At 47.1% G+C, this 64410-nt stretch overlaps 2 long non-coding RNA genes across 5 annotated transcripts, besides 6 other annotated features; one reads left to right on the top strand and one right to left on the bottom strand.

Annotated features, from left to right (window-relative positions):
- Positions 8724 to 9469: an enhancer, noted in NCBI's record as "H3K4me1 hESC enhancer chr13:30753674-30754419 (GRCh37/hg19 assembly coordinates)". NCBI's record gives its function as "activates a minimal SCP1, AML or CMV promoter by ChIP-STARR-seq in primed H9 embryonic stem cells {active_cell/tissue: H9 hESC(primed)}" and the evidence as "EXISTENCE:reporter gene assay evidence [ECO:0000049][PMID:30033119]".
- Positions 9470 to 10216: an enhancer, noted in NCBI's record as "H3K4me1 hESC enhancer chr13:30752927-30753673 (GRCh37/hg19 assembly coordinates)". NCBI's record gives its function as "activates a minimal SCP1, AML or CMV promoter by ChIP-STARR-seq in primed H9 embryonic stem cells {active_cell/tissue: H9 hESC(primed)}" and the evidence as "EXISTENCE:reporter gene assay evidence [ECO:0000049][PMID:30033119]".
- Positions 19384 to 19653: an enhancer, noted in NCBI's record as "active region_7532". NCBI's record gives its function as "activates an Ori minimal core promoter by ATAC-STARR-seq in GM12878 lymphoblastoid cells {active_cell/tissue: GM12878}" and the evidence as "EXISTENCE:reporter gene assay evidence [ECO:0000049][PMID:35858748]".
- Positions 19975 to 35244, bottom strand: LINC00385 (long intergenic non-protein coding RNA 385). 4 transcript variants are annotated; one of them, NR_187532.1, is made up of 3 exons: positions 34109 to 35244; positions 28479 to 28616; positions 19975 to 20420 (listed from the first exon to the last, which is right to left on the bottom strand). It is a non-coding gene; the product is annotated as a long intergenic non-protein coding RNA 385 (long non-coding RNA). The 4 variants fall into 4 exon arrangements; NR_187535.1 differs by lacking the exon at positions 19975 to 20420 and having other exon boundaries at positions 28414 to 28538; positions 34109 to 34717; positions 34865 to 35244; NR_187533.1 differs by lacking the exon at positions 28479 to 28616.
- Positions 29201 to 29610: an enhancer, noted in NCBI's record as "active region_7531". NCBI's record gives its function as "activates an Ori minimal core promoter by ATAC-STARR-seq in GM12878 lymphoblastoid cells {active_cell/tissue: GM12878}" and the evidence as "EXISTENCE:reporter gene assay evidence [ECO:0000049][PMID:35858748]".
- Positions 34548 to 35747: an enhancer, noted in NCBI's record as "BRD4-independent group 4 enhancer chr13:30727396-30728595 (GRCh37/hg19 assembly coordinates)". NCBI's record gives its function as "activates an origin of replication core promoter dependent on BRD2, P300/CBP, MED14 and CDK7 cofactors, and independent of BRD4, by STARR-seq in HCT116 cells {active_cell/tissue: HCT116}" and the evidence as "EXISTENCE:reporter gene assay evidence [ECO:0000049][PMID:35650434]".
- LINC00384 (long intergenic non-protein coding RNA 384) lies at positions 35932 to 37120 on the top strand. The gene is made up of 2 exons (NR_138041.1): positions 35932 to 35972; positions 36857 to 37120. It is a non-coding gene; the product is annotated as a long intergenic non-protein coding RNA 384 (long non-coding RNA).
- Positions 42552 to 42981: an enhancer, noted in NCBI's record as "active region_7530". NCBI's record gives its function as "activates an Ori minimal core promoter by ATAC-STARR-seq in GM12878 lymphoblastoid cells {active_cell/tissue: GM12878}" and the evidence as "EXISTENCE:reporter gene assay evidence [ECO:0000049][PMID:35858748]".

Raw genomic sequence — 64410 nt, 5'->3', positions numbered from 1 at the left:
GTTGCCCTGATACCATGTCTGTCTGCCCACAAATTAAGAAAACAAATGGGGACAGTTGTCTGCTAACATATTATTTGTGTTTGACAGTTTGGCACCATGCAATAAAGCCCAAGCGTAAACAAAAATTCTGAGTTTGCTGGCATGGCCAGAGCCAGGTAGTTGGGTAGTCTCACTTCACATTTTGATTTCAAATCAATTTCCATCTTCCCAGCCCTTTACCAGAATAGGAGTATGTGTTTCTTTGGGGACAGAAGAAAGCTCTTTGCCAAGGCACTTGGTAACACCTCCAGTGATGTCTTTGTGGACAGGTAGAGAAATGCAACTTAGATGATAGGTGGGTTCTTGACTGGTTGAATGATGGCATCAAAGGATATTAGTTAATGGACCTATTCTGAACGAGAAAAAAGACTTCAATTCCATGTTACAGAGCCTTGTATTTGACCCCGTTCTCCAAGTGTTTTAATTGAAGGTGAAGATGAAGATGTCAAACTTCCAGATGACCCAAAGCTGGGACGTACAGATTTACATTTAGGATAAGGACTCAGTAGGATGGAAGAAAGAGCTGAAATGAGCAAAATGAAATGAGTTAGGAACAAATATAAAATCCTACACTTATCAATTGCCTGATGCATAAGATAGGGAGACCCAGTATACTAGCCATTACGTGCTAAAGGCCGGCTCCCATATGCATCACTGGGAGGATTCCAGCTTCCCAGAAGTTGATCAGGAGGATCCCAGAGGACCTGTAGGACCTTTCAAGGTCTCTTGAAGGCTCTAATCATCTAAAAGGCGAGCGAGAAGAACCCTGGAACACCCAGGCCCACCCAGTAACCCACACTCACAGCACTTTATGCTTTCCCTGAGTCCAGCACTTGCCACAGGGCCGTACAGTTAGGTTACTTGTGTGTCTGTCTTGGACCATAAACGGAAAACTTCTCTAGGATAAGGACCACATTTTACCCCTTTCTAAGTTCCCAGGGCCATGGTGCCTGCACAGGCTCGGAGCAGGGAGTCCTCATGGGTACAGATTTCTACTTCATTTTCTTCACTGCTGTACCCACGGGACTTAGAACAATGTTTGGCATAAGTAGACCTCAATACATGTTTGTTGAAAGAATGAGTGACACATACAGATGCTTAGTAAATCTTAGCCATTCATCCTCAGCGTGGTGTGGCGTGTCCGATGAATAAATCACTACCTATTATTCTAAAGGCTTCAGGAACTTCACATCCTATTTTTTTCTTATGCTTCTCAGTTCTTAGTCTGTTCCCATCTCTGATTTTAGTGTGAATGTAGTTATAAAAGCCGAAATAGGACAAAGCTGGGTGATCCTTTGTAAAGACATACTCCCAATGTAATGACCATCATCACACATTAGCAGGAAGTTGGTGCACAGGCTGAAGCAAGATGGGTCTGGGTTCAGGTTTTGACTGGGACAGAGATTTACGGCTTTGGAGAAATCTCATTTTTTTGAAGTGCTGATTTTCTCATAAATGTGGATAAAACACTGACTCCAGAGGGTAGATATGGTATGTATAACACAAAGTATCATCTTAATAAATGTCACTATTATCATTTCAACAAGGCATTGGTTCACATAAGAGCTATGAGTACAGGGGAAAAACTCTAGGGTGGATCAGGGAAAAACAAATTGGAAATTGCTGAAGGCTTGCCTTCAAGGCTTAATTATTCTGTATGTTAAAGCACCTTTTCCTGTTAGACAAGCAGGCTCCTCAGGGGCGGGAAAACAGAGGCCCTGCAGCGCTGAGGGAGCTCTGGTCTCCATGGTAACTGCACATTAGATCCTGATGCGGGCACACCTGGCATTCTAAGGTTGCTCCCGCATATGGTACCTCATATATTTCATTTCTTAAAAAACTTGCCTTGACCTCCCTGCTACTGCACACAAACTCCTTCACACACACACACACACACAACACCCTTTGTCTAATCCACAGCCACTGAAGCGATATAAGCCTGTCACAGAGATCGGAAACACAGTTCCCAAAGCCATTTAATCAAACAAAGGGCCAGAACGGTTATTCTTGCTTCAAAGTCATGCCCAGAAGAGAAGTACCTGAAAGATGCCTTTTCTATGAGACTGACGTAGACTCTGGTGCCCCCGCTCTGGCTTGTTAATAAAGCAGCCCCATTCATAACCTGCTAAAGCAGAATCACATCATTGACCATGACTCATGACACCATTTGAAAAAGTGGCCTCTCAAAATTCTCCCTACAGATAAACGGCCATTAAATCCTCTGCTTTGAACTAGTTTAAAAGAAAAAAGATTTCCTGGTAGGATTAAACAAAAAAGTGCAGACAGCCTGTAGTTACCATGTGACACAACCAAAGAACTGTGGCTGCTTAGAGATTTCCAGCTCTGCTTCAGAAACCGATGTTTAAAAACTTCTTGTTAAAAAAATGTCAGAAACTGGGGACAAAAGTCACTGTTCCTTGAAACATATCAAAGTCTTCCTTTCAATGGTCATCTTACTGATTTGGTTCCTTCACACTATATTTCCCAAAAATCCCATTTAAATTAACCACGCATGCTGCTCCAGCATGCTTGGCTGCAACCACAGCACCTTGTGTGTGTTACGCTTCATAAGGGCCTTCAAAGACAGTGTCTTAAAAAGCCACCGTTGAGAAATGTTAGAACTTAGAATCTAGAAATGTTGGCTTACTTATGGTCCTTATGGTGTTTTTCTTGTAAGCACCTTGGAAAGCCTAGTGAGTAAGAAATAATAACCAAATGTATTCACCCAACATGGGAAAGTGAGCTGTGCTCTATAAAGTTTGTAGTTTATGTTTTGAAAACTGGCTTAATGTACAAGGTTCCTGGATCATTACTTAATTTTAATTTGTGGGAAAGGCATTATGTTTAAAGCAATAAAAACTTTTTCTTCCATGTCACAGCAACCTTTTGGCAAACTCACCGGCTCTTTCTCTCAGCTACTTTTCCACCCCATTTGGTTATGAGGAAACATTGTGATTGCCTTGTAACCCCAAAGGAAACTGCAGGTCTGATGGCGCATTTGTTAGTCTCATTTGCAGGTCTGATGGCACATATATGACCTCTCCTAAACATGCCAACTATAATCAGACTTTTGATTCCAACCAAGGTGAAGTAGCCCTATTCCTCCCAGCTCCTTCCTCTTGCAACTAAAGACCCTGGACATGACACAACAAGAAAGCATAAAAAGATCCTAAAGGGCAGAAAAAACATGGCAGACTTCTCAGTGTCCTCAGAACTGGAGGAGAAACACAGTGGTGGGTCCCCCAGGTTTTTTTTATTGCTTCCTGTATATTCCAGACAGGGATCCAACATAAGGCTTCAACCCAGAGCTGCCAACAAAAATCTCCAAGAAAAGCCTGTGCCCCATACCCCAAACACTGAGAAATGGGTGACCTAACAGCAGAACACATTTCCGGCAATATCTGTCCCCCTTAAGCTAAACACCAATGGAAAAACTACATCCCCCCGATATGGTTTGGCTCTGTGTCCCCACCCAAATCTCATCTTGAATTGTATTCCCATAATTCCCATGAGTTGTGGGAGAGACCTGGTGGGAGATAATTGAATCATAGGGGCACTTTCTCCCATACTGTTCTCATGATAGTGAATAAGTCTCATGAGATCTGATGGTTTTAAAAATGGGAGTTTCCCTGCACAAGCTCTCTCTCTTTGCCTGCTGCCATCCATGTAAGATGTGACTTGTTCCTCCTTGCCTTCCACCATGATTGTGAGGCCTCCCCAGCCACGTGGAACTGTAAGTCTGTTAAACCTTTTACTTTTGTAAATTGCCCAGTCTTGGGTATGTCTTTATCAGCAGCATGAAAAATGGACTAATATATGCCTTAGCCTGGAATTTCAGCAGGGCTGAGCTGGGAGATGATGTACCACAGCCTTCCTGCCCTGCCAGAGTAGGTAATAGCACTTGAATTAACCTACTCAATAGGGCTAAGCAGATCCCTCATCTCTTGTCTCTGACATGGTGCTGGGAGCACCTGCTGGGTGCTTTCTGTGGGCTGAATGGGTAGTTAGACTTCCATCCTCTGCTCTGTGGAAGCAGATGGTGCTCTTATTTCCCCATTAGGATCATGTAGAATGAAGTCCAGTGGCTAGCAGAGCCTCACACCTGGTATTAAAGAGGCAGAATGAAGTAGGAGGTGGCACTAGCTGATTCTGATTTCCCTTCCCCTTCCTAGGTGTCAGTGGGGCCCAGGGGGGAAACAGCCCACACCCTTGGAGGTAAGGGGGCAAGGTGAGTTTATGCCCTGCCCTATTTTTGCTGGGAAGGTATCTGTGGGGTTGAGCCATAAATTTACAGATTTAAGAGACTGAGTGAAACCCAAAAGGGTTAAACCAAAATGCTGTGAAACTCATACTAAGATACATCATAATTAAACTTCAAAAGTTAAAGACAAAAAAAAATTCTTGAAGGTGCCCAGAAAGAAACAGTCATTACTTGTAGTGGAACACCAGTTCAAATGACAGTGGATTTCTCATCTGGCCAGAAGGAACTGGGCAACATTTTTTAAGTATTAAAAGAGCTGCCAACTGCAAATTCTCTATCAAGGGAAAACATCTTTCAAGAATGAAGGGGAAATAAAGAACATTATCAGACAAAAACTAAGAGAATTTGTTGTTAGCAGACCTATTTTTTAAGAATGACTAAAGGAAGTTTTATACATAAGGGAAATAATAACAGAAGAAGGCCTGGAACTTCAAAAAGGAAGAAAGGATATCAGAGTGGGTAAAAATAGGAGAAAATAGGCTATCCTACTTCTCGTGAGTTCCTTAAATCATATTTGATGGTTGAAGCAGAAATTTTAGCACCATCTAATGTGGTGTTCAGTATAGGTATAGAAAATACTTGAGACAATTATATCTAAAAAGCAGGGAAAGTAAAGGGACAAGAATGGAAGTAAGGTTTCTATTCTTCAGTCAAGTGGTAAACTTCAATACCAGTAGACTGTGATAAGCTATGTGTGTATCTTGTAATATCTATAGCAACCACTAAGAAAATGGTGCAAAACAAGATACTTGAAAACACTGTAAATACAAGTCATGTGCCACATAATGATGTTTCAGTCAGTGATGGATCACATCTACAATGGTGGCCCATAACATTATAATGGAGCTGAAAATCTTCTATTTCCTAGTAATGATGTAGCCACTGTAACTTCATAGCGTGGCGCATTGGTCATATATTTGTGGTGATGCTGGTGTGAACAAACCTATTGTGCTGTCAGTCATTTAAAAAGTAAAAAGAATATATATATATAAATGTAAAAATAGAAAAATCTGATAGAATTTAAGATTTACATCTTATTCTATATATCTTCTAGAAAGAAAATATTTTATACTGTTATACAATGGGTGTGTGTTTTAAGCTGTTACTATAAAAGTCAAAAAGTTAAAAACATTGAAGGATAAAGTTGAAAACTTTATATCAAGCTAAGGTTAATTTATTGTTGAAGAAAATTTTTTTAAGTAAATTTAGTGCAGTCTGTGTCTAGTGTTTATAAAAATTGTACCATACTACAACAAAAAGTGGACAGTAATGTCCTAGGCCTTCACATTCACTCACCACTCACTCACATCCACAGCAACTTTCAGTCCTACAGACCCCATTCACGGTAAGTGCCTGATACAGGTGTACCATTTTTTAATCTTATATACTATATTTTTACTGTACCTTTTTAATATTTGATATGTTTAGATCCACAAATGCTTACCATTATGTTACGGTTGCCTGCAATATTCAGTACAGCACCATGCTGTACAAGTTTGTAGCCTAGGAGCAATAGGCTATATCATACAGCCTAGGTGTGTAGTAGGCTATGCCACCTAGGTTTATGTGAGGACACTTTTGATGTTCACAAAATGACAAAATTACCTAATGTCACATTTATCAGAATGTATTCCCAATGTTAAGTGACACATGACTGTACATCAGATGAAATCCTAAAAAATACTCAAGTAACCCATTGGAAGATAAGAGAAATGGAGGAATTAGAAACAAAAGAAACAATAGAAAACAATAAAATGGCAGATTTAAACCCTAAGACATCAACAATTACCTTAGATATAAATGGTCTAAATATACCAATTAAAAGACAGAAATTGACTGAGTGGATTAAAAAAGCATGATTCAACCTATGCAGTCTACTTCAAATACAACAACATAGGTAAAGGGATAGAAAAAGATATACCATGCAAACATTAATTTTAAAAAATGCAGGAGTGTCTATATTCTTATCTGATAAAGCAGACTTCAGAGCAAGTTACTAGAGACAAAGGAGGGACATTTCCTAATGCTGGAAGGCTTAAGCCACGGGGAAGATACCGGGAAGATACCAAACAGTAACATAAAGACCCAGATACCAAACAGTAACATAAAGACCCAATCGCAGCCCTGGTTGGTGTCTTTCATTATTCACAGGACTGAAGAGCTTTTGAGAGTAAAGATCACAGTGGCTGGTCTCGGCTCACACCTCCTGCCCCAGGATGTGCTTTAGGAATGTTGTTAACTAACTGTAGTGGAAGACAATTGCTCTTGCAGTCTGGCTCACAAGTCTACACTCCTCTTCAGGAAAGGCCTCCAGGGAGTGAGGAGTCTGTAGCAACTGAGTGGCCCCAGGAAGCAGGGCTAGTGTGGACTGGCTCCCTCTTGAGTTGTGGTGGGGGCTTGCTTTCCCAGCATGCTCTCTTGGCTGTTTTGCTAGAGTCTCCCTTTGGGCACCTGCGCCCTAAATGTAGAGAAAATGCCCATAAGCTACTCTGCATCCCTTTTATAGGTCCTCCCAAGAAACCTTGGAGTTCTTAATGCAAATAACTTCCCAGCTCTTGAGAGACATATGTAGATTAGGCCCCACAGTGACCCCATGCAAGAAACCATATCCATAAATAATCCCAACTTGAAGACCCGCCGGGGTCAACCAGCGAACCATTTGATTAAGTAATGCATTGAAATGCAGCGAGGTCCCATGTCACGACGGGAATGTAAATCTGAGGGGGAATGGCCGGAAGTAAGTGGAAACTTCTTGTGTTTGTATGATGATGATACTTGGTGGTCGGAAAGGAAATTATTTATTTGGGAAATCTCCGCAGTGGCATTATGAGATCACCAGTATATTGTTAATGGTTTCTGTGCTCGTGCTTTTTAGTTTAGCATTTGCTCTGTACCTAAAATTTATAGGACATGCTGTGGTGGCAGGTTTGCCTGGTGAGCCTAGTGAGGTGGGCCAGCAGGTGAGGCCAGAGTGAATGAAGCTGTGGCCTCAGAGGGGAGGTTTGCCCCTGGGCCTTTTAGGGAGAAGGGCTGCATCCTGGGCTGCGGGACCAGACAACTCAGAGATCCAGCCCAAACATTCCTGACCACATCCTCCTCCTGAGTCCGTCCTTGTTCAGGTTTCTATGGTGGCACCTGTTTTGTTTCGTTTTTTTCGAGACAGAGTCTTGCTCTGTCGCCCAGGCTGTAGTGCAGTGGTGAGATATCGGCTCACTGCAACCTCTGCTTCCCGGGTTCAAGCAATTCTCCTGCCTCAGCCTCCCGAGTAGCTGGGACTACAGGCACCGCCACCATGCCCAGATATTTTTTTGAATTTTTAGTAGAGACAGGGTTTCCTCATGTTAGCCAGGATGGTCTCGATCTCCTGACCTCGTGATCTGCCTGCCTCGGCCTCCCAAAGTGCTGGGATTACAGGCATGAGCCACCACTCCTGGCCACTATGGTGGCATCTTTACTGTGGGGCCCAGACTTCAAACTTCTGCTGTCCGTGACCCTCCTAACCCAGGCCTTCTCCTCACAGTAGCCTGAACCCATGGGCTCAGGCAGCAGTATTAACCCCACACCATGCCTCTCTGCATAGGGGCTTGCCTCTCCTTCCTCATCCATGTCGCTGGCTTCTGCATTTGTCCAGCACCTCACCTTTGGGATTCATCTAGTGGGCCTCTCTAGTGTTGAGCCTTGACATTCGCCTGGGCCCATCTGTACCAGCCCTTGGCTGCTCCTGGTCATCGCCCACCCTGGTAATAGCCTCTTTGACCTGAGCCCCCACTGGATGCTCCAGCACCTCCTCCCTTCTTTTCTTCCCCTCATCCATCCTCACCCATGAATAGTCACTGCAAGAATCCGCTTAGCATTTCCATGACCCCACCTTGGCAGAGGCCACCATCCTTTGCATCCTGCACACCTCACTATATGCATGGCCTTCGTGCTAAAGGACAGGATGGCACGTTGATTAACAGGAGGCTCTGCAGCCCAGCTGCTGCCCAGTTCGAATCCTGGCTTCACCGGTATCTAGCTGTGTGACCCTGGGCAAGTTAGTGAGCCTTTCTCTGCCTCTGAGGTCCTTATCTATAAAATCTAGATCATAATTGTAGCTCCCCTACAAGGCTACTGGGAAGAGTAATGAATTAATCTATATAAAGTATTTAGAACAGGGCCTTACACACAATAAGTGGTAGGTGTTTACTGTTTTGCTAAGTTAATCTTTAAGAGGTAAGCCAGCTTGTAAAAGCTCACCTCTGTCCCCTGTAGGAATACGCTATTGCACCATGCTTAGCATGCTATGGCCACCCAGCCTGAACGCGAAGGCTAACATCAAAACCAGGTTGAATAGAGGTGATGGGAATTCTGGATGCTTTTCTGTCTAATTTTTGAAGAGTGATGTCTTCCCTGAAAGAGTTAAAGTTAATATTAGCTCCTGAAGCAGATGGCTCTTGAAGAACAACCAATGGAAGAAATGCCTTCAAAGACTGGGTGGCATTTTCTCAAATTCTCAATCTCCTGTCAACCAACTGGGGAATCTTCACTCCAGAGCTCTTCTGAGTGGGTCTTTCTGCAGCTGGCTTGTCACCACAGCACAGGGCTCCTTGTCTCTCAGGGTTGAGCTGTTGCCTCTCATTCTTAGCCACAGGTGGCCTCTCCACCCTGCTAAGGATGTTTGTGTTCCTTGCAGGAAAGACCTTAATTTATTTTGCAATATTATTGTGCTTCTATTTAGTTTCTTTTCTCCAGCAGAAGAGGGAAGAAAGAAGTGCTTCAAAGCTGCATGTCACCACTGAGAACAGACAAATTCCTGAGACAGGCCCAAAAGTCACAGCCGGTGGCCTCATCACCTGGAGAGCCTGGCCTCTCTGGCTGCCAGCCCACCTGTGCCCCCACCCTTGCCCATACACTGGCCTTTGATCATCCACACTCAGCAGGATCACACAGCCCACCTTCCTAACACTGCTGTGCCAGGTGCTGCCTGCTGCATCTGGGGCTAGTGGCTCAGGCTTCAGCCCAGGACTGTTTCTTGTGATGATGGAAACACCTGGCTCTTTGTCCCTAATTGTCCTGGCCTCACGGCAGGAATCTCAGCAGACCATGTCCTACAGCTAGGATCATTATGGAGTGATGGGGACTAGGACAGAAAGGCTTGGAAGAGGGAGGGGTCAGTGCTTGCTGGGGGGTAGGAGCGGCGGGGGATGGAAGTAGGGGGAGGATCCGAAGAGGCTTCCCCGGAAAGATGATGCTGGGCTGAGTTTTCAAAGATGAGTGGGTGTTCACCAGCGGACTGCAGGGGAAGGGCGTGGAGAATTGCAGGTAGAGGAAGCACTTGGAGCAAAGATGCGGCAGCACAGGGCTATGCACAGGGTGAAGGGTGCAGTGAGGGGTGAGAGGGCAAGGGGTATCCCACACTCCGGGGGTGACTCTGGATGGCACCCCAACCCTAAAGTGCAGAGCTGCACTAAAAATCATTCACTCTGGCTGGTCCAACAGGCCAGGTTTTGGTCCAACAGGCCAGGTTTTGCCTGCAAAATAACCAGAAGCCTCCCGTGACAGACCCAGGGGTGTGCTGGAACAAGGCCATCTTTCAGGTCCAGGAGGAGATAGGCCAGCATTGCTAGGCAGGCAAGCTCTGCACAGAGAAGGCAGCTGGAGGACGCTCAGAGGAAAGCCTCGGCCTGAAGAACAGGCAGGCCTTCTGGAGGGAGGTGTGCCATCGAGTCAGGCCCACCCACCTGTAGGATGAGCCAGGCCAAGTGAAGCTAAGTTTACCCTCCCTCAAGGCAGGAATTTCAAAGAACCATCCTGGACAGGTCCTCTGTAGTGTTTAATTACCCATTATAATCCATTAGCTAGTTAGACATTGATATTTAATTAATTAAGCATTTATCAAATGGCATCTATATGCCAGGCATTGCACATCCCATAGGGGATTAAAGAAGTTGTAAAACATGGTCCCTGTTCCCCAGGAGCTCAAGGCTGGGGAGATGGATCCATACACAAGTGCTACCAGTACCATGTGATCTGTGCTGGAGCCACAGCTGTGGCCACAGAGAAAGGCAGACACTCTCTTTGCTGGCAAGAAGCTAGGGGTGGGAAGGGCATAAGAGATGCTTCTGAGAAAGAGTATCATGGAGCCGAGTCTTGGAGTGTTAGTAGAAATTTAATCAGTGGAAGGGTGTGAAACAACCTTCAAGTCAGCTACAACAGCTTTTTCAAAGGCATGAAGTTATGCAAACCGTAGTGTGTGGGGGGAGCATCTAGTAAAGGCTTGTTAATTCACAGCATGTCCCATCACTCCCCACCTCCCAAACCCATGGCCGATGAGCCAACCAACCACAGCAATCTCTCCTCTTCCTCCTCTGCAAAGGGTTCCAGGCAGGTATAACAAATCTACAGAATCAGTGCTCTTGGCCATCCTGGGATTCACATTTTTGTGTTGCTACATTAGAAGGCAGGAGATGATGTTGGGAGAGTCGTCTGGGGCCAGTACATACTGAGCCTGTGTCATTCTGAACTCCATCCTTCTGCTGATGACAGCCCCACCCACCTGCCCCTCACCTGCCGGTTAGCACAAACTTCAGTCTCCCCAGGATTGTCTCACCGTTCCTTGTCTCTCTTCAGATCCATGCCTGCTTCTCTTGCACATCTGAAGTTTCTCCAGCATTGATTTTTTGGGGAAACATTCAGGCTCTTGTCAATAGACACCAGCTCTCTTCTTTAGAAACCACAGGCCTGAGCCTCTTGGTATTATATATGACATGCAAAGCAAGTACTCTAAGGTAGAATTATTCTATGGTGAACTATTGCCACACTCAGCTTCATTTAAGAAAACGTTTGCAATATTGAAACTCTGGAAACTTATTAATCAACCACTGGTCTTTGATTCTCTACATAAAAGCTTGCCCCAGAATGGCCTATATAAGGGTGTGTCGCCCACCTCTGAAGAATGTGTAAAAGAACCACCTCAAGGCACAAAAAGGTAAAAACTGGCTCCTGAGAGGGCAAATCTCAACTCCAAGTGGTACGACACTAGATGATGTTATAATCCTATCCTTCGAAACTTCTGGTTTGATAACATTAAAAAAATGGATGTTCTCTTCAGGTGAGCATATGTTCTGCAGTGCCGAGTGACTTGTGATGACATGGTCTTCCTCTCATGTGCCAGTAACCTTTCTCAGGAGGAAGCAAAACCTGCTGTCCAGTTATAATCAGAAAGTACAGCTCAATATTCATACCCAGTATACATTTTGCTAAATGTTACTGGTTTTGGCAACTCTCTTCAGCATCCAGGAGGACTGTTTAAATCCCCCTAAGCAGGTTAACTTTTCTGAAGGTGTATTTGATGACCAGCCCATTTTAGCAGGTCACATAATGTGGCCATTCAAAACCACACATTTTAGAAACCATGTTAAAGCTCTCCTAGGCCTTGTCTTGTCTCTACAGGGGAAGGCCTGGGGTTTTAACTGGGCACTTCAGCACTTGGACATATTCAGGAAATCGTTTCCTGAGAAAAGTCTTGGCCCTGCGTCCAGGTTCTCCTCTAATCCACCCTGGGTGGAGATGAGATGATCTTTCATCCAGGCTGGATGATCTTTCATCCAGTAATTGACTGAATTATATCAAAATGTAATTGGCTCTTCAGTTTTCACAAGAAATTTGTAATTTTGCTTCCTACAATCATTGCCAGCAAAGCTTTGGGCCTTCTTTTCAGTCAATCACCCAGAATACCTGCCTGTCAAGCAAGTCACCTGTTGTTATCAGACTTTTTCTAACTCCTGTGTTGCATGAATAAACACAGCAATAAGGAAGATGAGTTTCAATAAAGAGCCAAAGGGCCTGATAACCTTTCTTTCCTCTAAGTGGCTCTTGGAGATGAGGGGACATACCCTTTCCCAACAATGGAGTCTGGGGGAGGTGGGCTTGGAAAAGGAATATTTAAATTTATATAATTTCATTTTTGCAAAGTGAAAAATGACCTATCATTTTTAAAAATAAAAACTGCAGAACGTGAAGCTCTGTGGATTCTTCTGGCAGATAGAACTAATGGAATTGCAAAGCTCATCCTTTGTGCATCCCCCATGAGTGGGCTGAGCTTCTTATGTTTATCAAGAAATAGGGCACAAGTTTAAAGGATGGTGCGAGATGGCTCTAGACTCCCTAATTAAACTCTACTCCGGAATGGGGAGACCAGACAACATGCAAATAACAGTGGAAACTTCCTTCTAGTTGAGCCGCATTGGTACCAAATAGTAAAGGAATAAAGCTTGGTGTGACTCACCATTCAGAAAGCTGTATTGGAGAGCATCAAGGAAGATGGTAGCAGAAGTTCAGAGAGAGGTGCAGCAAGGAAATTGCCAAAGCCAGACACCAGGGAGGGAGATGTGGCTGGAAACCCAGTGAGAACAGCTGGGCTTTCCTTGGCATGCAATAGACACCACCAAGGCATTAGTGCTCAGCTCACATTCTCCTCATTCATTGGGTCACCCTTATGTGTAGTGTGTGAACATCTAACATCATGCCAACTTGATCACCAGAAAGCTACCTACCCAGGCTATGCTGTACTGGTTCCCCAGGGAAATCCCATCAAAGACCTACAAATCCTTGGCACCCTTGACTTTGAAAGAGGATCCATGTAAGGAACAATCATATAAAATCACTATTATATAAAGACCTATATATGACTGGTTCCTTTCAAAATGGAGGCCTTATAAATTGATGAACTTCCTTCTATTACATATTGAAAGCTGTACAACTTGTGTGTTTCTTGTTTTGCCTTAGCTCTTAGCTAGATTTTTTGTGCTCAGTCATAAAAGGTATATTGGCTTAGGTTTTTAGATACAACTCTCTCCCAATTTTTATTGCTTTGTAGTTGGTCTTAAAAAAACCTTTAAAAATCGATTTTTATTTTTTATAACTTTTCATTTTCTTTGCCTGTGTCCTTTTTTGGATATAGATGGCGTACCATATAAACAGTTCTCTAGAAATAATTTCACACAGTGGTTTCTATTACAAACTGTCTTACCTAAAGATATCCTTTTCTTTAAACGTGACACTTCCACACATTTAAGATTTAAAAATAGCTCTATACGCAGGTTTTATTACACACACACACACACACACACACACACGTAGCCACAGTCTTAAAAATCCACAAAGATAGGATACTCTAAGCAATATTTTAAAGAAAAGCTACCTTAGCACTTGGATATTCCTTTGAAAAAGACCATTGAAATTCATTTTGTTCAATTCCTTATCTTCGTACCTTAATTATAAATAAGAAAAAAGTCACAGCAATCTGCACTGTGTAGTGGGCGTCTGCTCTGCCCCAGGTACTGTGCCGATGCTCACCCACCTTATTGTTAATCCCCACCCACAACCCTGTGTAAAAGGAATTACTTAACTTATTTCATAGATTAATAAACTGAGGCTCACACAGGCTGGGCGCCTTGACTAAGCTCACAGTTAGTCATTTAATAACCTAATAATAATGTTTTAAATAACTATTATCAGACCTAATCTATCAGAGTCCTTTGAGGCCGTGGTTGTAACCACCTAGTACCCTAATTTTTCTTCTTCTTCTTCTTCTTCTTCTTTTTTTTTTTTTTGAAATGGAGTTTCACTCTTGTTGCCCAGGCTGGAGTGGAGTGCAATGGCACGATCTCAGCTCACCACAACCTCCTCCTCCCAGATTCAAGTGATTCTCCTGCCTCAGCCTCCTGAGTAGTGGGGATCAGAGGCATGTGCCACCATGCCCAGCTAATTTTATATTTTTTAGTAGAGACGGGGTTTCTTCATGTTGGTCAGGCTGGTCTTGAACTCCCGACCTTAGGTGATCCGCCCACATTGGCCTCCCAAAGTGCTGGGATTACAGGCGTGAGCCACCATGCCCGGCTAGTACCCCCATTTTTCTAAGAGATACTTTATTTTTTTTCCTCTCTCTTTTTTCTCTTTCCTACTTTTCCACACTTCCTACTTAGCCCTTTAGAAATGTAATCATAGCCTTTTACCTCCTCTTCACCAGACGCTCCCTACAGGGCAAGTTCATCTAACTATGTGCTTAGAAGCTCCAGAGCAGAACTCTCACCCACCAGGAGGCTGCCTGAAGAGATAACAGCCCATTTACAACCAAAGTATGCACACTAGAGTTTTTGACCACCTTTACAACCTATTTTTTCCCAGGAAGACACCAACTCAACTGGCCAGTAGATAAGGCACTGAAGGGAGTACACAGACCCCCGCCACATCCCACTCACCGGCTCACTTCCACCACTGTGTAGTCCCCACACTTTAAAATTGCCCACTTCCTTTTTTTTCACTCTGTCACCCAGGCTGGAGTGCAACAGCACGATCTCGGCTCACTGCAACCTCTGCCTTCTGGGTTCAAGTGATTCTCATGCCTCAGCCTCCCTAGTAGCTGGGATTACAGGTGCCCGCCACCACGCTTGGCTCTTTTTTGTATTTGTAGAAGAGGCGGGGTTTTCCCATGTTGGCCAGGCTGGTCTCGAACTCCTGACCTCAGGTGATCCACCTGCCTCAGCCTCCCAGAGTGCTGGGATTACAGGTGTGAGCCACTGCGCCCAGCCAAAATTGCCCACTTTCTGCTCCAAAAGTGAAGTGGTACCCATAAAGCAGGAAGCCTGTGTACTTCTTCCCCTAAAGTAGCTTTGGAATAAAAAGTCACTTTCTTTCTACCAGACCTTGCTCTTCTTAATTGGATTCGGAAGAACCTGCAATTCAGTGACATGGTGATTAGCGGAATGCCTGTTGGCCTAGTAAGCAAGTAACCTTTGCAAACATTTATAGGTTTGTGGGGTGTGTGTGCACATGTGTGTGGGGGGATAACTTTGGACCCTCTTGTTATTGCCCCATGATTGGTAGTTCTATTTCAAACTCTGTTTTTCTGCCTGCTTTCTTGGAGCTCCTAATAAGGCGATTGGAGTACAGACTCTTCTGCTTGGCAGATTCTCGTTTCCTCTCACCCCACCCATTTTGTACTTCAATATTGCAGTTTCCAACAGTAGGATGCCTGGTTTTTGGATGACATTAATGAGTTAAGAGCAGCAGATTTATAAACGTGTGAGTTTCTTATTAGGCTAAAAGTCATTTGGTTTTCATTTTTTGTTAACTCTATGTTTAATCATCCTAAAACCAAATTGTCTTTTTCAACCCAAATAAATGATTTCCTTCTTAGATCCAAGAGCTTTCAGGCTTTGAAGATAAAAGGACAGGCTGTTTCACAGCTCAAAACTTTCCATGACATGTTGCAGAGACAGGAAGCGAATTTGCAATCCTGGGCGCATTCTAAGAGGTTCATTCCAGAGAGAGGTATCTGATTCAAAAGCAGCGACCCTTGCTTCCTAAACTGTGAAGGACACCCAACTGCTCCGTAGTCCTCCTCAGAGTCAGAAGTGAGCGTGCAATGGCGCCGCACTGACACCAACACCCCCACTCGGCAGAGCCTGTGGAGGATGCACTGAGGAGCTAGACTACGGCCAACCACGATGACGTCATAAAGGGAAGGGTAGCATCCGCTTGGAAAATGGGACACAGATATTTGTCAGCAACACTAAAAATTAAAGGCCTCACACGGAAAAACTGGGTTAAAATACAAACTTCAATGTATTATTGTTTTATCTTCTCAAGGAGAACTGGGAAGTAATGATCCACACATTTGTCATGCTCAACAGAGCCTTAAGGGAAGTTAACACAGAGCGTTAAACACCATCTATTAAAGAATCGCATTTCACAATAGTGAGTAAAAGGAAAAAACCTTAGCAAACGAAGGAGGCCATTCTTCCCCCCAGTTTATTTTCATGCTCAAACTAATCTATTAGTTACAAGAGGGGAAGAAAGACAAAAGTTTTTAAAATTTAGGTATAATAGAATTGTTTTTCTCTTGCGACATACTGTTTTAAGTCCCTTTATTCAGAATGCCACCTTACAGTGATGCAATACAGAGGACGCTAACACTACACGCCTTCTTAGTTGTCAGGCAGGGACCCTGCGAGTCTTTTAGCCCTGCAAGACTACAGGGCCAGGTTTAGACAATATATTCAACTTTTAAAAAGTTACTGGACACAAGCAAAAAGGTGCCAATTCCCAGTTGAACCATTTTTTTTAATGGTCACTTGGGCCCCACCTATGGACGTCCTTCAGGAAACAGGCCTGTGAAGAAACCACCTGTGCAGCGTGTCGGTGAAAGAGGACAGAGGGCATCGTGGATGTCATTCAGCCTCCAAATGGAAACCTATAGATATGACACATGAAAGTGTCTGGACTCACACAGCCTCACTCTAGTGACTTCCGCTGGCCACTGGACTTTTCCACTCAATGGACATTTACGAAGTACCTAGTGTGGCGGAAGACTGTCTTAAGCAACTGTCGGGTATGTGGAAAGGGAAGAAGACCAATTCCACTCCTTTAGTGTTTGTAAGAGACTAGCGTTGCACTTAAATGCATAATGACCCTTACATTAGCATAATTAATAGCACTCTTGTCACTTGCTAGAAATGCATCTATGTAGCTATTGAAGCCTTAAGCTGCTCACAGCTATTTGAAAGGTACAGCTAGGAGGCTGCCATGCAGGTGTGCCTAGCAGCAAAGGGTGAGGTTGCTGGAGTCAGACCCCTGGGTTCATGTCCCAGCTTCACTGCCACCTTGCCGCTGCAGGACCAGGGCAAGTTACTTGCCTGATATTTCTCCCGCTGGCTCCTTTCTTGTTAGGGCCAAGCTACCTGGAGTCTGGACTGCCGGGCCCCCCGGCTCTACTCTCTAACCACCACCTATGGACTCCTGCCTGCTTCATCTTCATCAAACACCTCTTGGCATGCACGTCACTTTCTCTTTGGCCCAAAAATATTTAATGGCCCCCATAATGAAAAGTTAAATTCATTAGCAGGTTTAAATTAATTAAACAGGCAAAAAATAAAATTCACTAGCAAAGTATTTAAAACCCTCCCAAATGCGTCTCCTTTGTCTCTCCCCTGCCCCTTCTCGTTACCTTCCAACACACTGCTTTCTTTCTGACCTTCAAGCCTTTCTCAGTTTCTCCTCTCCCTAAAGTCTTGCCTTCCTGGAGCTCCTTGGCCACCTTGAGGACAGCCCCTGCATCTTAGAGCAGTGACTGCTGGCCTCACTTCCTTGACTTTGATTTTAGTTTTCCTGGAAACAACGTTGTCTTTTTCTACTTTCCAGCCCATTTCTCCTCACTGGACACTTGAGCTTCTTAGGAACCAGGCCGGTGCCTCCCATGCCTCCCGCCTTGCCTCCTGGCATCTCCAGCACCCACATAGCACCGTGTGGTCTCAGGCAAGGCTGCTGCTGGTGGGCTGTGTCCCAAGAGGTGACCGGGGCACTCACAGAGAATGCAGCTCGTGTACTCAGACAGGCATGGACTGGCCTTGTCTATTTTACTCTGTGAGCAGGTCTGAACCTGGAAATGCTCTTTTCTTTATTTTAGTCTTGAGAAAGATTCATTTTGTTGTGAATGCTGTCTCTACAAAGGGAGAGTCCTTGTTGGGACTAGGATAAAATTATCAAAATTAGTCCCAGAAACAGCAGTAATTTAGGAATGCCTTACCTTATCCTGAGGTCGTTTATTCAGCAAAGGTTGATGTGCCTTGCTAGTGAGAAGCACCCTGCAAGCTATTGGAATCACCGTTCCTGTCTTCCAGGACTGGGAAGAGAGGCAGATAAATGCATGGACATATTTTTTTCCAGAGTCAGAAGTGCTGCAGGAGCATAGGCACGTGGTGTGGGTGCCCCCGGGAGAGACACCTCACACAGTCAGGAGGGTGCAGGGAAATTTCCTGCGGAGGGGCTGTCTCAAAAGATGGACGGGAATCAGTAGAGAAGGGGAGGCAGAGAGGCTATACCAGTCAGAAGGAACGGTGGGTATGAAGGCCGGGAGGTGAGAAGAGAGCATGGTGCACTCTTAGAAACAACAGAGGAAGTTTAGAGCGCCACACGCACGAGGGTGGGGTAGGTGGTGCAGGGGCCGGATTATAAAAAACTGGCAATGCTGTGTTGAGGATTTAGACTCAGAATAGAGTATTTTGACAGGCAGCCTCTGAGACAGCTTCTGGGAAGTGTTCCCTCCTCTTCTATTTTTTGGAAGAATCTGTGAAAGATTGATGTTAATTCTTCATTAAATGTTTGGTAGAATTCATCAGTGAAGCCATCTGGTCATGGGCTTTTATTTCGTGGGACATTTTTTGATGACTAATTCAACATCTTTCTTGTTATAGGTATATTCAGATTTTTCTCTTTCTGAGTTTCAGCAGTTTGTGCGTTTCTATAAATGTGTCCATTTCATCTAGGTTATCTAATTTGTTGGCATATAACTGCTTGTAGTATTTCCTTCAAACTCTAGTTTTGCAAGTAATGCCCTTTCTCCGTACCTGATTTTAGTAATTTGAGTCTTCTCTCTTTTTTTCTTGGTCAGTTTAGTTAAATGTTTTGTGATTTTGGAGATCATTTGGTTTTATCGATTTTTCTCTATTTTAAAAATTCTCCATTTTATTTATTTTCTTTCTAATCTTTATTATTTTCTTCCTGATGCTTATTTTTGGGTTTAGTTTGTTTTTCTAATTTCTGAGGATGGAATGTTAGATTATTAATATGAGACTTTTCCTTTTTTCTTAAAAATACATGTTTACAGCTACGAAATTCCCTATAAGCACTGCTTTAGTGCATCCTTCATTGTTGCTATGTTGTGTTTTCATTTTCATTCATCTCAAAGCATTTTTAAGTTTATTATGGGAATTGGCTCACACGACTTTAGAGGCCCAGAAGTTCCCTGATAGGCTCTCTGGAAGTCAGATTCTGCTCCATCCCCTGGGCCTGTTGTTGTTGCTGTTTGTTGCTATTATTTTACTCAGGGATATTTCTAAATATCTTCTGTAAAGTCTATATTCTTTATCATGTTTAGCCACTGAGCTCTCTGCTCAATCAGCTCAGTGGTCAGTTAATGAATGGACAGAGGTTTCCTTGAACGCCAGTGACCAGTAAATCTCCCAGTCCTTGGAAAGCTGCTGTGTGTGCACGTTGGACACTCCTTCAACACTCAGCCAGGCAGTTGAAACTGTGCCTTAGCTTTCACTTTCTGGTTTTACAGAGCCCCAAGATCAGCCAGAAGTGAGCTCTTGGGGCCTTCTTAGGTCTTTTCTGAGCATGTGCACAGCCCTGGACACATGCAGAGTCCTACACATGCCCATGACCTTCTAGATGCCCAGAAAGTGGGTGAAGCTTGTCTAAGACCCCATGGAGAGCTCATTCCCCAGATTTTACTTTTATGGTTTTTGATCAGCTTATTGTCTGCCCAACTGTGATCCACAGCCTTAGGCAGCCACAAAGCACCCAGCCAGAAAGTTAAACAACAGTCTCTAATTTTTTTATTTTTATTTTTTTACAAACACCCCTGGAGAAAAGCCTTTTGCACTAGGTGAGCTCTAAGTCAGGTCTAATAAAGATGACCTTATAAGTGCAGTCTTCCAGGGGACTACTAGAGAGGCTAACTAATGACGATTCCATGGGAATGAGGCTTTAAAGGACCCCCGACTCCATTTCTCTCTCTCTGATAGCTACCAGGCTGCTGTCTTTTACTGTGATTGTTAGTTTTCTAGGGAACCACCACGTGGGAGATAGGGAGATAGGAATAGGGCAAGTTGAAACACCACAAAGTTTGCTGTTCATACCAAGACTCAGCCATTTTAATTAAATAAAAGCTTCCCGGATTATTCCAAGCCTTTGGTGGTTAACTTTCAGAGTTCTAGAAAAGTTGATTTTGACATTTTTTGCCAGTTTTCTTGCCTTTTTTTTTGAGGAGAGAATTTTTTGATTGTCAATTATTAATTGGTCAATTATTAGTCCATTTGGATGATCTGTTATCAATCAGTTTTATGTTCAGAGGATCACTCTGGTCCTAGTATGTGGAAGACACTGGGGTTTGAGGAAGGCTGGAGTGAGAGGATTGAGTTGGGAGTTTCATGGTCAACAGGCAACAGATGATGGAAACCTGCACTGAGGCGGTAGCAGCGGAGACACCACCCAGACAGTTCAGATGTGCCAGATGATTACAGCTTGCCAGGTTCTGTGTTCAGTGCTTTGCTTCCTCTTTTGTACATCATCGTACCTATTTTAACAATGATAAAAGTATTAATACCTTGCCCAAGGTCACACAGCTAAAATGGGGTTAGAGCAGGTTTTGGAATCTATATTTGTGTGACTTTAAAATCCATGTTTATAATCACTACCCTGCATTTCTAGATGCAGGCTTAATGACTATAGTAAAAAAATTATTCATTTGACAAACATTTATTGATGACATGTTATGTGCAGGTACTATTCTGGGGGCTGGGGAAATAATAGTGAACAATATAGAAAAAAACTGGCCAGGCATGGTGGCTTACGCCTATAATTCCAGCACTTTAGGAGGCCAAGACAGGGGGATTATTTGAGGTCAGGAGTTTGAGACCAGCCTGGCCAACATGGTGAAACCCCATCTCTACTAAAAATACAAAAATTAGCCAGGCTGGTGGTGCATGCCTGTAACCCCAGCTACTAGGGAGGCTAAGGCAGGAGAATCACTTGAACCCAGGAGACAGAGGTTGCAGAGAGCTGAGATAGTGCCACTACACTCCAGGCTGGGCAATAGAGTGAGACTGCATCTCAAAAAAAAAAAAAAAAAAAAAAAAAGAAAAAAACTCCCTGTTCTCATGGTGCTTACATTCTCATTGGCAAAGGCAGACAATGAAAAAGATATATATGTGTGCGTTATCTTATGTAGGGTAGTGACACATGTTAAAATACAATAAGGAGAGAAAGAGGGCATTGGGTGGGTGTGGGTGGATGTTTGTATTAGTCCGTTTTCACACTGTTGATAAAAACATACCCGAGACTAGGCAAATTACAAAAGAAAGAGGTTTAATGGACTTACAGTTTCACATGGCTGGGGAGGCCTCACAATCATGATGGAAGGCAAGGAGGAGCAAGTCGCATCTTATGTGGATGGTGGCAGGCAAAGAGAGAGCTTGGGCAGGGTAACTCCTTCTTATAAAACCATCAGGTCTCATGAGGCATATTCACTATCACGAGAACAGCACAAGAAAGACCTGACCCCCAGGATTCAATTACATCCCACTGGGTCCTTCCCACAGCACGTGGGAATTCAAGACGAGATTTGGGTGGGGACACAGACAAACCATGTCAATGTTTAAATAAAGTAGCCAGGTAAGGCCTCACTTGAGAGCGATGTTTGAGTAAGGACCTGAAGTCGGGGGAGGAGTCACATGTATATTCAGGTGAACAGTATTGCGGGCAGAGGAAGCAGCAAGTGGGCGCAAAGGCCCTGAGTGGGAACAGCAAGGAGCTTGGGTGGTGAATGAAGCTGATTGAGCGCAGGGGAAGAGTCTGAGGAGATGAGGACAGAGAAGGAATGAGGATTCAGATCCCTCGGACCTTGCAGGCCACTGACAGGAGTTTGACTTTGCAGAGCAACGTGATTAGAAGGATGACTGATTTTTGTGTTGAGAACAGGGAGACAAGGCCAGAAGCTGAAAGGCCAGGCAGGAAGCTGTGCAGTAATCCAGGAAAGAGCAGTAGCAGTGTGGCCAGAAGTGGGAGCAGCAGCAAGGTGAGAAGCAGTCAGCCTCTGTAGACTGTATTTTGCAGGTGGAGCTTACAGGATTTACTGAGGGCCTGGAGGTAGGGAGTGTGGAAAGAAAACTGTCAAGGATGACTTCAAGTTGTTGGGCTTGAGCAACTGGAAGGATGGAGTTGTCCTTGCTGAGATGCGGCAGAGTGGGAGGAAGAGGTCTGGGGAATTGGAGCAAGGCTGAGTCTGGGGCTGTTTCGCTTGAGTTACTGATTCAACATCCTCACGGAGCTTCCTAGTAGGCAGATGTATAAACAAGTCTGTCGTTGAGGGAAGGCATGAACATATAGATGGCATTGAAAGCCATGAGTCTGGATGAGCAGGAGTAGGCGGGACGAGAGGACCCAGAAATGACCAATACCAGCCTCCTGGTTCAGGGTGTGAGGGTTGGACAGCATGGACGAGAATACTGGAGAAGCACAGCCCTCTGTCCCTCCTCAGCCTTGTCTCCCACCCTGTCTGCCTCTATAGAGGTATTATTGCATTAATGACATTCACATTAACAACCTTGATTCATAAATAGAAATAAATGAGCAAAGCAACAGCGCGGGGTGAGGCTGAGCACCCAGGTGTGCACTCTGCACTCGGTGCTCCCTCTTGGGCCATCTCAGTAAAGTTCCCTGTACTTCCAGAGGGCAAAGAGCTCTGACGTTAATTTTTAAAAGATTTCTACCAAAGAAAGTGAAACCTTAATTAAGCGTACATCTGAAATTCAAACAGATCAGCTCAGTTTTTGGTAAAATGAATTCACATGGACTAGCTCTTGCCCAGGGACATTGGATAAATGAGAATTGCTGCGTGTGAGTTAAATCAAGGTAGGGGGAGTTGGGAATCAGGGGAAGGAATTCATTCAAGTCCTCCTAGTCCAGGATCAATGACCATCCATTCATTCCTCAGCACTCTCCCCAGGCTGACAATGGGCACGGTTTGCTGGAGAGAGTTCGTATTCCCTGCTCGTATTAATCTTCCCTTTCCAGGGAGCTTGCCAGTTTGCTGAGGAAAACGCACGTCCCGTCAGCATTGCGGATGTGAATGAGAGCTCTTTGTTCCTCTTGCTCCTCCTGGTGACTGGCCCTCTGCTCTCCCAGAGGGACACCATCTTTTTAATCATTTGCCGCATACGGTTGGCTCAACCCAACCAAGCTTTTCTCTGCGCATCTTGTTGCTGCAATCTGTGGTTATAGTTCTTAAAGAAGAGGATGTGTTTTTCTATCCCCAAGGAATGAAGATTTCCACTTGGCATTGTTTTCCACCATCGTGTTTTTGTTGTTGTTGTAGAAATGGAGCAGAAAATCACTGCTGTTCTTTTATTGCCCAACTGTCCATGCCACTTCCAGTCCTCGGGAAGAAAATTGTTTTTGCAGATTTTATTCAGACATTTGGGTTACTCTTTACTGAAATCTTCACCATTCTTTCCTCTGACCAACTCATAATTCTGTGATGGAAAAAAAACCCCACTATTTTCATATCAGTGAAAAACCATCTGCTATTGTCTCCTTTCATTATTTTGCAAGCCATCACTTTGTCACAGGATATTTGTGAAACAGATGAAATGTTTATGCATATGTCATGCAACTTTACATTTTTAAAAAATTATTCCTGAGCTTTACCTATGTAGCAAACACAATGCTTATAGATAGTACTTCCTTCAATCTTCACAGCAACCAGGTGAGGAAACTTGTTTTTAATCCGATTTTATTAATGAGGCAACTGAAGCCAGAGAACTTGAATATCTTGCCGAAGGCCACACACAAGCTCAGCAGTGAGTGCTCTTCACAATGGCATCTGCTGCCCCTCATGAGATCAACTGCACCTCACAGCAAGAAGCTCTTATTTTCCAAGTTTGTGCATTTTGCATACCAATCACAATTTGAACCAAAATACTTCATGCTTCATTTTTGCCAAAGAGTTTAACACAGTGCATGTCAACTCCTAAAGAGATGCTGCACAGACTCATGCAACCAATTACACTAAGAGTAACAGGTTTGTGTAGGATGGTAAGGCTTAGAACTCCTTTTAAATGGTTTATTTTTCAAACCTGTAGCCCTGATTTAGAGCAAGCATTTTGTACCACTTGAAAGTTTTTGATTATACAACAACCAAAGAGTTATAAAATTTGAGCTATAGTAGCATGACAGGTTAACTCCAGCCAAGAGGCTCAGGTGAAAGAAAGACATGGTGGCAATGAGGAATTTCCATTAAATCTTAATTTCTTTCAGACTCCTAGCAGATACCCTCTCTAGAAGAGGGGGAGTTGGTCAAAAATGTCTTAAACTCATTTGGCAGATATTGGGAGCACCTGCTTACTAAGGTTCTAGGTTGAATGATTAGGGATAGATTTTGACAACGTGCTTGACTTGGTCATAGACTTACATAGTTACACTGGACAAGTCACAGAGACATTTTAAGGGATAAGCAAGATATAAATAGAAGTTCTGTTTTGTCCCGTGACCTGCAGGATCCTCTTGGTTGTCCCTGGGATGCAAGCGCCCTGCCGTGGGACCACTGCCTTCATGGTCACCACTTCCATCTCACTGATTCTTGTTTTTTCTAGGCTCTGGGAATCCACCTGCTCTTCAGATTGACACATTCTTTCGTTAGATATAAATACCTTCAATCAGATTACGGTGACGTCTCCGGGCCTTGGAGCCATTCTCTCTCTCTAAGCAGACTCTCTGCATCCTGACTGATTTACGGTTTGCCTCAGCAATCGGATTTCCTCCAGTTCTAAGCCCTCCAGGGCACATGTCAATCTCCTGTTAGGCTTGCAGCCTGCACTTTCCGTTTGCCTCCCAAGCTTTCCTCTGTGAAACCCTGTTCATTCTTCTCATGCATAATTTCCATTTCCCCACAGAGGCCGTAAACTCCACGAGGATATAGATTAATCTAAAATCTGTCTGTTTTCCTAGTGCCAAGTATGGTGCTTAGGAACAGCAGGGATTTCTTAAAGTTTGCTGATATTAGAACTTTCCACATCGACACGTGGTCAAATAGAAAACTCACAACTCATAATTGCTTCAGATCTTATAAATTCAAGTCTTGCAATTAAGCATAAAGGTAAATAGAATTCTAATACAATTTTTAAAAAAGACTTTTGCGTTAATAGCCTTCCTAGTTGCCCTTCTGGAAACTCCTCAGGAAGGAAAACATGTAAACGTCCTGACATGTGCCTGAGCTGAACTTTGCTCATTGATGGCTGGCCACAGTGTTTTAGTTCTTCCAAAAACTCCTCCTTTTGGTTTATTTGCCAACAGACTTCAGCTTCTTGAGCAAAGTGGCCTCCAGCCTCAACCTTAGCCTGGAGTTGCTGGAATTGGCCCTGAGGTGTTGCCAGACCTGACATTGAAAGAAGAGCAAAGGCAAGGCTGGAAGGATCTTAGAGAAGTTTCCACACTGAAGAGGTTACAAGAAAGAGGAAGCTCCCATAGTTCCTGCCCACAGGGAGACACACTCATAGTTAATGAGCATCTGTTATGTGCCAGGCACTGTTCTAGTATCTCTTCTAGTATCTAGTATCTCTAGTATTTTTCTCTATATCACAGAGCTGGTAGGTGTGTGGTGGAGCCAGAATTGGAACCCAGGTCCATCGGACTCGGAAAGACCAGGGCTTCATCTAGCATCTCCTGCTAGGCCTGGGGATTCCAGAAAATGGCCCATTTTTTAGCATCTTTCCTTGACTCTTCTACCTCTATCAGAAAGTGTCTTTGCCCTGTTTTCCTGGTAGCGTTCCTTTCTGATTAAGGTGGACTGGCAGTACGAAGGTTGTGATTAGTGATCGTGGGCCCACATCCCTCTCTGGCAACCTAGGTACATTCGACGCAGGTTTCTTAGGGCTACGCATAACACAACTGTGACAGAAGATATTTGAGGGCAGGCTAGCCTGTGCGGCTGATATAGTTTGGATGTTTTTCCCCTCAAAATCTCATGTTAAAATGTGATCCCCAATGTTGGAGGTGGGGCCTGGTGGGAGGTGTTTGGGTCATGGGGTGGATTCCTCATGAAAGGCTTGATGCCGTCCTCGGTAATGAGTGAGTTCTTGTTCTGTTAGTTCACCTGACAGCTGGTTGTTGAAAGGAGCCTGGCACCGCCCCACGTCTCTCTCTTGTCCCCCTGTTACCATGTGACATGCCTGCTCCGTCTTCACCTTCCATCATGATTGTAAGCTTCCTGAGGCCTCACCAGAAGCTGAGCAGATGCCAGTGCCATGCATGTACACAGCCTGCAGAACCATGAGCCAAATAAACGTCTTTTCTTTCTAAATTACCCAGCCTCAATATTCCTTTATAGCAATGCAAAACAGACTCACCAGGGGCTTTCTCAGATCACGTCACATAAACGGCCGTCTCTTGCGGCACACTTCTAGGCCTGTTGGGGTTTGTCAGGTTTAAGTCCTGGCAACAGTGGGAGACTAATTATGGATAATTACACTCTCCGCAGTCCTTACCTCGGGCTACATTGTAAAGACCACCAATGCACATAAGAACTGATTCTATTTGTTGCTTAATTAGAATGGAGGAGCAGTGAGCTGTTTTAAGAGAAATGTGTCTCTCCTTGTGCCGGCCCTTCCTTCAAGTTTAATTGAGATGTTTAGAGTTGTCGGTGCTTTTGAACATGATCTCAGTAAACTTTGCTCATTGATGGCTGGCCACAGTGTTTTATTTCTTCCCAAAACTCCTCCTTTTGGTTTATTTGCCAACAGACTTCAGCTTCTTGAGCAAAGTTACTGATGAGGGTTTTGCCCAAGAAGCCAAAGTCTGTTGGCAAACAAACCAAAAGGAGAAGATTTTTGTCTGTTTGTTTTTTTGACAGAGTCTTGCTCTGCTGTCCAGGCTGGAGTGCAATGGCATGATCTCAGCTCACTGCAACCTCTACCTCCCAGGTTCAAGTGATTCTCCTGCCTTAGCCTCCCAGGTAGCCGGGATTACAGGCACACACTACCATGCCTGGCTAATTTTTTATATTTTTAGTAGAGACAGGGTTTTGCCATGTTGGCCAGGGCTAGTCTCGAACTGCTGACCTCAGCAGATCCGACTTGCCTCAGCCTCCCAAAGTGCTGGGATTATAGGTGTGAGCCACCACACCCAGATGGAGTTTTAATACTGTACAAAATTGCACTCCTCTTCACCGAAGTGGGTTCAGGCGTCGTGTCATCCTATGTGTATCCTGTCCTCTGGTCTTTCTAAGCCATGGAAAAGTAGTCTCTCTGCTCTTTGAGCCCCATTCAACTTCAAAATGCAACAGAAATTTCAACAAGGTAGTACCTTTGTGTGTGCAGAGCCCCATTGTAGGTTCAGTGATGGGACAGGTGGAAGGTGCTATCTCTAATGGTGACAAATGACAGGCTGCCCACATTCTGAACACTCGATGCTTTTGAAATGTCCTTACTTCATTTACTTTTTTTTTTTGAGACAGAGTCTCGCTCTGTCATCTAGTCTGGAGTGCAATGGCGCGATCTTGGCTCACTGCAACCTCCGCCTCCTGGGTTCAAGTGATTCTCTGTGCCTTAGCCTCCTGAGTAGCTGGGATTACAGGTACCTGCCACCACGCCTGGCTAATTTTTGTATTTTTAGTAGAGATGGGGTTTTGCCATGTTGGCCAGGCTGGTCTCGAACTCCCAACCTCAGGTGATCCACCCACCTCTGCCTCCCAAAGTGCTGGGGTTACAGGTGTGAGCCACTGTGCCCAGCCTCATGGATGTCAATGAGGAAGGCATTGCTATCCCCATTTTACAGATAAGAAAGCTGGTCGGGTGTGGTGGCTCACACCTGTAATCCCAGCACTTTGGGAGGCTGAGGCAGGTGGATCGCCTGAGGCCAGGAGTTCGAGACCAGCCTGACCAATATAGCGAAACTCTGTCTCTACTAAAAATACAAAAATTAGCCGGGTGTGGTGGCATGCGCCTGTAGTCTCAGCTACTCGGGAGGCTGAGACAGGAGAATGGCATGAACCCGGGAGAACTGCTTGAATCTGGGAGGCGGAGGTTGCAGGGGAGACTCCGTCTCAAAAAAAAAAAAAAAAAACCTGAGGGTCAGAGAGCCTGAGTTACATGGTTGTTAGTGAAAGAGCCAGGATTTGAAGTCAGGCCTGGCCCCAAAGCTCATGCTCTTTCCACAGCCTTTGAACTCAGGTGACTGTGTGGCCTTCAGTGCTGATGGGCATGGGGTTGGGGATGATGGCTGGTGGCCTTTATTGCACGGCCATTGCGCATTAATCCTAGATTGACATACAACTCCTTGCCAAATCTGAGGAGTTTATTTGTAGTTCTTTCAACCTATCTCTGTATTGGGAGCTATAGTTTTGTTCTCTTCTCAATTGATGTTCTCTTCTCATCTAGCTCCCAGTCAGTAAACCCTGTCAGGTGTGTTTTAGGGTCTGACAGACATGGGCAACTTCACTTTCCTGTACCAGATGGTAATTTTGTTCATTTTACTCCAACGAGATGGGAATTAGAGGACATAAAAGACCAGCCAATAGGTTTCATGTTCCTTTTTATTTTTCCCCACTACAATGCAATGTCAAGTACTATCCAGGTCATACCTGCATGGCGGGATTCTTCGATGAGCCAAGCAGTCCTGGGCCCCAGAGCTGGGGCTGATCCTGTAGAGATGAGGGTGGACACGTCAGATTTACTCATGCATCTCAGCCCAGTCTTTGCAAGAACAGTTCCAGCCCGTTCTAGCAAAAGAGAGAGAGAGTGTGTGTATGTGTGTGTGTGTGTGTGTGTGTGTGTGTGTGTGTGACCTTTTCCCCAGGGAAGAATTGTAGGTCCCTAGTAACATCTCATCATAACTTTATTTTATCTTAATCAGCCACAGGGATGAGTTTCTCTCCAATTCACTGATAGAGACATTGTCAAAAGAGCAAATATAAATGATTCCTTTTCTTTTGAGACGGAGTCTCGCTCTGTTGCCCAGACTGGAGTGCAGTGGCATGATCTTGGCTCACTGCAACCTCCACCTCCCAGGTTCAAGCAATTCTCCTGCCTCAGCCTCCAAAGTAGCGGGGATTACAGGTGCCTGCTACCACGCCTGGCTAATTTTTGTATTTTCAGTAGAGACGGGGTTTCATCATGTTGGCCAGGCTGGTCTCGAACTCCTGACCTCAGGTGATCTGCCCGCCTCAGCCTCCCAAAGTGCTGGGATTACAAGCGTGAGCCACTGTGGCCAGCAATATAAATGATTCCTAAAGAGGAATGGGGGAATCTTCAAGCACGGATTTGCTGGTATAGTATTTCTTCTCCCTTGATGCAGAGACATCACTCCTCCCTTGTGAAGAGCCCATAGTCTTGGCTTGTTGATCTCATTGGCTTCCCAAGAGAAGGATGAATCATTATGCGGTGGTGTCAGGGTGACTCCAGCCACATGGGGGGATTCCCCTGACTGAAGTGCTTCCCACAGAATGTGAAGATCTTAGGCTTTCTGCTTTTCTCATGTTACAAAGGAAGAAACAGAGACCCTCGAGGTGGCAGGATGAGTCAACGTCACAGGGTGAGCAGGAGAGCCAGGACAGGCCCCTGGCAGGGCACTGAGCTCCTCTGGTGGGCCTTTGACCTCCCAGCAGGAAAATATCAACAGCCCTGTTTGTTCCATGTCCTCTGGGGACGTTTGTGAGAAAAGTCCATGCAGCTCTACACAAAAGCACAGAGCAGTGCTCTTTAAAAGAAGTGTTGTTCTAAAATAAAGATCTTCTAGGAAACTGCATCTCCAAAAGACAGTGTGGGGTGGTAGGAAGAGCGCTGGATGGAGGTCAGACCGTTTTGTCCTGTTTTCACCATGAATCATTTGCATGACCTTGGGGAAGTCATTTTACCTCCGGGGACTTTGGTTTATAAAATGAAGCAGTTGAGCTCGATGGGGTGGTTTTCCAATTTATCTGATGGTGGAGCAACTTCTGAAATTCCCCAATGGTGGAAAACTTTTCTTAGGAACCCAGTATATAAAACAGATAAAACGGGAGCTGCACTTGTTGAAGATCGGGTGAACACAGGGCCAGGAATCCACTCACTCTGGGCACCTTCCCAAACCCCAGACTTCCCAGGGACCCACAGGGCTCCACACAGTGCCGGAGTCGCTGCAGGCCTCCCTCACACACTGCCATATTTCTTACCAGGAGATGGCTCTCTTACCTCATTTCCAAACTGTACTACTTGGAGGAAAAGTTATTGATCAAACTAGTTTGTGGTCTTGCTGAGGAAAAATGCCTTCTGAACTCAGCTGGAGGAAACCACCAGGCAATGTGCCCTCATTGACCCTGCCCTGTGGTTTATAACAATGGGCCACCAGCATCCATGACTGGAGACCCTCCTCCCATTCTGCCATTCTGCCTCCTGAAGAATGCACTCCTAGACTAGCATGGAAGACATGGATCTTTTCTACCCCCAACATCCCAATGAGACCATCCTTAAATCAATGAAGCATAGCACTAAGGTCTGAATGTTTGTGCCTCTACCCCAATTCATATGCAAAATCCTAACCCCCCAGGTGATGGTATCAGCAGATGGGGCCTTTTGAGAGGTGATCAGGTCATGAGGACAGAGCCCTCATGAATGGGACTAGTACCCTTAGAAAAGAGACTGCAGAGAGCTAGCCAGTGCATACCACCATGTGAGGACACATGGAAGGTGTCATCTATGAGGAAGAGGCCCTCACCAGACACTGCTAGTGGCTTGATCTTGGACTTCCCAGCCTCTGGAACTGTGGGAAACAAATGTTTGTTGTTTATAAGCTGCCTCATTTATGGTATTTTTGTTATGCCAGCCCAAATGAAGAAAACAGAATATTTTTTTCTGTTTCAGAAAAAAATTTTCTGAATTTTTTTTCTGTTTCAGGAAAACAGAATAATTTTTAAAATACCTAAATGAGCATTAAAGTAAAATAGGAACAGTCACTTCCAAGATGGTTGGCTACAGTGTTCTTCTCCAACTAACCCTCCCCTTGAGAACAACTAGAAAACTGCATAAAATATTTTCGAAACTCTGCTGAGGGTATCAGAGTGCTCCCAGGGCAGTGAGGACTTGAGGAACCAAAATCAAGAGGAGAAGGGGATCACAGAGAGGGTGCCGGACATTCAGGTCCACTTTCCCTGCTGAAGCATTTGCCAATTCAGAGTGTCGGTGGAGGGGCTGAGAAGCTGAGTAGAACTTTGGGCAGTCTCACAGGGCTGGGGAAACACACCTCAGTGTTCAGGCCCTGCTGTGCAGGAGGCGGCCAGGCAAGCACTCCAGACTTTCAGGTGGGGCAGCGGACGGGATATCCCCAGGCAAAACGCTGAACCAGAAATAGACCCATCTTCACAAAGACCGAAACCAGCTTTGAATCAGCTCATCCAGTCTGGCTTAAGACAATCTGCCCCTGGCCTAAATGCCTGCCAAAAGCAAAAGTAAATCCTCTGCAGGCAGGCGGATAACATCATCTAGTATCTCAGATTATATCAATGATGTTGTATTTAGAATATCTGGTATTCAAAACAGAGAGATAGGTGTGAGACCCAGTTTGGGAACTGGCCCGGGGGTCTGGTTCAGCATATGATTTCTCATGAGGTGGGCAGTTCTTTGCAGAGGGGCCCATGTGATGGTGCTAACAGTGTTAGCTGCGGTGCAGAGGATGGTGTGAGCTGTGCACACTCTCTCATCTTCTCCAAACAACAGCTCGGGTGTCGCTGTTGTGATCTTTCTCATTTCACAGGTGAGAACACAGGCTGGGGGGTCTGACTTATGTCTATCTGACTACATAGCCTGCTTCTCCGCAGGGGCTCTTATTTGTGAATGTTGTGGGGTGACGGGCTCAAGGAAGATACTCACTCTGCGACTTAGCTTCAGGGCCTGGCTTAAGACTTGTTAAAGGAAACACTCATTTATCGGACGTCACATGCAGACAGCTCCTGGGTCTAAGAGGTACAGAGCACCACATCTGCAGGGGCGGCATGTCATACCACTTGGCTGGAGCTCCAGTGTCAACTTGCTGACGGCTGCTAATGCTGAGCAACGGTTGCCCGAACGTGGGACTGAATTCCTCCTCATCTCCTGGGAGGCCGGCATGGAAGGTGAAGCAGATGCCTTCACACCTCTGGGACCATGGACTGGGGGCCCTGCAGTGGGTTTCCCAGGCACGCCCTCAGGGAGTCCAAGCAGAAACCTGGAGCCCCGAGAAAGCTCTCTTGGGAAGTCACTGGGAGCTGCAGGATGTTCTTAGCAAGCACCTCATTCAGAGGGTTTTGAATTGGGCTCCTTGGGCCCTGGAAGTTCTTTGGAGCAATGCGGGGTGGGGCGGGGGAAAGGGGACAGGAGGGCTCGGCCCTGCCCAGCCCCGGATAAGCAGTATGTTTCACCCTGATCTGCTTTTTACATTGATGTTACACATAAGATTTTATTGTTTAAAATGTTTAACTTTTTTTTAATTTAAAAAAAGAGTCCAACTCTTTTTTTAAAAAGCTGCAAGATGGCCTTTCTGATCTAAGCTTATTGGAGAGATGAATATCTCAGGCCCAGTGAGGGTAGCTGATGTCTCCACACACAGAGACAATGGCAGAGCCATGAGCGTGGTTTTTCCCGACGACTTCCCCTGCCCTGAGTCAGGCCTGTAAAGACGGTACTAAAATATACACTGGATGATGTGTGTTGATGCTGAGCCTAGAAGACACGCCAGATTGTCCTCTACCCCAGACAGAAAGTAGTGACAGCCAGGCTCCAGAGGCAGGTATGGGCCAGCTAGTTATGACGGTGTTTTAATAGCAGGGCAGGGTTAAGGTCAGGAAGTTCTCTTCCTCTGAAATAGCTGGCCCCACAGCACAATGCCTGCCGGTCTGATGCCTAGGTCCAAGGCAAGAGGCGGCTTCCTCTTGGCCAGGACCCGCCTGGTCCTCAGCCTCCTTCGCTCTTCCCTTCCCTGAACCCCTTCCCAGAGTGGGGTTGGGGCAGGGGTCACCGACAGAGCCTCTTCTAGTTCTTATTTCCCCTTCCAGAGCCCTCCTCAGAACTCACCGGTGACTGTCAACAAAATGCCCCTAATTTAACTTTGGGAGTAATGAATCAATCTGGGTAAAATACCTATGCATTTTAGGAAGAAGAGAGAGCATTTCGGTGTCTCCTCCATCTTCTGTGAGTCAGGGCCTGCTCAGGTGGCCAGAGCAGGCACCTCAAGGAGAAATGCCTCAGCCCGTGTGGAGGTCACAAATTCCAAAAACATTCTTCTCCCCACAACTTTTTCCCCTTTAATGACACTTGCTATAAATTGCCAGATACTTTAAGTACTTAGGGCTGACTGCTTTTCCTCTTCCCAGCCACCACCCCTTCTGAGGGCAGCCCCGTGTCTTCTCTTCATTTCCATCCCAGCACACCAGCCTGCCACCCGGGCACCACCTTGGATGCTTCAGTCTCCTCACTCCCCACTTCCAGTGTATCGCCCACTCAGAAGTCCTTCTTGAGTCCTTTCCCTCTCCTCCACCCTCCTACCAGGGCTTTAGCTCAGGGGCACCCTCTTTTGCCAGCACACGCCCCTCTCCAGATTGACTGGCAGGTGCCCCCTCCATGGGGCAGAGGTAGATCACCAAGCTCTCATTTGGGCCACGGGCTGGCCTCCCAGCACCTCTGCATCGATGCTCATCCGTTCTGCCCATCACGAGGATACTGACTTCCCCTCCTGTGTGCTGGTATCACGCTTTGCCAGCATACACGACGGCAGAGGACACAGACCTGGACATGACTTCCTGGGTCATATAGACCAACTGGGGAGACCAGCAGCAGCCAGGGAGAAACACACCTGTGCTTTCTCCCTGTGCTCCATCCTCTAGATCAGGAGGCCGGGGTGTCCTTGAGGAGGAGGGAGGCTCAGAGGGCTGAAGGGGACAATTCAGCCAGGTGGCGAGGGGAGGGGAGATGCCAAAGGTCTGGAGGTGCTCATGTGCCCTGCCTGCAGGGGGAGGCGGGGTGAGTGGAGCACAATGGGCGGGGGGAGCCTGGTGAGGGCTGACACTGGCGAGGACCTGCGGGAGCTGGTGTGGGATCTGGAACAATCCAGCGTGAGGCCCAGGGTATGGACTTGGGGTCCGACTGCCTAGGTCCAAATCCGGGCTCTATCCCTCACTAGTCTGTGATTGGGCCAGAGCCTTCACCTCCCTGGACCTCCGTTTCCTCACTGTAAAGTGGGACGGTGTGATAATAGACATCTTACCTTCAGAGTTGTGTGGGGAGAAGGAATGAACTGCGGAAAGCCTCTAGCAGACGGCCCACTGAACCGTGAGCGCGGTCCTGCTGACTGAGGGGCTCTGCGCAGCCTCACGGCCTCGCTGCGCTCTCAAGGCCGCTCGTGGTTGTGTGGAGATCACAGCAATGGGGGCGAGAGTGGACGCCGGAGTGCAGGTGGGGCTGGTGCAGACCTCCAGGTGCGGGTAACGGGGACTGGCCCGGGGTGGTGACGGGGGAGATGCAGGGAATGGGCAGACAGGAGAGATACTTGGGGCAAGAACAAACAGGACTTGCTGATGGAGTCGGTATGGGGTGGGGGTGCAATAAGGGACATTGACCCTCAGGTGTGTGGGCTTGGAAACTAGGAGCGTGACGAGATTGTGCATCTGAGAAGTTTCTCTGACTTGCCCAAGGTCACACAAGGTGTAGGTGGCAGAGCTGGGGTTGTTCTGACAACGAGGTGCGGTTCTTTCCTCTGCACAAGCCGGCTTCCTGGGATCGTGGCTCTTCTGGGGAGAGGGACCTTGGAGAGCGCCTGCCTTCGGGCAGGAGAATCTCCACTGGACGAGAGAGAATCTGGAGGTCAGGTGGTTTTCTGGAACGCACATAGCCAGGGAGGGGGAAGCAGGCAGGGGCTGCATCTGGCTGCCTGGGGTGGGCAGGCACTCTCTGTTCCATGCCACACAGAGAGTCCCCAAGGCCTTTCTGAAAAGCTCTTCCCAGCCCTTCCGTGATAAACAACCTGCTGTCCCCGGCTCCGGGCGGGAAGAATCTAAGGGGAGACGCTCCTCCGTTAGTCACGCAAGCTTGCCTGGGTGGTTAGCACAATGAAGCCGTCAAGCCACTAGGCAGGAAGGGCGGGAGCTGGCGTTTCAAGCACCGCTGCCCACCCGAGGGATGTGCAGGGTAGCAACAGCCCACGCCGGCGGTGGGGAGCAGCCTGGTCACCCACAGGAGCTTGTGAGGCCCGAGGAGTGTCCGTGTGGCAAGGCCCCTGCCCCAGCTTTTCATTTATGAAACAGAGCGTGACCTCCAGAACTCACTGGGGTTCTGTATGACGGAGCTCCCCGCGTTGGGCAAGCAGGGTGACCCCGTCCTCCATCATGGCTCTCTCACTGTGACGCCGACCCTCGGTCCCCACGCTCGGCTTGCAGTAGAACGTTTCCTCTCTCCAGGTTGTCATGACAATTTTCACTGAGAAGCTGTTTCTGTAGAGGGAGCAAAAAAAGAAACAGGGGGAAATGCTTATTAAAGCCAGGCCTAGTGAGTCTGAGGATTTCAGTGGTGTCTTTACATTCTCAGTGGCTTCTGAAGAAAAAGTGGAATTTCTGTCCTCTACACCAGCTGGCTGCTAGGAACTTTGCTGTTATATAGAGGCAATGCATGAAGTCCAGAATCCATTACATTATACTAATTATAGTAATAATGATAATAACAATTAAATGTGAGCCTTCAAAGGCAGGTCCCCTCCGGCAGAATCCATTAAGGAGAATGGGTGTAATTATTCGGGCAGTGGAGGCACAGTGCAATTTTAGGGGTGGTCAGTGTTATCCTGATAACAATCCCATTCTCTCCTCCTTCGTCACTGGCCATCTGGCCTTCCAGTGTCTTCTCCCCAGATCTCAACCATCTGTCCATCAATGTCTCACTAATTATTGCAAACAATTCTGTGTAAAATGAGAAGAAAGTAAAGGTTAACTTTCCCATTTTACAGATTAGTCATTGTCTTCCTGAACAAACAGTGAGGAAACCCAGGGGAGGTGACCCCTCAGTGAATGTATCCTACAGAAGAGCCGGATCTGGAACTCTGCTTGAGCAAGCCAGTGTAAAAATTACAACAGCTTACTGAGGTTTCTATTTTTCCTTATTTTTCTCTCTGCACTAAACAAACACACATTCATTGTGGTAAATCTGAAATACATAGAAAAGCCTAAAAGAAAAATCACCCCAAATCTTAATGTCTGGGATTAAACCTAATACCGAGGAATACCTTGTCCACCCAAGCTTGGTGGCTGATGTGAGTCAGGTCAGGAGGGATTGGGAGGTACAGTTCTGTCTTCACGCCCCCCTCCTGGAAGGCTGCAGACTTCTGGAGCTGCATCCATACCCATACAGCTCTAGAACCTCCGCCTGTGTGGGGTTGCGTGTCAAACACTGGAGCTTCTGGAGCTGCCTGGGCTTTGGCTCATTAGAACTCAGGGATGAAGTAGAAACTGTAGGTCCCTGCTGAAGAGCATCCAGTCTTTCCATTCATCCGTTGAGCATGCACCAAGGCATTGAGAGGATAGAGATGATGTTGTGAGGATACAGATAGAGATATAAAGAAGCTGTAGTCCTTATCTTTAAGCAGCTTGCAGACTAACTTGGGAAACAGATGCTTGAATGAACTAGTAAAACTGTGCTCAGCAATGCGCTTCATTTTACGGATGAGCAGAGGGAGGCAGAAATGCAACGTGGTTGTTAGGGTCTGAGTGCAGCAAGTCCCCATTTCAAGATCAAATTTCAGGTGATAGACAACCTCCAAGGTACCCCCCAATGACCCTTGATTTTTGCACCTCATATGGTCTCTTCCCACGCTGCATCAGGGTTGGTCTGTGAGGCCAGCTGATGTGGCAGAGCTGATGATATGTGACTTCCAAGGCTGGGCAGGAAAGGCATTGAGGCTTCCACCTTGTTTTGTGGATCACTTGTTCAGAGGGAAGTCAGCCAAAATATTCTGTGAATTCTCAAATAGCCCTGTGCAGAAGCTGATATTGAGAGCATGGAGGCTTCCTGCTAAAGGCCAGCATCAGCTTGTCAGCCACACAGGTGAGGCTGGGAGAGGATCCTCAGTCCTGATCAAGACTTCAGATGAGATCACAGCCCTGGCTGACATCTGACTGCAACTTCATGAGAGACCCTGAGCCACAGCCCCCAGCCCAGCCACTCCTGAATTTCTGGTCCACAGAAACTGTAAGAGATGTAAATAAATTATTATTGCTGCTTTTAAGCCACTAAATTTTAGGATGATTTGTTATGTAGTATTTGACAAAAAATACAGTATCTCTAGTTTCTCTCCCCCACATACACAGTGTTCATTTTGTGCCGTACACCAGGCTAAGGGATTTGCATTTGTAATCTGATTTAATCCTCACAACAGTAAGGCGGTAATGCCTATGAGGTGAGTATCAGTCTTATTTCCATCTGACAGATGAGGGTGCGAGGACGTAGAGAGGGGAAGGAGTTTGCTCAAGGTCAGGCAGCTATAAACTGGCAGTGCCTGCATTTGAAGTCAATGCTGCCTGACCCCAAAGCCCAAGCTCTTAACCACAACAGGTCTTGTGTTTTCTTGTAAATGCTCAGCCTAGGAAATATTTGTTGATGTTATATGCCACAGACACTGCCAGAGCCTGAGATACGCACCTGTCCCATGGTGCTGAGGGTGGGCTCTGGCAACATCATCGTAGCTAGTGGCCTCTCATTGAAGGCCCCAGGCCCCCTTCCTCATATCAGACCCTGCCTCCTTTCTCCAGATTCCAGGCTGCTGACTCCTTGGGTCTCTTTCCTCCACTGCTCCCTGACTGGCAGCAAAGAGACACAGGGTCTCAGCTGTCCCCAAAGACACACCCACAGGCCCTGTCTGTGGGAAGAGTTTTCTTGGTCACTGCCAGAGAACATGCTGGGAAAATGAAAATAAGCAACAGTGGAGAAGTCGTAAAGGTCACAGAAGCCCATAATGTTTCTGGAGTCCTGGTCCTTCACACAACATTTGTTACAAATCTGCCTTGTGCCAGGCACTTTTCTGGGCAGGCGGCGCAGATCGGCGAAGAAAGCAGACAGTGGTCCCACCTTGAGGGAGTTTAAATGGAGAGAGAGGGCAGTCAACAGTCATCTAAATTCGACAGGCTGCTCAGGGGAGAGTGCTGTGGAGGACAGGAAGGCGAGCCGAATGAAAGCGGCTGCGTGTGCTGGTGAGGCAGGACAGGCTGGGCATTGATCAAGGGGCTCATACAGAGGGCGAAGGGGTTGGTAGAGTGACTGACTGTCCCTGCTTGCCCAGGACTGAGGGGCTATGGGAGTTTTCATGTTAAAACCTAGAAAATCCTGGGCTGAGACAAAGCAGCCATGCTAAAAGTTGGTCAAGCAGATACTGGGGAAGATTGCCCAGGGAAACCGCTAGATCAGCCAGGGTTGATTTTGGCCCTGGGGGACATTTGGCAACATCTGGAGACATTTTTGGCTGCAAACCTTGGTGAGGGTTGGGGGTGCTATTGGCATCTGGCGGGCAGAGACCAGAGATGATGCTAAACTTTCTACAGTACACAGGACAGCCTTCTCCAATAAAGAATTCATTATTTGGCCCCAAATATCCAAGTTGACATATCTTGAGCTAGATTCTTGGTCTTTCATTCCTGATTCACTTCTGAAATTTCATTTGCCTTTTGCTTTCCCTTTCTTCTCCTGGGGGAGGAATATTTCTCTGGTCACACCTGAAGATAAAGGCCTTACTCCTCTTCCTTCAGAAAGTGCCTCCTCTCCAAATACCTCAGCACGGGGATGTGAAATGCAAACCCAGACAGACCAGCAGGGCCCTGCCTGCTGGGTGCTGTCCCCATCTCCCTGTGCCTCCAGCCCAGCCACTGCTAGTTCATCTTTCCAGTGAAAATCCTGTAGGTTCTCTCAGTGTCTGGCCACTCAGCAGCCCCTCCAATCTCTCCAGGAGGCTACAGGCACAAGCTGGATTCTCCCATGCAATAGGCCTATGTGGTCTGTGCTGGATGGCAGCCCTTCAGCAGAAAGTTCTGGGATGGTCTATGGACTCCAGCTTAGGTGACCAGGCTCTATGAAAGAGAGGGTGTATTGTATTGACCCTTTGTGCCACACTGGGAATTGGAGAAGTCAAGATATTGTCCTAGTCCCTTAGAAAATAATTGGGGCCAAGACTTCCTGGCATCAGGCATTTGGAAATACTCCAGGGTACCATGACTGACACTTGACCCCCATTCGTTTTACCTCTGACCAACCCCCGTGCTGCTGGCAGAGAAGGGAAGCTGGCAGCTAAGATGTCCTAAGCCACTGGCAGCCCAAGTCCTTTGCCTCATGGCCAATCTGTGAGGCAGAAGCTGGGTTTCGTAGAGCCCCAGTTTCCCTGGAATATTCTCAGATCAAGAGGGATTAGAATGTATTCAGTTTGCAGATTTTGGATTCTCTGAGGTCTTTATATAAGTTCAGTGAGGGCTGAGATCTTTTAAACATTTATCAATGAAACCCAAGTTTTTACCAAGCCTCTACTATGCCCAGCCCATAGTAGAGGCTTGGTAAAAACTTGGTGAACTGAGTATCATTAATAGACTGGAGTGGCCCCCTCCCATGCCCTGCTGCAGGATGCTCTGTCAGAGGCTTCTTCTCAGGCATATGAGGCTCAGGGACACTCATCCCTGCCTGACCTCCTCGGTGGCTGACTCGTCATCCCAGATCCTGATCTTGCTGTCCCTGCCTGAGCATGCAGTGCTTCCTGAGGTTCCCCTAGTCTTCCCCATTTCTGCATCACCAGGGCTGAGCACAGCCCCTGGCACATAGTAGATGCTCAATAAATATAGGTTGGTTGATGGAAGGAGTCAAGCTCTCCTTGGCTCTATACCAAGAGCCAACCTGCATGGGCACAGGACGTAGCTCTTCACTTGGACCTGGGGGATGAAGGACTGTTGGATTCGATCTATTTTGTACAAATCTGGCTTCCCAGAATGTGAAACATGAGACTGGCTCCCTGGCTCACCATCCGCCTGCCTCTTCCCATTGCCAGGCTGAGAATCACCACTGGTGACAAATGCTGGACGGCCTGGCTGACAAGTGGTCCTGCGTGAGCAAGGCACTGGCAGCTCTGAGTGCCAAGCTTTGGCTTCCTGTGCATTTGGGGCTGCGCATTTGGAGAAGATCCACCACTTAACAGAGGGGAGCTGCTGGAGTGACAAGCAGCATCCTCACGCCAGGAGAGCTTCCTGCCCAGAACGTATGGTATATGTCCAAGGGCTCTCAAGGTACCCGAAGCCATGCCAGTTGCAATAATTAAGCAGTAAGACCCAAGCGAATAGGTTTGCTGTGGCTGCATGACAGCCAGATGCCTGGGGTGTGAACTGAGGCCCGCCTCACACTGAAAACTGTCTTGTTGCGACTATAAAATCGTCAGTGACAAATGGAAGGAATGATCGTGCTGGTGATTTGGTGCTAACGTGGCAGCTCACTCCAAGGACTTCCACACGTCATCTCCTCCACCCTGACAGCATCTCAGGAAGGCAGGAAGTTGGCCCGACCTCTGCCTTCCACTATCCAGATGGACACCCGCCACCTGGGGCCTGGGCCTAAGCCAAGTGCCTCCGCATAGGTGGACTTAATGTTCCTAATCCCCTGCCCAAAGCCCCATCTTTGCCCCATGCTTTTCAGGCTATGAGTACCAGGCCCTGGGTGAGTCATTCTCAGATGTCATCTATGTCAAGTCTCATAGCAGCTCTACTATGTAGGGTTCTATTAGCCCCATTCCACAGGTGAAAAAACTGAGGCTCAGAAGTGTCAAGTTATTTACCCAGGCCACAGAGCCAGTCAGTGCCAAGGAGGGAGTGCAGCCCAGCTCTGCTGATCTCTAAAGCTTGTGCTCTCAACTACCACAATTTCCTGCCTTTTTTAAACAAACAAAAGTGGGCGTTATAACTGGGTGTTGTATTTCCTGTAACAAAGTACCCAAACTATAACTGGGTGGCTTAAAACAACAGAAATTTATTATCTCACAGTTCTGGGGCTGAAAGTACCAAATCAAGGGGTTTGCAGGGCTGTGCTCTCTTGAGGGCTCTGGGGGAGAATCTGTTTGCTGCCCCTCTCTTGGCTGCTGGAGTGTCTGGCAATCTCTGGGGTTTCTTGGCTCACAGCTGGGCAACTCCAACCCCCCATCTTCACAAGGCATTTTCATGTGTGTGTTTTCACAAGGCCATCTTTTTATCAGGACATGAGTTGCCCTGGACTAAAAGCCCACCCTACTCCAGTATGACCATATTTTAATTTAACTCGTCATATCTGCAATGACCCTATTTCCAGATAAGGTCACACTCAGAGGTAGCGGGGATTAGGACTTCAACATATCCATTTTGGGAGGCACAGTGTACTCTCTAACAGATGTAATAATAGTTTAAAATCAAGATGGAACATAAAACAAAGGGGAAGTAACTTTGACTTACAGCTGGATGGATGTCACACAACCCCTAAGGGAAAGGCATGAGAGGTGGTTTCTTCCTTGGACTTTGCAAACACAAGTGCCAGCCCAAGGCTCCCCAGGGCCCTCTAGGGGAGTCCTGCTCAGAGCCAGGCCCTAGAAAGACTTCCTCAAGTGCCTCAAACCTCCCAGTTCTGCAACATCTGCTTGGGTTAAATTTGATGTATTGGCCATTAGCCGCCTCCCCAATGACCCCCTCCCCATGCCACCCCCTAAAAGTAACCCAAAACAAAACAACAACCTTATGATGGCCAGGATGGCTGTATAAACGAGTTTGAAGAGAAGAAAGAGGGTGACACACAGAGATTTCTCAAGAGCAGAAGGGAGGCAGAGACAGGCTGACTTATTGTTGGTGATAGAAATTCATCTTATTAAGGAGTAATGAACGGTTTTGCTTGGGAATTAATCACCAAAGCCTTCTCCCTGGAGTAAGAAGAAATAGAAAATGCCAGAATAAAGGCGTGCTGGAGAGGCTGTGATGGCAGCTCTAGCAGAGGCTCCTGATGGGGGCTGCACACTGAAATCATGTAGGGGGGATTTTAAAAAGACCCATGTTCAGCTACGCCCCAGACTGATGACAGCAGAATTTCTGGGGTGGGACTCAGGTATCTGTACTTTTCTAAAGCTTCCTAGGTGATGCCAATGTGAGGCCCGGGTTGAGAACCACTGAGCTAGAGGGTCGCATCTAGCTCCTTGACCTTCTCCACCGTGAGGCAGGGGCAGGTGGTAAGAGCAGCCCATCTGCCTGTCACCCTGCCGAGCCTTCCGTGTATTTCCTGCTCAGCTGGCATCAGCCAAGTGGACACTTCTTTCTGGGGTCTTTCATTTCTTAGCCCTGTTTCCTCTCCTCTGGTGTTGGGGTGAAATGAGAGATTCTGGAAACTTTGGTGAGATCATTTTGAGTGTCTCTTCTATATAGAAAGACCTATACCAACTGTAAAAACAAATTTTTTTTTGAGACAAGGTCTTGCTCTGTTACCCAGGCTGGAGTGCAGTGGCATGATCATAGCTCACTGCAACCTCAACCTTCCGGGCTCAAGTGATCCCTCCATCTCAGCCTCCTGAGTAAGTGGGACAGTGGGACTACAGGCTTGTGCCACCATGCCCAGCTTTTTTTTTTTTTTTTTTTTTTTTTTTTTTTTTTTTTTTTTTTAGACACGGGGTCTTGCTGTGTTGCAAAGCAGCTCTTGAACTCCTAGGCTCAAGTGATCTTCCTGTCTTGGCCTCCCAAAGTGTTGGGGTTGCAGGCATGAGCCACCATGCCCAGCCTAAAAACAGACTTCTACTGCAAATAAATTGGTACAGCAGCCTTTCCTGAGCCTTAAAGCATTCCAGTTCCCAGAGGGTAGGGGTTCAGCATGATATGAGACACAGTGAGGCCCAGGTGTGGGTGAGTGTCTGTTTCATTCCTTACTTGGTGATAAACACAGTTGAAAGCTTGATGGTTTCTGTTCATATCAAAATGTCCTCGGGTCAAAACAAGAGTAAAGCGAGTGTGTCGGAATGTCCCTGGTAACAAAATGACTGTGTCAAATTGACGAGAATCCTCTTGAGAGAGGCCTAGGGGACAACTGGAGGCCTGAGTCGGAAACAGCCTCTGCCAGGGGGCCGCTCAAATCCATATCCTTCTGCTGCTGCATAGACCAAGCTTGTTCCCTGCGATCTACCTGTTCTCGCTTGAGTCTATAGCCACATTGAGATAAATTGCACAATGGATGCTGATCGGGGGGATGTTTTGAGAGCTGGGTCCATGCCAACAACTCCAGAGTAAACTGAAGGCAGCCAGCTGGGTGGGCACAAGCCTTCGTAAACCAGATCAGCTGTGGCTGCAACAGAGTCTCTAGGGGTCATGAGCAGCCTCATTCATACCAAGGAAAACCTCGGGCCACATCTGGGCAGAGGTTCTCCCCAGACCCCCCACGGCCCCCGTAATGACAAATACTTTTTGTCATTTGTAACTTTCCTTTATTTTCCTGAAATAGATTTTTAAAAAATCCTTATATTACTCTAACATTAATATAAATAGAAACTATAAGGAAAGGAATTGATAATAATACATTCCACTTAAAAAAATATAAAGGCTCAGGCATGTCTAACCAGACAACCTAACAAGGAGCTCAGAAGCTTGGACATACGTGTAAAGTCACTATGAATGGGACCACAAATGCAGACTGAACTTTTCCAATCACAAGTCGGATGCCATGAGCGGAGCCGCTGTTGACATGTATTTCTGAAATTGTGAACAGCTCTTGGGAGGGTTCTGAAATAAACTTGGTAGTTGCACTTCTGAAAATTTCAGTTTATATTTAAACAGTTCAAAAATGCTTCGTGTTTTTATGTAAAATGCAGTTTGTTTCTAAGCTTAGATGATTGTAAACATCAATATCCCAAGGACTCGAGAAAACTCTTCATTGTGTGGGTGGTCCCTCACGTTTCAGGACGTCTAGTGTCCCTGGTGACATTCCTGCATTATGGCTTCTAGAAATGTCTCCTTCCCCAAATGGTAGTTCTGTCCCCGCTGGGAATCAACTTACATGGATGGTGAGTCTTTGCTTCCTAAACCTCAGTCTGGCGAAGAGCTTGGTGCTCGACCTTCATTTCACCTTCTTTTCTTCTTCCTCTTCTTCCTTTTCTCAGAGGGCACCAGCAGCTCTCTGGCTTTCTTGGGGGTGGTCAGCTCTTCACTCATGGTGGTCTCCTCACTTCCCTTCCCTGCTGCAGTGGAGAAGGCTACTTTCTCTTCCAATGACCACTGATTTTTATTTGATTACCAGAAGACAGCAGATCTTGTCTTGAAAATCTTGGACCAGTTCCCCAATGCTGTGCTAGACAACTTGTGAGTGGCACTCCCAGATGTCACAACCAACAATCTCCTGAACACCTTCTCCTTCCAACTCAGCAATTACTGTTAGTTCTACTATCCTTAGGTCTAGCAGTGTAGAAGTGTTCTTCCCCTAATTTCTCTGAAATAGACTAAATAGTGGACATGAAATTTCTGCGTGTATAAGAATGACCTAGAAAGTGTGCATGAATTTCAGATTCTCAGGGCTTGCCCCCAGAGATGTGAATCCAGTGAGTGTGGGAGCCTGCATTTTTAACAAGCAGCTCCAGCCTGCACTTTTTGAGACACTGTCTGGTTCTGCAGATGGGTGTGGAGGTGATAAGGTCTTCATCAAAATAGACTGGGAGGGGTCCACCCCGGTAATTAGGGACTCCAAAGTGGATATCCACTTAGGGTCTTGCACCTTGTCTGGGACACTAATACACATGTATATGGCACGGGGGGTGGTGGAGGTCTGTGGCACAGACTTCTATGCATTCTCCCCTCCTTTTAGAACTTACCTCAGTTTTTTGCTGGGCACAAGACAGTCTGCCTGTATTAAAGACTACATTGTCCAGACTCCCTTTCAGCTAGGCATGGCCATGTGACAGAATTGTGGCCAATGGAATGTAAGCAGAAGTGGTGGCTACAACTTCCAGGAAGTGGAAGTTTAAGAAGAGGGGCTGTGCCCTTTTATTTCCTTTCTCTTTCCTACTTGCAGGAATAGGGTGTAGATACCCTAGGAGACCTCAGGAACAGAAGACACAGAAGATCTGCTGGATGGAAGCAGCCTGGGTCCCTGGCTCTGCAGTCTCCATAACTGCCTGGGATGTACTGACCAACTCCAGCCTTTGAGGGAATATTAGAGAGACAAAGACTTCCATCTTGTTTAAGCCACTGCTATTTTGTTTTGATTTTTTCAGTGACTCATAGTTGAAGCCAAAGTTTCCTAATACTTTGTCTCAGCTGAAAATGAACCAGCGCTCGGCTTAGGATTTAGCTGTCAGGAGAGCTGCCCAAAGGGTCTGAAGTTCCTTCTGGGCAATTGCTTCCCTTAAAGGAAGAACGCGGTCTCTCCCCACCCTGCACCCCATAGGAAGAGTGTCTGTGGCCATCAGTTCCCTGGCCACATTTCTTCTCTGTCCCTGCCTTTCCCACAGTTCACACACCCTAAGATTGAGTCTGGGGTCAGGTGGCTGGGGGTGATGGTGGAGGTCTAGATAAGCAAACCAGGCAGAAGAAAGGGGAGGGGTGTCAGGTGCTTCTGGCATTGGCTCAGGATCTGAAGACTTTGATGCATCAGCGGGGCCCAAGCTTCCGGTGAAAATGGGGTGCCCTTCCCAGATCCAAGGAGGGCCCCAGTGCCCCTGACACTCCCTTGGAGTAGCCTCAGGACAGCAGCCACTGCTTGCCAGGAGCTCACAGCCTCAGGAACACCAGCAACAGCAGGAGCACAGGAGTGGGAGGAGTCCCAGTGGGCAGCTTGGGGTGCTCCTGAGGGCACCTCACACATCCTTAGAGACCCTGAGAAGTAAGCCAGGGAGGCCATTCCAGGCCCTGCAAAACATCAGATGGAGCCGGGGCAGGAGGGACACCCAATCTCAGGGACGTGGCTTGGGGAATGCAGGCCCCTTGAGAAGCCTTGCTGGGTCTGTGTACAAGCTGGTCTGCCAGGCCACATGTGGACACCCCCCTGTGGAGGACGCGCCCCGCCAAGCTCTGCTCCAGCCACCTTCCCCCGCCCACTGCACACTTCCCCGGCCGCTGTCTGGTCTGAAGGACGTGTCTGTTTATAAGAGGCTCTGCTTGCCCTGGAGGTTCAGAGCATGCTTTTCCTTTTCCCTCTGCATGTGCGCACACCTCCGGCAGAAGCAGAGAAAAGGGCTTAATGACTCATGGAGACACATGCTTGGCAGCTTCTTCTGTTTCTTTTCATGTGCCAAACAAGACACCCATGGAAATGGCCCTGTGGTTTTTGAATGGAGGCCCTATAAAATCACAACATCTGATATTCCTGATCTAGGGACTTGCAGGAATCCTGAAGCTGAATTCCAGAGCAAGGTTTCAAAGAAAGCCTGCAGGAAGAGGCAGCTGTGACGGGGCTTGGCAAGCAGGCTGGACTGGTAGCACTTTTGTGGCTCCCTGTCAAGGGCGGTGGGGTTGGATGATGCCCTCTGGGACAGAGTTGAGGGTTGGAGCATTCTCTGAATATTTCAGGAAATCACCGACTGTGACCTCACGGCTCTTTGGCTGTGTGTTTTCATTAAGCTTAACCTGTGTCTGGACTGATGGAGAAACTTGTGGATTCCCCAGCAGAATACTCAGCTGGGGTTTTAGACCACAGGAAGCTATTTTCATGGTTAGAAAAAAAGGATCTGGGGCTGGGTGTTGGTGGCTCATGCTTGTAATCTCAGTACTTTGGGAGGCTGAGGCAGGAGGATCACTTGAAGCTGGAAGTTCAAGACCAGCCTGGGCAACATAGTGAGACCCTGTCTCTACAAAAAATTTTTAAAGATTAGCTGGGCGTGGTAGTGTGCACCTGCAGTCCTAGCTACTTGAGAGACTAAGGCAGGAGGACTGCTTGAGCCCAGGAGGTTGAGGCTGCTGTGAGCTATAATTGAGCCATGGCACTCCAGCCTGGGTGACAGAGCAACACCCTGTCTCTAAAAAAGAAAAAAAAATGCATAGCTGGTACCATCCTCCTGAGCCTTTCCTATCATATGTAGAGATCTCCTGGCAGCCCCTCGTGAGAGCTGTTCTTTCCTCTCAGAACTGTCTTTTCTGGACTAAAATGTCCAGGAGCTGCTTCCAGGTTGCCTGGGATACCAAATGGCTTAATAACCCTGATGAGGCTGAGAGAGTATAAAACGATGATCAAAAGGAGCATCTGCCCTCGAGATGTCCTCTGAGCTTGGCAGAAGATTTCATGTTTGAGCAAGTGAATCATCTGACCTGCGAGCCACCCTCTAAAAGCCAGGGTGTGAAAGAAATCAGGCCAGGTCAGAGAAATCAGGCTGCGGGCAAATGGGGATGCTAATAAAAATAGGAAACGTGACATTCCACTGTACCTGTGCTCTTATTCATAAATCCGAGTGCCTCCAGAACTGTGAGATGTTCAGGTGTTTGGAACACATGGAGCCCCCCCTTTCCGTTCCCCCCACACATGTCCGGTAATTTATCTACACATCTGACTATGCAGACCAAAGGAAAAGACCATCTCGGTCTAGCAATGACAAGGTGCAGAACACCTTACTCAGGCAAAACACCTTCCCTCTCTGGTTCTCAGTCTCTTCAGGTGAAAATGAGGGGGTCTGACTGGCTGTTCTGTGGGTTTCCTTTCAGTTCTCAATGCTTTATGACTCCAAGATTTTTTTCAGATCAATTTCTTGAGACAATCAAATATTGACTAAGGCAGGCGCAATGATAAGCACTGGAGATACACGGTGAATACGACGGTATCCCAGCTTCAGAGCCCAGTGGGTAACACAGGTGCAGAAGTCAATTCTTAGAACCCAGTGAGGTGAAGGAGACCAGAGTGACAGGCAAGTTGCTTATGGGCGCACAGAAGAGGGTGTTCTGCTGAGTGTTCAGGGCAGGACGTGGGTGCTGCGTCTGGAGGGTGGGTAGCAGGCCTCCTGCAGGTGGTCACGAGCTCCGACAGGGGATGGGAAGTGGGGGTCTGCACATTGTTCATTACGAAAGAGGAACGAGGACATTCCAGGACCTGAGGCTGAGTGGTGAGGGACCTTGTGGCACGATCAGATTTGTATTCTCAGGTCATCATGTGGGCAGCGTGGAGGCTGTTTTTTTTTTTTTTTTTTTTTTTTTTTTTTTTTTAAGACGGAGTCTCGCTCTGTTGCCCAGGCTGGAGTGCAGTGGCGCCATCTTGGCTCACTGCAAGCTCCGCCTCCCGGGTTCACGCCATTCTCCTGCCTCAGCCTCCCGAGTAGCTGGGACTACAGGCGGCCGCCACCACACCTGGCAAATTTTTTGTATTTTTAGTAGAGACAGGGTTTCACTGTGTTAGCCAGGATGATCTCGATCTCCTGACCTCGTGATCCGCCTGCCTCGGCCTCCCAAAGTCCTGGGATTACAGGTGTGAACCACCACGCCCGGCCGAGGCTGTTTTGGAGGAAGCAAGACTGAGAGCTTGGAGACCAGATAGCAGATTGTTACTGTAATCCGTGTGGAAGCAAGTAATAGCCTGTGCTAAGGAGGTGACGTAGAAGGAGGTGCGGGAGGAGGATGCAGCTGTGGGAGGAGGTGGGGTCTACAGGGCTTGGGTGGTTGATGGGATCTGGTGAGCGGGTGAAGCGCAGGAGTCAGGATGAGGCCTGGAGTTTAGACGACCAGCTGGACAGCGTAGCCATTGGCCTGGAGAAGGAAGAGAGAGGAAGAGCAGATTCCGGTATTGGGGTGGGTAGCTTACCTGTGCATTTGGGATCTGCTGTGATGAGGGTGACTGGAGGGCGCCCGGGTAAATGGATGTGTCCAACAGAGAGCTCAGGACATGCGCCTGTGCATTGGGAGACCGATGGGACCAAGACACAGACTTGGGGGTTGGCAGCACACAGTAGGCTGCATAGAGATGAAACTGCCTGAGGAAAGTGTGTGGAGGGAGAGGAAGGCACCCCCAGGCTGGGTCCTGGGGGTGTCAAGGTTTGGAGATAAACACTGGAGGTGACAGATACCCTAAACACCCCGACATGATCATCACACAGTCTAGGCATCCATCAAAACAGCACACGTACCCCATAAATACATGCACTTATTGTGTATCAATAAAAAAGATTCGCAGAGCAGAATGAGTAAGGATAGTTAACAAAGGAGACCCTCTCAGCCTAGAGGAGGACGGGGACCCAGGTATGACATGAAACCCAAGGGCCACAGTTGAGAGGGAGAGCGGCCGGACATCAAGCAGCACTGAGAAGATTCGGCAGAAGCAGCGGAATTGAGCGATGGACCAACACCATTCACCACCTCAGAGGGTGGAAGAGAGTCTCTGAGAGGAGGAAAGAGAAGAGAGAGTGCCCATGCTGTCCCCACTTTTTTAAGAGTTAGCAACAGTGTATTGTACATTGTATTTGTTTTTTTTTTCTTTTATTTTAAGTTCTGGGATACATGTGCAAAATGTGCAGGTTTGTTACATAGGTATACATGTGCCCTGGTGGTTTGCTGCACCTTTCAACCCCTCATCTAGGTTTTGAGTCCTGCACGCATTAGGTATTTGTCCTAATGCTTTCCCTCCCCTTGCCCCCCACCCCCCGATAGGCCCTAGTGTGTGATGTTCCCCTCCCTGTGTCCATGTGTTCTGATTGTTCAACTCCCACTTATGAGTGAGAACATACGGTGTTTGGTTTTCTGTTCCTGTGTTAGTTTGCTGAGAATGATGGCTTCCAGCTTCTCCATGTCCCTGCAAAGGACATTATCTCATTCTTTTTTATGGCTGAATAGTATTCCATATGTGCCACATTTTCTTTATCCAGTCTATCGTTGATGGGCATTTGGGTGGGTTCCAAGTCTTTGCTATTGTAAATAGTGCTTCAATAAACATACACGTGCATGTGTCTTTATAGTAGAGTGATTTATCATCCTTTGGGTATGCCATCAGAGTGAACAGGCAACCTACAGAATGGGAGAAAATTTTTGCAGTCCACCCATCTGACAAAAGTCTGGTATCCAGAATCTACAAGGAACTTAAACACATTTACAAGAAAAAAACAAACAACCCCATCAAAAAGTGGGCAAAGGCTATGAACAGACACTTCTCAAAAGAAGACATTTATGCAGCCAATAAACATATGAAAAAAAGCTCATCATCACTGGTCATTAGAGAAATGCAAATCAAAACCACAATGAGATACCATCTCGCTCCAGTCAGAATGGCAATTATTAAAAAGTCAGGAAACAATGGGTGCTGGCAAGGCTCTGGAGAAATAGGAACGCTTTTACACTGTTGATGGGAGTGTAAATTAGTTCAACCATTGTGGAAGATGGTGTGGCGATTCCTCAAGGATCTAGAGCCCATGCCCCTTTGAATAACATGAGCAGCTCTGCAGGAGTGTGGGCCATCAGCCGCGGGCTTATCTGCCCAGCCCATGCACTTCCGCCCTCGCCTGCCACTGTTCTGTAGTCCTGTGAGTTCCCCTGCTCCTAAGAAACTGTGTTTGGGAATGTCACAGATTTCCTCCAGTAGGAAGATGCCACACTTGGCCTCTCTTGACTCGGAAATTCTTGTCTCCCTGAAGTTCTCAAGTCACTCCTAGAGCACCAAGCTTCAAGCTGGCTGTGCTTGGGACAGAGGTCAGGGCGAGCCCAGGCCAACACACCCCAAGTCTCACCTCCCTCCAGTACTCCCCCCACATTCACACAGACTTCATTTTGAAAAAATCTAAGCCTACAGAAAAGTTGAAAGAATGGCACAATGAATATATCCATTGTCTGGATTCATGAATTAACATTTTGCCACATTTGTTCTCTCTCTCCCTTTTCCCTCTTTTTACCCTCCCTCCTCTCTCCACAGAAATACCCCAAGAGGTTCACAGTGACACCTCACCCCATTATCGGTGACGCTAACTTTGATAGCAAGTAATGGCAGCTCAGTCTTCCAGGGGAATGACATCTTTTGCATTTGTAACTGATGAGAAATATGTGGAGTGTTGCTTTAAGGTCACGTGAATCTCCTGTTCCCCAGCACCCTTCAGCAATGCTTTTTGCATCTGATGATCCTGCCTGAGTCATTTATGATGTTGGTGGCTGCAAAATTCAATCCCTTTGCTTTGTTTTGGGCACCACTGTAGATTCGTGGATTTTTTTTTTTTTTTTGAGATGAAGTCTCGCTCTGTCGCCCAGGCTGGAATGCAGTGGCGCAATCTCGGCTCACTGCAACCTCCGCCTCCCAGGTTCAAGCAATTCTTCTGCCTCAGCCTCCTGAGTAGCTGGGATTACAGGCACCTGCCATCACGCCCAGCTAAATTTTGTATTTTTAGTAGAGATGGGGTTTTACCACGTTGGCCAGGCGGTAAACATCCATTTGTGGATGTTTTAAAGTTCAATGTCGTATCATCTATTAACCATCATCACCATTTTAATGGTCATATTGTCTCAAGTTTGGTCAGCAGCCCCTCCAGCTGGCTCTGATGAACTTCTGATGAGTCTCCCTCCATCTCAGCACTTCTCTACTCCCTGGAACAGCAAAATGCTCTATGCCCACCCATTAGTTTTCTTATCCCTAGCCTGGAATTGGCCATTTCTCTAAAAAGCCCTGACATCATGTGGTGGGGAATGTATTTAGAAAACAAAACATGTGTGTTAGTGTGTTTATTGCTATTGGGATGTCACTGCTTCTAGGATCTTCAGTACTTTTTAAAAAATTTTTAAGATGATAACAGCTGAAGCTTATTTCCCGGCTCTGTGCTAGGCTGTCCACAGGCAGCATTTTATTTCAGCCTCACACCAACCCCATGAGGTAGGTGCTGTTATTATCCTCATTCCACATTTGAGCAAACCAAGTTTAAAGAGTGCAGGAGACTCCTGAAATCAGGATCCAAGTCCGAATCCAGAATCCACTCTTCCAACCATAGCCTCCATCTTGAGGACCTGCGATCTGCCTGTCGTGGTGCAAACATTCTTTATCACTAATCTCACAATAATGCTGCCAAGAAATATGCTCCCATTATACAGATGGGGAAGCCTGAGAATCACAGAGGGCACATGCTCTGCCTGAGGTCATCAGCTGGCAGAGCCAGAGCCAGATCGTGAATTCCAGCCAGGGTCTCTGCTTCCCCTCCCCACCCACAGTCCTCACGTTGTGTCCTGCTTGGGTTCTGGGACCAGACTGTTTTGAGGAAAGGTGTCTGAGACGCACCCAAGGCACTCTTGGGCTCTGTCCCTGCCTTGCCAGCTTCTCCTCACCTCCTGGAACCATGGACGAGTTGAGATGAGAGAGAGGGCCAGGAGCAGCCGGCGAGGACACACAGCTGTGCTTGTGGATGGAGCTCTGGTTTCTCTGTGTGCTGGTGGCAGTGGTGGAATTTCCTCAGCTGAGAAGTGCAGACCTGGGAGCAGACATCAGCCACCACCCTGTGTGTGGCTGCTCTGTAGGCCTGAGGTGCCCAGATCAGAGTGGAGAGGACAGGCTTGCTGTGGATTGTGAGGTTGGAGCACAGGGTGCCAGAGGCAACAGACGTGGATTGTAGTCTCATCTCTATCACTTGTTATCTGTAAGATCTTGGGTTAGTTTTTCATGAAAACCTCCAAGCCTCAGTTATCTCATCTGAAAAATGGGGATAACAGTATTTACTTACCCCCCAGGGTCGCTGGGAGGATAAGATAACATGCATGGAGTGGAGGGCCTGATCCACTGTAAGTGTGTGAATTAACACCATCTGGCATCACTGCCACTTCGTTAAGGCTGGAGGCACCAGATGGGAGCGCCAGGGAGAAGATGCCTTGCCACACAGCTGGCTGGCGCCAGGCTCACCCTCTCCTGAATCCAGTGGGTCTCTCTATAACTGAGCCAGTGGCTTTTAAAAAAATTAATTACTTTTAAATTAAGTTCATGAGAGGAAACAGTTTCAAAGCTGCCTCCAGTCCTTGTGTAACTCTTGTCACAGTGGGAGAGACGGTGAGTTGAGGGTGGGGACGGGGCTCAGGGTGGGAATGGAGAAGGAGACAGGGAAGGAAGGAGGGTTGGCGGCCTCTGGGGTGGACAGCAGGAGGCCTGGGCACCTGCCTGGGGTTCTTCCTCCAGCTGCCCACTACACATCTGCACTTGGAGGTCAGCCCTGGATGGAAAGAACTCTTGGACTTCCCTGCAAACCAGTGTCCGCCCATCTTCCTTGTCTCAGTAAATGGCCATCCAGGCATCTGCTTATTTAGGCCCCAAACCTCACAGGCATCCTTCACCCCTTCATCCTTCGTCCCCTACAACCAGAATCAGTTGGCAGGTATGTGCTGGCTGCTCTTCCAAGATCGTTCTTACATATATTGTCTTCTTGCTCCCGCTAATGCAGATGTTAGGCAGAAGGAGGCCATGCATCAGCAGGATGGCTGAGACCAGGTGGAGAGCAGGCTAGGGCCAGCTCAGGCAGATGACACCCTCAGTCACCCCAGCCACCCCGGGGCTCCAGCACAGTCCCCCACTGCCCTGTCCCCCAAGGTTAGAGCCACCATGGGAAGGAGGAGAGCGAGGGCCTGAGAACCCAGCTGAGAGTGCAGCAGTGCGGGGTGTCTGTCTCCCCCTTGGGCTGGAAGTGGCCCTTTCCCAAGGTTTTCCCGGGAGTGGAGTTGAAGTCTCTGTCTATGGGGGCTTGAGCCGTGCAGGGCATTTTCTCTCACACTGTCCCTGGGGGCAGGCCACATCCCTTCTTGCCTGGATCACTGATGTCCAGTGGCTCATTGGTTTGGTTTCCTCGCTGCCCCTCTCTGGCCCATTCTACAGCCAGCAGCCAGCGTGACCTCCTGAAAACACGCATGGGGTCACATTCCTCACCAGATTCCAGCCTGTTCCCACCTGAGACTGAAGCTGGGCCCTTGGCTGGAAGGAGCTGCCCCCGCAATGGTTGGAGAGCTCTCCTTGCTAATGGGTGTTCAACAATCAATGCAGATTTGGCTTCACACGGCTTCCCCAGGCTGGTTGCCTGCCCTGCACCACCCACACCAGCGCTGCCTCCCCAGGTCAGCTTTCTTTTCCATGTTGCCCTGTTTTGACCACATTTCTCACCCACTGGATTTATCTTCCTCCTTTAATCACTCACTTGCGTGTAGTTGACTTGCTGCTTCTCTCCTCCTAGGGCTCAAATTCATTAGAGTGAGGGCTTGGTCTTATACCCCGCTGTTCCTGGCATATAGTAGGTGTTCAATTAAACATCTGTTAGGGGGTGGAGTTGCTGGCAGGGAACACGTTGTCCAGGACCTTTCTTTTTGCAGAGGACTGAATAAGCTCATAAGAGATGGCTTTGTGTCTTTCTCAGGAGCTGCCCTAAGGCTTTGTAACCCTCCACATTAGGACTTTCTTTCTGCTCTGTCAGGCTCATATTTGTTTTCACTGAATCATGGTTTTACAGCCAAACCAGCACAGCATAGCAGTTAAGGCTAGGGCAGGGGTTTGGCTAGAGCAGGGGTTTGGATGACAGTTAAATCTGGGTTTAGAGCCAGGTTCTGCAACTTGCTAGCTTTGCAAAGCTCCGAAAGTTACTTCACCTCTTAGAGCCTCTGTCTTCTTGGCTGTAAAGTGGGGTGTCTTACAGAGTTGTGACAATTCAATAAAGTGATAAAAACAAAGCCATTAGCACAGTGCATGGTAGCCAGAAGGGCCACAAAATATTTCTCCACTATTATGAGATCTGAAGATGGTGGCAGAGGGCGCAGTGCCTGGCTTTCTGGAGATCAGTGGATGTCTTTATGGCCACTGCTTTAAATCCTCTGTGGGTGACCTTTCCCCTGTTGTTCGTCTCTGCTCACATGGATGAAGCTGAGGCCCCCAGAGGAACCCTGGAAGCCACAGAGCTGGCAGGACCTAGGGCCCCTGCCCCTTGCCCCTGCTGACGGAAGGAGTCACTCACTGAACGAGCTGCCCCATCTGGCAGGAGTGTTGTCTGTCGGGAGGCCGTGTGTCCCTGGTTACAATGCAGTCACTGTCCAGTGGCCTGTCACCGGCCAGGACAAAGCTAGCCTGTTTTGGTCATTAGCTGTTGCTCTTTCAAAATAAAGAGAAGCCACAACTGAGTCTTTACCGAAGTTATTTTTAGATTTCTGGCTTCATAACAACCCTGGAATTTCTTATTTTCTCCTACTCTTCCTTTTATTTTGTTTTATTTTTTTTAAAAGCAGACAAGTCAACCTAGAACATTGAATAAATAACCCACCAGAGACAGCACGGAACGATCCGAGGCCACAAAACACATCACTTGTCCCTGGGTGATCTAAGGAGGTAAACGAACCTCTTTGGTTACAAGAACCTCAGCTGTCCAGAGACACCTGCCGGACACAGACTCCACTATGGGGCTCCCAGCTCTGGCCCGGTGGCTAGACGGGGCGTCAGGACAGGGCCACCACCTCCTGGGCTGGCACTGGAGGCGTGTTTCCAGCAGGTGTGTTTCCAGCGGTTGCTTGCTTTTTGTCCTGGGCCTTATCAACAGGGTGGAGTGAAAGGGAGCTTCCAGGGGAGGGCTCTCAAAGAAACACGCCTGCGCGGCCCTGCGGCTGGGGCGTCCCAGGCAGGCAGCACAGGCGGTCCTCACTGAGCTCTGTCTTCTGCTCCAGAAGGAGGATCAGCCCCAGAACCACAGGGAGATGCACTTTTACCAGGACCCATGGGCTCCCTCCCGGCAAGGACCAATAAAGTGATTAAATGAAAAGAAGTAAAACCCTCGGCTCAGGCAGCCAGCAGAGGCTGGGCCTTCAGGGTCACTAAGGATACGTGCAAAACCGCCTGCCCACAGCGCTGTGGCCTGCCTCGGTTGACAGTCACGCATAAGCCGGCCTGCCTTAGGTGGCCGAGGAAGGGAAGAAGTGGAATCATGGAAAACATCCTCCCAGTGGACAAGGGCGTCAAATGGCTGGTCCTCCAGGACAGGAGAGAAGAGAGTCTAAACCAAGAACCCCAGCCCGCTGGCTCTGGGGAAAGAGGGTGGCTGGAGAGACTGCCCCGGCGGCCTAGGAGGAGTGATCCCCGGGACCTTCTCCCAGCACGGCCCACCCAGTGCAGGGACGGCAGCGCCACCAACTCTCTGGGCTCTCGGTCCTGCCTCCGGGTCCCCGTCGCTATGGCCTGGACCTCTGCCCCCACCCAACATGGAGCCCCTTAAGAGCAGGGACGGGTCTCACTCCTCTCTGCCGTCCTCACCCCGGCTCTACGTCCAACCCTCAGTGAGTGCCCCCCCAAGTACTGAATAATGAATAAACGCATGTGCACCGAGGACGTGCGAGGCGTTCGTTTCTCCACCAGCCCTTCCTGGCCCTCTCTGCAGAGGCAAAGGCTGAGAGGAGCTTCCTTGCCAGTTCTGGGGGCGGGTCCCTGGTCAGGCGCGTTTCATCTCAGCACACAGCAGCCCAAGCGAGGCTCTCTCTCAAACAAGGAGAAGCCGCCCCCTGCTGGCCGCAGCCGATAGTGTCACACAAGGCAAGCAGGAGCCCTCTCAAAGGAGCCGGCTGCCAGCTTGGTGCTTACAATGGGCTGGCTGTGCAGGAAGAATGAGTTCAAGAGAGCTATTGTACAACGAGGTAACTAGAGTTAATAACAAGATATTATATCCTTAAAAGTTGCTAGGAGAGTAGATTTTAAGTCTTCTCATTGCAAAAATGGTGTGTGAGATAATGCATAATTAGCTCGATTTAGCCAGTCCACAAGGTACACATATTTCAAAACATTACATTGTACACGATAAATATAAACAATTTATATTTGTCGATTAAAAATAAATTTAAAAACACAGTTTTAAAAAGCTGAGATTTTCCTCCCCTTCTATTTTACTCATTTCTTTCCTATACCCAAACTCCTGCCATTTCCAGTTACTAACCCTGTGAATACTAGGTGAAAGTTAGCAATTTGTGTTGGATATAATTTCATCTCAGAAGACAAGGAAAAGGTGAACAACTATAGGAAAGGAAATAAAAAATAATCATTAAACTCTCAAAACAAACTCACCACCAGGGTTATGAATTTTTAGAACTGATCATCTATTTTCATGTAACAGAGAAATTCATATTCTTTGAGAAGGAGCTATTTCTTCTCTAACACAAAAGGGAAAGCGTTTATTAATAACTGACATTTGACAAGAGGGCACGGCATGTGCATTCCTGTTTGTGGGTGAGTTTGGTAAACAACAAGTCTCTTTTTTTTTTTTTTTTTTTGAGACGGAGTCTCGCTCTGTCACCCAGGCTGGAGAGCAGTGGCACAATCTCGGCTCACTGAAGCCTTCGCAGCCTCCATCTCCTGGGTTCAAGCGATTCTCCTGCCTCAGCCTCCCAAGTAGCTGGGATTACAAGCGCCTGCTACCACGCCGGCCGGTTAATTTTTGTATTTTTTAGTAGAGACGGGGTTTCACCATGTTGGTCAGGCTGGTCTCAAACTCCTGACCTCAGGTGATCCACCCGCCTCAGCCTCCCAGAGTGCAGGGATTACAGGCGTGAGCCACCGCGCCTGGCCAACATCTCGTCTTTTGACAACAGCCTCTCTGAAGGTTTGGGTCCATGTGCCTAGCATGGCCACAAGGGGTGCAAGGTCTTGGAGAACATGGGATAATTTCTTGGTTTCAGAATTCACATCCAGGTTTTCAATATCTTCATTTTGTTGTGATCATGTTAAATAACTTCCATTGCAAAAGGTGCTCAGAACCTGTGCCGAGCTAGTGTGAGTGAAGACACAGCTTGTCCTTGCAAAGTTGCGTCTGCAAACAGAGCAACCTGATCTTTGAAGGTATCCTGGAAATCCACAGAGAGAGCTCCTTTCCCATCACTCAGCTCAGTATTAGCCGTGCATCACAGTGAAAAGAGCGTGGGTTTTGGAGTCACACAGGCTTCTGTCCAAATCATGGCTTTGCTGTTTGCTAGCTGGGACTCAGGCCGCTTCTTTAGCTTCTCTGAGCCTGATTCCTCTTCTGTAAAATTGAGGTACAATGTAGAACATAAGGTGGTGGTGACAATCAGGTGTGGCATTTATTTGTTTTATTTATTTATTATTTATTTATTTGAGACGGAATCTCACTCTGTCACCCAGGCTGGAGTGCAGTGGCACCATCTCGGCTCACTGCAACCTCCGCCTCCCGGATTCAAGCAATTCTCCTGCCTCAGCCTCTTGAGTAGCTGGGACTACAGCCGCGCGCCACCGCACCCGGCAAATTTTTTGTATTTTTTAGTAGAGATGGGTTTCACCATGTTGCCCGGGTTGGTCTCAAACTCCTGAGCTCAGGCAATCCACCTGCCTAGGCCTCCCAAAGTGCTGGGATTACAGGTTTGAGCCACCGCGCCCGGCCCAGGTGTGGCAGTTCTAAAGGTGGAGGTTACCTCCGTAAATGGTGCCCAGTGATTATTAACGGTGTTTGGCCACTATCAGTTCTGGGTGTCAGAGATGCCTACAGCACACAGGGATTACATTTCTGTTGACTAAAAATCTACACTAGTTTCACAATTGGATTATGAAGTTTGGGTTCTCAGAGAGATACTTTTCCTCCTTTCTTTTCTGGAGTGACACTTTTATCCCACCCTGCTGCAGGGCAGTCCGTGAGCATCGAGGCTTCCTCAGGCCTGTGCCTTACCACCTCCCTGATGTGAATTGGATTTGCTGTCACTACCTTAGCTGGTAGTCTTCAAACTATTCTGACCATGCTTCTCTATGATGAAAAATGTTGGGGCAGGTGTACCCTCATCTACGTATGTTTATTTTAAATTACAAATATGCGGCCGGGTGTAGTGACTCACGCCCAGCACTTTGGGAGGCCGAGGTGGGCAGATTGCTGGAGCTCAGGAGTTCGAGACCAGCCTGGCCAACATGGTGAAACCCTGTCTCTACTAAAAATACAAAAAAAATTAGCTAGGCATGGTTGGCAGGCACCTGTAATCCCAGCTACCTGGGAGGCTGAGTCAGGAGAATTGCTTGAACCCGGGAGGTGGAGGTTGCAGTGAACTGAGATTGTGCCATTGCACTCCAGCCTGGGTGACAGAGGAAAACTCTGTCTCAAAAAAAAAAATTACAAATATGCATACATATGCACACACATATTCTACTGTCCATTTATTTATCACATATTTATGTAACTCAAGCTTTTATTCTTAAACAAAATAATTATGAATAGAATTTTTACTTTCATCTTCCCATATTGGAGTAGATTTACTTGGGCATCTGCTTCGGAGACCCCATGTCCTCAGGGTCTGGGAAGGGTCAAATTGCCCAGCCTCTAGACACCATGATTCCCTTCATCCTGGCATCACCACATCACCATCCTGCTACTCTCACAGGAAGCTACATTTCCCTCAGTTTCCAAGTGTTCATGTCTCGATGACATGAGTGGATTTGCCATCCATTCATTGATTGAGTCATGAGCCCTACAAACATTCATGGGGAGGGTCCTGTTGAAGAAACTTCACATTATGCCCTGAGGTAAAGAGGGGGGAGGTCAGAAGGGTGTATTCGGATGGCCTCTCTGACTTCCTGATGCTAACAGCTTTCTCAGAGGTTATTGTGAGGCCCAACCACTATCATGCTTGGAAAGCTCCCAAGGCGGAGGAGAGGGGCATGTGGTGAGGACTGTGGGAGGGTTATTGCCTCTCCTGCATGCCACTTCCATCTGTCTATGGAATAGCAGTTACAATACCTGCATCTGCACCAATGATGCTTCTGCTGCCTTCCCAAGGATGGTGGAGTGTGAAGTGCTATGACCACCCTCAGCAATGAATGTTCAAGAATCACTCACTGATCACATCATTTATGATTAAGATTTGGACACTGATATATAACAACTATTAGTGATTCTTTGGAAGACTGGTATGCATTTCTAGATTCTATTCACTTAAAGTTTTAAAAGTTTTAAGCAATTGGCTGGGCATGGTGGCTCACGCCTATAATCCCAGCACTTTGGGAGGCTGAGGTGGGTGGATCACCTGAGGTCAGGAGTTGGAAACCAGCCTGGCCAACATGGCAAAACCCCATCTCTACTAAAAATACAAAAATTAGCTGGGCGTGGTGGTGGTTGCCTGTAATCCCAGCTACTCGGGAGGCTGAGGCAGGAGAATGGCGTGAACCCAGGAGGCGGAGGTTGCAGTAACCCGAGATTGTGCCACTGCACTCCAGCCTGGACCACAGAGCGAGACTCCATCTCAAAAAAAAAAAGAGCAAGATGAAACTTCATGAAGACAGACCAACAGCATGGAAAAAAAGGATGACTAGAAAGGAGAAAAGTGAAAACTGCAGGAATAGTCAAACTGCAGAGCCAGATGGGGTTCATCAACCAGCGATATGCACATACAGGTTCTGAGACAGGAAATGTGGGCTGCAAGCATGAGCAGAGCAAGATGGGAGAATCTTACACCTATTCAATCAACACAGTGGTGGTTTGCTAATAATTACACAGACGTTCTGCCAAGCCATACACCCTACCTGCTACAGCTAGTTAGTGTTGCCATTATCATCACTGTTGCAACTGCAACCTTGAGAAGTTCAGGGCCTAGTTGGGAAGACATACCTAACAAGCTGTAAGAGTTCCTTGCCCCCTTGCTGGCCAGCCCAGGGGCCTTTACCATGTTCTCCCCACATCCGTAAATAAACTTCCTCCGCTACACTGTAAAAAAAAAAAAAAAAAGAAAAGAAAAAGAGTTCCTACAAGTTAATTAGTATAACAGATGTCTGAATAATCGACTATGTGATGCATAAAAGAAGTAACTTCTGGGGGTCAGGGAAGATTCTGGAGGGGCAGGGACATTTGAACTGGGCCTTGAAGACTATGTAGGAGTGCATGAGGTAGAGAACAGGAGAAGTGTATTCTGGGTAGGGGAATGGGGAGCAGCATGTGCCAAGACCCAGATCATGGAAGAACTTGGCAGGTGTTGAGGAGTGAAAGATTAGTGTGGAAGGAGATAAGGGAGAGTGTGTGAGTTGGATAGCATATAAAGCTAATGAAGTATGTTACATAAAGTTCATGTGAGCTGGGCTAACACATTCCAACTCTGCTATGTTGACAACAAAGGTCTTTAAGCAGGCAGTAACAGAACTGCCATGCTCACTGGCTAACTTCTGAATTCAGAGTCTCGCTCCCAGGCAAGTGAGCTATTGAGGCTGCCCTGGATGGGTTGGCATCATTTTGGGCCTGGTCTTCAATCATCCATGTTCAGAGACTGACTCTAAAACACCGTGTGATTTCTACTGGGGCAGCCCTGCCGTAATTCTTAGTGCCTCATGGTTTGCTTGGAGGCCCTAAAAGTGCCTAGAGGTTCCATGGGTGACTGAGTCCTCAATCAGATCTCTTGCCCCACTGAAGGAAATGGTCCCTTCTGACCAGTGACTGACCACCTGGCTTCTGGGTAGAGTTCAGTGTTGAGAGAAGGAATGAGTTGGGTCTTCCATTGGGCTTGGCGTTTTGCTGCCATAAATGGAATCCCAGCCTGCAGCAGCATCTGACACTCAGAGGTGACTGAATGCTAAAGGCACTTTGGAGCTCCCAAACCATGTTGGTGCCGGGGAGTGGGAGGAGAGAGAGGCCCCCTCTCTCAGCTTCAGGGGGATCTACGCAGGAAGTAGCCCAATGGAGTAGCGGTTGGAGTCTTCATTTGGAGTAAATCTAGGTTTGACTTCTATCTCAGCCACTTACTAATGAAGTGACCTCACGAGTGATTCATCCTCCTTGTGCCTCAGGTTCTCCTCTGTAAAGCGGAATGGCAATAGCCTTCTTATTAGGTTCTAGTGCAGATTTATTGCAATTTAATGAAATAACATATAAAATGCTTAGCATAGAGACTGGCATCCAGTAGTTAATAAATGGTAGCTGTTACTGACTTATTCAAGATAAGGTCTCTTTAGTGACAACCTCTTTCCTCCTCATGATTCCCAGCCTTCCGCCTGGCTTTGCTTCTCTGTGTGCCTGGCAGCTGGCTGCCACCCCTTTGTCAACTCTGGCTACTCAGCTTTGCTGCCTGGAAAAGATCTGCAAGGCTCCAGCCTCTAATAGGGCTCTGATCTAGCCTCAAAAGCATGAAGTGTCAAGACCTGGTGAACAGCTCTGGAGCTTTGGTGCAGCACAGAAGCTCTCGGGTGCACTGTCGGCCTTTGGCTGGCTGTGGTTTATGGGTTGGGTAGCTTTATAGCTTGTGGCCATGCAGGAAGAGATCTTCACAGCCCTGTTTTGGGAACACCATTAGGAGCTGTGGGACTGATAATGCTGCCTGGAAAAGCAGGGACAGGGAGCCAGGGAGAATCCTCCTCCTGTCGCACCCTCTGGCTGGGCTTAGGAAAATGTCATCCAGAGTGAAAACTTAGGGATAAGCTCAGATGAGATTGTTTCTGGAGGTCATGATCAATAGGGCAGTGTGCAGGCACCTATCTGAGAGCTTGGAGTTAAATCGGTGTGCTCCCCATTGCCTCTTCTAGGCTAGGCCTTTAGTCCACACGTAGGGTAGGACTCATAGAAACACTAGATTCCAGTTCTCTAAGTTCCAGCAGCAGGCGAATAAAGTGGCATTGATACAGGTAGAAGCCACACAAGATCAATCACATTCTGATCAATAAAAAGAGGACTTTCACGAACACCCAACACTCCTCAGAGACGGACAGGCCCCGTGAGGGCTTCTAAGCATCCTAGGCTGGGTGAATTCAAGCACAGAGGGTGGGCAGCTTGCAAAACAGACATGCATTTTTGGGGTTTACACTAATTTGGGCTTTGAAATGCTTCAAACCATGAAAGGCTCTGGTGGAATACATTTAGAGACTGCATTTCTTTGCTCTCACTGTGTGCCTTTGGCCAAACCTTAATATTGCCAGGCCTCAGGTTTCTCACTGTAATAGGAAGGGATTCAACTGGGCGATTTCCACAATTCTTCCAGCTCCCAAATCTATCAATTACATGTAAAGATCTGGGAAAAGAAATAATAGAAAAAAAATACACTTTTTTTTTCTTTTGGGAAAAGGTTTTACCTTTCTTTAAAATTGAAAAAGGAAAAATTTTGGAGAATGCATTTTTGAAATAACTAATAAAATCTTTCAGCTAAGTTATTTGCTTATTATTCCCATCCTTGATTCTTCCAACATTGCTTTTTAAAATAGACAATTAGAATTGTTTTATGTTACCAGTTCCTTCCAATTCCTGAACTCCGGGAACATTCTGTACAATGCAACCCACAGACTCCCAAGCAAGATGCACTTCTATGAGCTTCAGAAGATGTTTTTATTGTTTTGCCCAGGGCCTCCTTTGCTCTGAAGTATCCTTGCCAAGCCTATGAGAATGACTCACATCGGCCAGCACCTTTTATCCATCTACAGTGCTTTTCCAAGCTGCATTTACAAAGCAAACACTTCACTCTCCTTGTGCAATACCTAGGGGTGGGAGAAGTGACTGGAAGCAGAGAACCCTAGAAGTTCAACACACACACACACACACACACACACTCACACCACACACACACAGCTCAGGGCAAAGTGACTCTCCAAAGCAGTTAGGTACCAGCATTAATTTACAGAAGGCAGAAAAACATTCTCCAGAGGACCAAGCTAATGCACTGCTGAAAACTGGACATTAGGATGGAAATGCATGATTTATAGAGTGTCTATTCCGTGCCAGGCACTGCTGGACTTGCTACATATGTGAATGGAGAAGCAGGTGCATTTACTACTTAGGTGGGATGAGTGACGGAAGTCATGCAGATTATGGGTCACTGAATGAGGGGCCTTGGACAAGTTGCCTACGCACTCCATGCCTCCATTTCCTCATCTAGAAGTACAGATAACAATAGTCCCAATGTTATGGGATTGTCATAAGAATTAAATAAGACATGTAAATAACAGTGCAGTGCCTGGCTCAGACTAAGCACTCAATACATGTTAGCACTTCTTGTTATGTTTTCTTATTTAATCTCCGCAAAATCCCTGTAAATTGGCAGTGTTAGATCTATTTTATAGATAAAAATATTGATGCTCAGAAAAGTGGCCTACTTATCCTGGTGGCTCAGGAAGTGAGTGAGCTTAGCCCCAGGTCCTCTCGCTTCCGGGATAGTTTCCGCCTGCAGCCCCAAGGAGGGTCCTCGGCGCCCCAGGAGCAAACAGACCGACTCCGGCCTCTCAGCGCTTTCCACATCTCTTCAGGGGCTTGCACTTTTGTTCTCTCTGCTGAAAGAGTGAACCGACCGTGAATGGCCTTCAGCCACTTCCTCACCAAACCCTGGACTTGGGTCTGTTTCCAAAGATGGTTGCCGTGCATGCAAAACACTCAAGCATCACAAAACCAGACAGAGCTTTAGAGATCCTTTCAAGAATATCCCACGGCTTCTCAAGAGGACAACCGGGGCCCAGAGAAGTGGGCACCCAGGTCACATCTCAGAGCTGGACCAGAATCTGTTCTCCTGACAGCTCCTCCGAGGGTCTTCCTGCGATGCCTCCACACCTCGCACAGGCTGGTGTTCCTTGTTCCCATCTGGTCTTCAGACTTCCGTCTTACTTGTCTTTCCTTCAAAGGCCGTCTCTGTATCTCACCCAGGGAAAGCATTACTGCTTTCAAGGCCCTGGCTGCACACTGTCCATGCGTAC

Source organism: Homo sapiens, chromosome 13 (assembly GCF_000001405.40).
Source record: "Homo sapiens chromosome 13, GRCh38.p14 Primary Assembly".
NCBI classification, from domain to species: domain Eukaryota; kingdom Metazoa; phylum Chordata; class Mammalia; order Primates; family Hominidae; genus Homo; species Homo sapiens.
This window is presented reverse-complemented; position numbering and strand designations above follow the sequence as displayed.